The sequence below is a fragment of the Ochlerotatus camptorhynchus genome, unplaced genomic scaffold (genome assembly GCF_037179485.1).
Source record: "Ochlerotatus camptorhynchus isolate MF236.1 unplaced genomic scaffold, CSIRO-AGI_Acam_v1.1 ptg000640l, whole genome shotgun sequence".
Lineage (NCBI taxonomy): Eukaryota > Metazoa > Arthropoda > Insecta > Diptera > Culicidae > Ochlerotatus > Ochlerotatus camptorhynchus.
In genome coordinates this window covers 93,449-165,537 of record NW_027041119.1, presented here as the reverse complement: position 1 = coordinate 165,537, position 72,089 = coordinate 93,449, and the positions used below count along the sequence as shown (strand labels likewise).

At 38.6% G+C, this 72,089-nt stretch overlaps 3 protein-coding genes across 4 annotated transcripts; 2 read left to right on the top strand and 1 right to left on the bottom strand.

Moving 5' to 3' along the window:
* The first annotated feature begins 10,002 nt into the window (after positions 1-10,002).
* Positions 10,003-12,764, top strand: LOC135714394 (keratin, type I cytoskeletal 9-like). Of its 2 annotated transcripts, none has more exons than XM_065237741.1 (2): positions 10,003-10,112; positions 10,851-12,764. In XM_065237741.1, the coding sequence occupies exon 2, from the start codon at positions 11,704-11,706 to the stop codon at positions 12,472-12,474; it is 771 nt and encodes a 256-aa protein (XP_065093813.1). In that variant the 5' UTR covers positions 10,003-10,112; positions 10,851-11,703; the 3' UTR covers positions 12,475-12,764. The 2 variants fall into 2 exon arrangements, with proteins under 2 accessions (XP_065093813.1, XP_065093812.1); XM_065237740.1 differs by having other exon boundaries at positions 10,003-10,494.
* Positions 12,765-38,495: 25,731 nt separating this feature from the next.
* Positions 38,496-56,501, bottom strand: LOC135714395 (T-complex protein 1 subunit eta-like). Its single transcript, XM_065237742.1, has 5 exons — positions 56,365-56,501; positions 55,818-55,916; positions 44,477-45,593; positions 39,144-39,332; positions 38,496-39,018 (listed from the first exon to the last, which is right to left on the bottom strand). The coding sequence occupies exons 1-5, from the start codon at positions 56,365-56,367 to the stop codon at positions 38,798-38,800; spliced, it is 1,629 nt and encodes a 542-aa protein (XP_065093814.1). The 5' UTR covers positions 56,368-56,501; the 3' UTR covers positions 38,496-38,797.
* A 10,369-nt stretch (positions 56,502-66,870) lies between these two features.
* Positions 66,871-69,373, top strand: LOC135714398 (angiopoietin-2-like). The gene is made up of 6 exons (XM_065237745.1): positions 66,871-66,988; positions 67,331-67,653; positions 67,708-68,456; positions 68,519-68,792; positions 68,848-69,111; positions 69,173-69,373. Exons 1-6 carry the CDS (start codon positions 66,962-66,964, stop codon positions 69,354-69,356), a joined length of 1,821 nt encoding a protein of 606 aa, XP_065093817.1. The 5' UTR covers positions 66,871-66,961; the 3' UTR covers positions 69,357-69,373.
* The last annotated feature ends 2,716 nt before the right edge of the window (positions 69,374-72,089 follow it).

The following is a 72,089-nucleotide window of genomic DNA, read 5'->3' as shown; positions in this document are numbered from 1 at the left end:
AAATGACCCACAATTGTAAAAATGGCTATTTGAAATGGAGCGTAATTTTCTTGATTTTCCAGGGGCACCGACAACCCTCACTACGTCCCTGGCCTCAGATGTAATTTCAACCTATTGTACCGCCTAAATTTCGGCATATTCCAAAAGTTTATGACTGTCTCCATCCAGGTCTTCCCTTGGTGGAGAAATCTGATATGTTTTGTTATTACCTAAGCATTTACATTTACAAAAAAAAAATAATGGGTCAAAAATGATTTCTCATAACAATATTCGAAAAAAAAACTCCAGTTTGTAGAATGAAGTTGCTTTTCAGATACTCAAACAGCTCGGAATGATTGAGACTACTGTTTTTCAACATTCCAAATCGCTCGCCTCCAGTTAGGTAAGAGCATGACGACTTCAACAGCTGATAAAAAATACCTATTCAGTTCGAAAGCGTACTCCATTTCAAGCTTTGCACAGACGAACAGTTTAAGGCATACAATTATCAGATTAGTGAGTCCTTCTGGATAGTTTAATTCGAGAGCAACGCTCCACTGCATATGGAGTTGCTATATTTATTTGAAATGTAGTATAATTTCCCACACAGTTAATTTCAATAATGCTTCAAAGCCTGTTCTATTTAACACGGATGGAAGCTTCTGATGCTATTGAAATTTACATCACAATTGCTCTCCTCGCATTAAACTGATTCTTCAACAAGTAGCAACCGCCAATGACCAACAACCGATTTATACGATACGGTTTTGCCTGTCGGTACCTACCTACCTAAGCGAGCGGTCGGACGGTGGAAGCAAGCTAAGTTCTCGCTGCTGTTGATGTACCTACTGTTGGTCGGCTGTTGCTGTTGCTGTTATACTACTCCTCGGAGGCGATTGAAACAAAGGTGTTGAGCGGGTGCAGCTCCTCACATAACCTTGGTAGAGGTTTCACTTCGAGCTGTACTGTAGAAGTGTTCAATGTGTAGAAGGTGCACTCATACGCTAGCAAAATAAGTACCAGACAGGTTTAAATAATAATGAAACATTCAGACGTTTCCCGCTTTATAAAATATTTCAATGATAAAAAAATACTTCCACCGAGCAGCACACAGATGAACGAAACAAAGAAGCAAGCAAAAACACAACATTTTCAATGACAATCAACAGCCAGCATAAAATTAAGCGTGGAGATGAAATAAAAGATTTTTTGCTTTGTTGCCGAAACATCGGTATATAACCGTTGCCATAACACATGGCGAGTTGACTAGACTTGTTCACAGTTCGGTTGGAGGCCGGGAATTGCTAGCCAAACGCGAGCGCGTGTGTTACTGCTAGACATTGTTACAGCATAGTTCGTACATGATGGAGTTTCAACACGCGGAATCAACCAAATATATAAAAAAAAAAATGCCTCATCACATCGACAGACGAGTGGATGCGCGCCGATAGAGGTAGGTACCTTTGTATGAGCATTTGCAACTTCATTCGCGGCAATCGTCATCACCGTCCACTCGATACGGGTTAAGTGGTTCGACACGATGATGAAGCATTGCATTGGAAAAAAATCCCAAGCTTACGAAATGTTTGGTTGAGTTGACACGTCTGCACCACCATTGCAGGCAGGTAGTGGTGGTTGTATCGTCCGGCTATCTTCCTTACTCCATGAACATGAACTTTGCTGACTTCCTGTTGGGTTGTCTTTTGTCACTTCCCAGTCAATCACCGTTCGTTATAGTAGTACATATGTCCTTTTATATGGGACTGTTACTTGCCAGTTAAAAGTTTGTAGAAGCTGATTGTACACCATGGTTTGTCATTTGTGGTTTGAATAGCACGGATTGAATTTCAGAGCTTAGGGACTCGAAATTTTAAGCTAGCCTTTCATGACATTTAGGATGACTGAAACATTTTGTAATATGTACAAGAGATTTGAATAATTTAAAAAATGTCCAACGGATCAGAAAAGTTTATGAATTCGTACTGAAAGGAGAGCAAATTTGTATCCAGGAAACAACGTTTCGACAAAGTGATATTCTGTCAACAGTTATAGCAGAAGCTCTACATTTTAAACACTGGCTCAATTATTGACAAAGACTAAAGAATCACCATGATTATGAAATTAAAACCTGTAATAACAAATGTCAAAAGATCGATCAGGAATAACTATATCGACATTTCATGCAAGTTGCAAGTTTACGTGGAAAGGATTGTTAATTCACCAGTAGAATTCAGAACAGCGAATCCAAACACATAAAGCAACCAACGATAAAGACAAAACAGATTACATTGTGTATATGTGGATCATGCATGACCTATTATCATGTAAATCAAATGTTAAATGTTCTCCAAATTGCCATGGAGTCCAGATATTTATTCTGCAAGATCTACCCAGATTCGGATAATGTCTGCTGCATCGAAATATGTCCAAACAGATTCATAGTGCCTATGTGGATCATGCATGACCTATGGTCCTGTATATCATATGTCCCATGTTCTCCAAATCGTTCTGGAGTCCGAATAATTTGTTGTACAAGATCAACCAAGGCTTAGGTAATATCTGCTGTATCGAAATATGTCCATATACTGTCATGAATATCAGATTTTTAATGTTCTCCAAATCGTCATGGAGCCCAGATATTTGTTCTGCAATATCAACCCAGACTAGAATAATATCTGCTGCATCGAAATTTGTCCAAATACGATCAAAGTGCCTATGTGGATCATGCATGACCTATTGTCCTGTATATCAGATGTTCTATGTTCTCCAAATAGTCCTGGAGTCCGGATAATTTGTTGTACAATATGAACCATGGCTTAGACTATGTCTGCTACATCGAAATGTGTATATATACATTCATAGTATCAAAGTGGATCATGCATGAATATAAGATGTTCAATGTTCTCCAAATCGTCATGGCTTTCAGATATTTGTTCTTCAAGATCAACGAAATATGTCCAAATACGTTCATAGTGCCTATGTGGGCCACGCATGACCTATTGTCATGTACATATATGAGATGTTCTAGGTTCCCCAAATCGTCTTGGAGTTCGATTTTTTTTTTCTACATGTTGCATTAAAATATATCAACATGGATTCAAAGTGTCAAAGTGGATCATTCATAACCTACTGTCATACATATCAGATGCTCAATGATCTCCAAATCGTTCTGGAGTCCAGATATTCTGCAAGATCCATCCAGCCTCCATAAACACTCTCCTTAAAATTCTCATCTGCACTGAACTGCATCACAGCAGTGCGTAATCGCGCGAATGTTATTTCGATGGAAACGATGAGAATGACATTGTTTTCATTTTCAATGTCATTCTCATCGTTTCCCTACTCTATGAACGCAGTTGTTATTCCCAAGAATACTGATCGAGAATCCAGTTGAAGGATGCTTCGAGATATGATGTATACATATAGGGTTAACTACCCCATTTCCGGCGTATTAAGCACAATCCGCACTAAGTCTTTCTTAATCTAGCGTAGTTTAGCACCAAACGGAATATTATTATCACTGATGGCTTCCAAATTTATTTACCTTTCCGTACGTACCGTAATATTTGATAAAGAGAAACAAATTGTTGAGATATTGTTAAAAGTCTAACACTGCTGCTTGACGCCAAACTCGGCCTACGGATTCTAAACTCGCCTTACGCCAATGAAACGCCAATGAATTCACTTCGGCCTATCGGATGAAGATAAAGATTGATTCGATCGTTTCATTTGTTTTTGAGAATATTGGGTGCAAACATTCTTATCACGCGTTCTTATTGACTTAGTTCGCTAGCATTTGAAGTAACCCAAGCAACACACATCTATCAAAATAGGTTGCTGCAACTTGATTGTGACTGAAATAAGGTGCATACAAGTAACCACAACTGTTAAATGACAAGTGTGCAGCTAGGAAAAGTATCGTACCAATCGCATAATTTACCTGTTAACGCCGAAATCATTGATTTATTTGATGTTTTCTGCTTGATAGGCCCAAAATGGGCGCTTAGGCCGAAGTAGTTCTCTACTCTACATGCATGCTAGTGAAACATTGTCAAAAAATGCTTTCCTTCGAAATATATGTATGAGCCCAATATTAGGGATACTTAACTATCGCAATACGATGCCTCCGGTAAAATGTGTAACGGCAAACTTGCAATGTTTGAAAAATCAAAGCTCAGCCATTTATTGGCGAATTTCAAATCTATTGACGCCATTTGAAACTACATACTTTAAACATTTATTCAGCATCAATAGATTTAAAAGCTATCGATAAATTGCTGAGCAATGATTTTTCAAACATTGCTAATTTACCGTTACACATTTTACCATTGTTCGGAATGTTAAGCGGACATTAGGAACATTAGTCCTACTATAAGCAATATATTGCTCTGCTGATCTTGAACATTTTGATGAGCAATGTGTTCAAATATCAATTTATCGTGAATCTACATCTACATACCCACGTAAATCAACAGCATCTACACACTTATAACGAATTCGTTTATTATGCAGTTCCAACTTGGATTTGGTATCAAGATTGGGTCTGTCTGTCTGTTTGTTTTTAAATCCTACCTTAAATTATGGTTCGCACTGACAAAATGCTTGGTTTTGCACTGATTCGGTAAATTTGGAAGCACCGAGTAGACTCAGTAACCAAACGTCACTTTTGCTGAGATCTCAGTTAAACCTTTTGCAAAGCTGCTCAAAAGTGCCAAAATTACCGTAATTCAGCAAACAAAACTAAGTGTGGTTTGTGCGGGTGATTCGTAAGCAATGAGTGTCATTCATTTTCTCAGAAGCTTCACGTGAGTTTTCGATGTACCGCTTGAGTAAGTGAGGTCTCAGGGTAGCATTGCTGCTAGGTCATAGGTTGCGGATATCGGATGGTTATTATGTATAATGATTAGTTGCATATATGTTGTGTTCACTCCCGGGCGCAACGCATGAATGCAAAAATAACTACCGGCCATTCCCTCGTTTCCACCCGGACAAAAATGTAAACAATAACACAAAACTGAATTCAGCTCTTTTCCGCGTTCCACAATATTAAATTGTTTTAAACTGTGAATTTCGGGAAATAAGTGCAATATTTCCGAAAATATTAAGATTTGTGGTAAGTAAGTATACTGCAGTTGCTAAATATAAACAGCTTTTATTTTATTTTTTCCTTGATTTGTTTTTCCATCGATCTTGTTTTCCGTACTGAGTACCAATGCTACCGTCGCCAGGCAGGCAGCTCCCACACCTGGACCCGACTTATCGACATATCAATTCATGAACCGGGAACCTACGGCTTTACTTCCCTTCCGAAGGATGGCGAGATCAGTGATTTTATGTCTCAGATAGTCCTGAAATTCTGTTGCAAAAAGAAAACAAAACATAAAAATAATCGCCATATTATAATTGAATCAATAAACATATTTTTATTTCGACTGCGTGAATTGTCATACTTCATAAAATAAATATGATGGAATCAACAATAAATCTCTTTTAAAAACAAACATGTGTTGTTGACCCAGCTGTCAAATTTGACAGCTTACGTCATAACCATAAAAGCTCTTGTAAATCCGAAAAAAAAAATTTTGATTTAACAATCCATGGGTTTTACGGAACAACAATACTGGATTGTTGAAACAATAATAATTTCTTTTTGCAGCCAAAACAAAATGAAATTCTTATTGATTTTACGTCAAATATTATTACGTTTAAAAAAAAATTTTCTGCGTGTATAATGTTGATTTTTCTAACGGTGCAGTTGCTAGTTCGTCGTAATCGCCCATTTCCGTTCTATCGGTCAGAAAAGAACAATAATATCAATGATTTCACCGAATTTTAGCGAATCCCTTTTTTCTACGTTTATTCGTAGGACGAAGAAAATCTAAACTCGTTGGAAGAATTTAGAATCAAGAAGCAGTATTAGATTTTAAACAATATCTCAACAATTTGTGATTCTTTATGAAATCCAAAGGTACGTATTTTTTTTTTTTTTTGTATAGTAATTTATTTGATAAGGCTCAACCGAATTAACTTAACAGAGCCGAGGATTCATGGTCACTATACAATACATCTTAAAGCTATAGTCAAAAGGTACAACACAATAAACACTTTATCTTCCGCTATCCAAAAAGCCTCCTCCATCAGAACTGGAGCCGCTTCCAGTAGTTTCATTGTATGGCAAATTGTTGTACGCCAACGAGGGTCAGAGCGCGTCCATTGCAACAATGGACGCAAAACGTGGTCAGCACTCACACACTCATCACGAAACGGTTGCTTTCCAAAGTCGACGACGCATCGACCGAAAGAACTGCTGATGAAGAACAATGAGGAGGACCACACAATGGTTGCTGCCGAGTAAACAGACGATCGCGTAGCACACATCGAGAGTGGCCTGCTTTTGTCGACAGCCGAGTGAACACTGACAAAGGTACGTATGGAAAGGTGAATAAATTTAGAAGTCTTTTTTGACAGAAATTTTTCATTTTTAAAACACAGGTTGTGCTTAGTAGGACGGAAATTAGATCAAAAACACTATTTAATTTTTTTTTAGACAAACGTACACCCTATTGTTTTGCTGCCATTCAACAGACATTTATCAAACATTAACGATGATGTTGTGTAGTGCTTTTTTGAAAAATGGAAGCAAATTTGAGTATAGTCACTATTTTCATAGTCTGGTGGAGACAATGACGAGAGCCAATGTGATCTGTTATTTGCGGGAGCCCACTTCCGCGATCTCCCGTTTCGTTTTTGTGGATTTTAAAGTGGTGCCCATACACGCAAAACAAATGGCATGAACATCGAATGAAAGAGTCGGTTCCTTACATCCACAGTATGTTTTCTTGCAACAAATAGAATGGCAGCTCTTACAATACAAGCAAGCTTTTCTAGAATTGATATTTTGGTACAAAACCATCACGAGATGATTTTCTAGTCGCAGTGAAACATAATTCACATTCACATTAACCAAGTGCACAAATTGTTTGTGGTACAAGTACGAGTGATGTAGGCGTTTATTACAATGAACACAGAATACACGAACATTTTTTGGTATTTTATTTATCTGCTTTTTGCTATTATGTACATCATTATTTGATACATCATCATTAATTACATTGATGAATATTACAGTCTTTCTGCTGTGTAAGATCCGTTTGATAAACGTTATTGGCATTTTATAAAAGGTACAAACATTTCAAGTGAACGACATGGAATTGAACCCATGACCATCTGCTCACTGACTAGGTACTGCGCACTGAATTACCAAACCAACCCGTAATGGAATAGTACTCCTTTCCTTTATTTACCGTCATTCTCCGTTCAGCTACAGCCATCACGGCCATCTTGAAAAACGTCTTTATGATGCACATTTCCAAATCTTATCTGATAAGGTACGGGATTGTAATGATAAAATGCTTTGAATTCTCATTAATTTTTTTATTATTTTTTTCGATGATTGTACAAAGAGAGACAACGTTTTGATGGCCTAAACTGCCACTATCGCAAGTCGGTCTTATTTGCGTTTTTGTCAAAACTGAGTTCATTAGTGGAAATGGTAACTAATGACCTATATTTTAATAATACTGGATGAGCACAGCAACTTTGTTCTGAGAAAGTTTGGAAAACAGCCAAACTGGTTGTCCTATCACATAAAAAGTAATGGTACAAAGCAAACTTAAAACGCGTTTTTCTCGGTTTGCTTATTTGTGCTATGGGACAAACTTGCCATGAGCGGCAGTATATATCTCGCACAACGAGAGTTGCCAGCAGCAAGTAAAAGGAATCACACGAACACATTCATATTTATTCACTACGCAGGGATAATCGCCATAGAAATGCGGACGCTGCTTAAATTGACGAGACTTCATAAATTCCCCTATCTTATTTGTTCTTATAAGTTTTCCGTAAAACAATCAAAATGGTAAAGAATTCATTTGATCAGTTTTCTGGGCTGCATCCAGGGAAAAACCCCGTTTATAAATTAACAATAATTTCACCACACACACTTAGATTATTTTACTGGAGTCAGTAAATTTAATTGGGTTTTTAAATTGCAGAAAAAATGTTGAAACTTCAAGTGAAAAATTTGGACTGATTAAAAGCTGAATAAGCCATTTTTATAACTCAAGAAGCATAATTTTGCCTGAATTCAGCATTCAATGTTTTATTTTATTTTATTTGTCGTCAAACAGTGTAAACCGTTTTACAATAGTTGCCTTAAGTGCTATTTTTATAGTTTGTTGGGTTGCTAATAAATCAACAAAATGTACTTATTTTATTTAGTATTATCAAATGGTGTCAACAGAACCCAGCCTGTAAAAGTTCAGGGTTAATATTTAAATGTGTGATTTTTTTACAGATTGTTAAAATAAAATAAAAAAAAAACAGTTCCGAAATTCAAAAATGTCAGGCTTACTAAAAGCAGAATTAATGTGCATGGAATCAACGAACAAAACTGCTGAACATTTTATAATGGCGAAATCGGGAAACGTTGATTATACCTCTTGAAATGACTATAATATTACGATAAATGCCGAGGAAAACCCATGCATTTGAAACTGTAAGTCTTGGTTTCAAATTTTTCTTAAAATGTTGGAATTGTTGAAAAATAAAGCACCCCAAATAGTTTGGTAAGACTCAAGGTTAAAATATTCTTCTACTCGACAACAACCCTCAATTCAGTGACCGTAAAAGTAAAACATTATTCCAATGAACAAAGCTCAGCGGCTATATTCCATCCGACCATTTTATTGTCAGACGCTTGCCAGGATACCTTCACTCAACAAAGAAACAGCATGGTGAACAACAAATTCAAGTAACTTACTGTTTTGTATCCTCTCTCTTCCTATACGTTTCTGATTCATCACACGATTTCCTTGGAACTTGCGGCCTTAAATCTACCATTGAAATTTCTTCTCTCCATTGCATTCGTATTTCAACCATTCACGGTCTTCATGCTAGACGATCATTCTTCTTCTAAGCGCTAAACAAATTTCGTGATTTTCACTTTCGCATGCATTCGGTAAACAGAAACTTCGGAAAATACTAGAGCAAGGAAGTGAATATGTTTTTGTCTTCTTTTTCTCGTGATGGGTATTTGGGTTTTATAAAAACAATGTGACTTAATTTGTACCGTGCTTAATTTTCCATACGCTCACACAAACATAATGTTGTCGTCATCGATGTGATTACACGCTACATAACCATACAGCAGAACAGCTATTAAGACAGCTTTTATGTATAGAGGCATGTAAGGCTGCAACACAGAGCTCGCCAGCAGCTTATGTACATAGGGGAAACACAATATATTGATCCACTGACAAAACTTGTAGGTGCGGATCACTATTTTCCACAGCTTGAATCGGAATTTTTCGAATGCAATTTTCACACCTTAACAGAACTTTTCCACGGCTTTAAGCAACTTCAAACGAAAGCAGAACACTTTAGTTACACTTTGCGACAAGGATTGCCCAGTTTGGAATAGAATAAATAGCCATTTTTTGAAAAAATGTCGACGAAAGCGAACGACCATTACCTCTCTTTGTGTTTTCTGCGAACTGAATGAATGACAGATGTAATTTTCATTTTCATCAATAAATTGCAAAGCTCTCGCTGCTCCATGTACGGGTTTGGTGGGGCGCGAGCGAGCTTTTTCGCCCGTTCATACGCCCATCGTCTAACGCCTGCTAACGCCTGCCGTAACAAGATGTTGGTGAGTATATCCCATTGAAGATATTGAATTGTACAGTTGTAGCATAGCATTAACGGTCGATAATTGGCGTTTAGTAGGTTAATTTGATTCATACATTTTCGTGGATTGTTAATTGCTAATTAAGTAAATCTAAAAAGCTAACAGGAGTGACTGGAAATCCAAATCAAACGTTATCATTTATACCACTTATGCACCATCTGGTGTTGAAATTTACTCACCAACTCGAATCGGGCAATCCCAAGCAGTAGGTAGACGAAAAACAGATCCCCACCAGCAGAACGGGTCGATTGAGCTCGTCCGTTCACAACCTTGCCAGTTGCAAGAAGAGAGTCAATGTGAACAGATCACAGTAACGAGAGCGAGAGTGGAGAGATCGTGAGGCCTCCCTCGTCCAGTTCAGTAGGAAAAGATTGGAAAAGAGTCAGTGAGTGTCTAGGAGATCTAGTGAAAACCGTGAATTTGGAAATATTTTAGAAAGTTTGCTTGTTGTTGGTCTGGTAAACGATTTTTTAAATGCATCTCGAGGAGTCACGTCTAAGAAAAAGTCTTAACTCCATAAGTGTAGTTTTTAACATCTCAACATTAGAGGCGAAAAACAGTAATTCTAGAAGTTCTGATTGTGTTAAAATTGAATGTGATTGACGAAGAGGAGATAAAATAGTAATATCTACGTAATTTGATGTTCAAATTAAAACAAAATTGGAAAATCCAGTCAGAGCGAGTGCGATAGCCCGAAGCGCAAAAGGAAAACGCCATTCTGATCTTGTCGTTTCAGTGCATGTTTCTTTGCTCGCATTTTTTGAAAGGTAATTCCAAATTTTTTTTGCGTTTTCCCTTGAATTGAGCAATAGCTTTGAAAGCTATTCTAAAATTTGAAAACGGAGGCTACTTGTTTGTAGAAAATCGTTCAGCAGCGTGGACGCCATCTTGTTTCTTTTACGTCACCATATCGCTGCTAAATTCGAACACACCAGGGGGTTCGTGAAACAACGTAGATGGTTTAACATGGACGGTAGACTATCCCCTCCGAGCAAAACATGCCAGCAGCTCACGCACACCAACGTAGATTCGAACGTTTTTTTTTTTTCACTGTAGCCTTCAATCAAACCTCAATATACAAAACGAGTTTAACGTTGTTTTTTTATTCCTTTCGTCTTTCTAGAGCGCGACAACGGCCCCCTCACAAATACACACGCACTTGCTACGAGTTTTGAAAGTGTTTCCTACAGATTTTGCATCACGTAAATTTGTGCTGTGGAAACAGTGGACAAACCTGCGGAGAAGAACGCTTAGTGTAACCTATACTGTTGACGCACACAAGTCACGATCCCGCGCGGATTTGCACACATGTACATATATAGATGTGAGCAGTGTGTTGGCGAGAACAAAGAAACAGACCTTTAGCGTCAATATAACAGGGAAGACGATTGTGTTCTTGGATAGCTGCAGTGCTCAAGGGAGGTATTTACCGATTCCATACAATTTCTGTGATAGGGTTTCCTGCACCAGTGCAAAGGAAGCCTCTGTGGAAAGTATTTGTGAAAAGTTGAATATCCATCCCTGAAGTTGAAAGTGAAAGGTACCAGAAGAGACACTGTGACGAGAGATCTACTGGTGTTTGCTTGGAGCGAAAGAAAAATAAATACGTGAAACACTTCAAGGCGAACAACGAAGTTGAAGTGTTAATCAGTGAAGCCAAGTGGAACGAAAACCACGTATAAATTCGTGTATCTGCACTCGGTTATGTTGTGTATCCTGCATTTTCTTTTAGTATCGAGATATTTTTATAATAAAACAATATCAAAACGAGAAAAATTGCACTAAAAGGAAACAGTTATCATCAACTGAAGCAGTATAATTGAAGAATACAAAGTAAATATAGTTTATATTTAACAAATTAATGATAAAGTGTGATAATAGTTTTAAACAAGGATTCGTACCCGTAAACATTTGACTGATACGTCAGAGTGAGTGTTCAGAGCTGAGGAAAAACGGGAGAAAAGTGAAAGTCCAAGATGACGAACTCGCACAACCGGAATGGCAGAAACGGCAGTTATGCTGAACGGTACTTCAACAATCACAGTCCACAGCAGCTGAGTGGTGGTGGTGGTGGTAGCGGTGGTAAGCGAAACAATTCTGCTAACAGTACCGGAGGCAATGGAGGTCGGGGACAAAAGTCACCGAGCTCGACCTACTTCAGGAGTATTTCAACATCGAATGCTATACCGATAGTGCAACAGTCCACGTCGCCAGTCAGCAGTAAAGGTGGAAGCTACTACAGCTCCAGCTCGCCAAGTGGACGGCATCATAGCTTTAATGGTCAACGATCAAGTCCAGGTGGTGGTGGTGGTGGTGGTGGTGTTGGTGGCACAAATTTCAACAATTCGACCGGATCGTATCCCGGTACGCTTTCTGGTTCGCCACCAAATTTTTCCCATTTTGCTGGTAGCAAGTGCTACGACGCACCAGCACCCACCGCTTTACCAAAACCACCAGTTCACTGGACGTCTTCGTCGTCTACTTCATCCAATATCACGATATCATCAGCTTTAAACACTTCGAAATCATCCATCAACAAGCCAACCTCAGCATCCGTCGTCAATGCTAGAAATGCCTACAACAGTAAGGCTCCGTCGGCAGTTTCCTCAAATGCAATGTCATCGTCTAGGCTCAAGGTAAAATCTGCTGTGAAACCAGCAATGTCCTGTGCTGCGGCTGCGGCCAAAGCCAATCGTAGGGTTGATTTCACGCACAACCTCAAAATGGTACTCAATGTGCAAGCTTAAACGGAACGTGCATTCAATCTGCCGAACCATTGCGTTTTGTGCTGCCAAGATCACATCATCCGATCCCATCAAATATGCGTCGTCGTACCAAAATTCACCACATAAAAAGCTACAATGACTATTGCGTTGTATATGAAGGATAGATCTTTCTCAATCAATCAATCAGTCTCCATCAGAGTCAGCATATATTTTTGCTCTTTCAAATCATACCACCTATTAGAAGAAAATCAAACTTGTATACCAATCGCAAAAAAAAAACAAACTTCATACAGACCAACGATCGCAAGCAGTCACGAACCTGAATGGGACGACTACAGTGAGTGAAAACTTATGAACTAAACTCTGATTATCAAATCTAGTTTATGTATAACCTTTTTTAAATGTTTTATTTTTAATTTGAAGCGTGACATTTTCTGGTCAATTCATCGGCCATTGCAAATTAGTATCCTAAATTTATTATTTTTTGTAAGCCTCATTTTCCGGCATTGCTACGATTGCACTGAAGGGATCCGTAGTGGACAAACATATTCATTCCATTCCAAGCAAAAATAAGTATTTTTCAAGACTTTCATACAATCAAGCACTCGATTCGTCAATCAAAAAAAAAATCCAAATTTGAGTTTCATTTCATCACACTTTCTCGTATTGTAGTAAGAAGATCAGGATAGTGAGCAACGGTCCTAGCCCTGAGTCGACCGTCGCAATGCCACAAAATGTTGCAGGAAAATTGTTACTTTTGCATTATTCATATAGTCATTTTCATTGTTTTCAATTTAATATATATGTGTACGAAGCCTCACTGAGTATAAGGAAAATGGATTGAGGTTCGTTTCTTAAAGAGGCGATGACTAATTAAAATACAAACAGTTAGAATGTACGATATCTCAAAGACCAAAAACGCGCTGTCGAAGCTATCGAAGATTTATTTTTCAAAACAAAACTCCAGCTCATGTGCAATTTGAGAGGAACACGATACGTAGCCTATTGGTTTGCTGAAAACATTCAATTTGGATTATATTTTAAAACTTGGTGTGATGATGTTAGAAATTCACTATTCGGTTCCAGAAACCGAATGTTGAATTTGTCAAATCATCGCATATTTCACACTTCATTCCGCATTTGGCATGGAATCGTGCACAACACATTGACATAGAACACACACAAAATGCGAAAAACTTACAACCACTCTCTCTAATTGCACATTGTGATTGAGTTTTCATCGATAGGGCAACCATGCGTGAATTCGTAAACTGCGCAGTTTACTTTGAAGCAACGGAGAAAAGGATACACGGAGAAAAATAACAAATACAGTACAAAATCGAACTATTAAATGTATGTTTTACAATAATAACCAGCAAAGCAAATCAAACATTGACGGATAAAACAAACAAGAAAACAAAAAATACGTGTTAGAGAAACAACACACCAATATGAGACAGTTAGGCAAAGAGGGTAATCGACAAGAGTTGCAAGAAACGATGATTAGCGAAATCGAGAATTGGAGAGAATGAACAAGTGTGTGTGACAATATATAAACAAAACGAGAATCGAAAGACTTATCACTACTGATAACAAACAACTTCAAAACATTGGAAGCTTACGATGAGGGTTAGTCGAAAGTTCGTCGACGATGTTGACATACACGTGGACAAGCTTTCACGTTTACTCGGCCGAAGCTGGACTCCGATTTGCAGGAGAGATAGTTTGCCGGCAACACACATCAATGCGACATCGGGCCATCTCTCAGGGGGCGGAGTTTAAAAACTTTGCCAACAAAAGATGATTTTCTTCGGTTGAATCCTTATTTTCACACTGTTTACGTGCATTTAACAATTCCTACCTTAGTTGACCATTTTGGAGGAGTTAATCTCTTGTAAATAGCACAGTTTAAAAACCCGTAATATGGTAGAAGAGAGTGTGCCTTCTAGTAACTTTTACAAACGGAGAGTAGACGAAAAACCCTACATCAAGCGCAGATAATTAAGATTTGTGAATGACAAGACAACTCCGCCCTTGAATTTTTAAAAACAGGACATCACTACTTAGCTGGAGGTCATCAGCTATCAATGATAAGGAACACCAGTCGACTGGTGGCCACCAAATTGGTGATGGAAGGAATTTTATTTTCTTATTTTACTTTTACTGACAGCAATTTTTGGTGCATACAAATTCATTCTTGATCGCAACATTTCGAAATTGTCAGGAATTGATTCCAAATTGCAGCAAATCTAAAACAGAATAGTCTTTAGCCCCAGTGCAATAACGCCGATTCGGAATGAAATTGTATAAACTTGATACTCTCACTGTTATCAAAAACAAAGCACATTGTTCAGTTGATTGATCTTTCGTTTCCAATCCGATCAAAATAAGTACACACGTATTTCTATCACAGCGAGAGCTATTTTTGTGACAACATAACAAAAAGTTAATATTTGCAATCTAGATTTTACGTTTATCTATAAATTAGTATTTTCAATCAGATTTTTACTACACAGCTGCAAAAATTCGTTTGATCTCATATCTCTCCTAATTATTATTTTTTTTTTCTTATATTAAATTTCACCTATGATGCGTGTAGTATTGAAATCGTGAACAGCATGACAATATGCAACCGTATGTGTAGCCGGGCCTGCACTGCGAATGCAAGTGTAAAAGCCATTGACCGATATATACAGCTGCCTATTGTTGAACGCTGCTGACAAACAATCAATAAACACGTGCACTCGAGTGAAGCCGTAGAGAATTTATTTGGAGTACTTTTATTTTTGCTTAATTAGCTTAAAGTTTGGGTCACAAAAGCGTCAAAATTAATCTACCATAGCAAAATAATTGAGCAAAAGAAGTAAATATTGTATAGCAACTAAGCAGCGTAAAGAAATTCAAACATAATCACAGATATTACCAGACTTTGAACACGTAAACTACAGGATAGTAATTCTCACACACTTGCAGCAATGCTATTTCCCCCCTATTCATGCGACAAATGCAGAGAAGCCGACATACCAAATTTAGGTACATTTTCGATCCAGTAAATGGTTTGAAAAAGAGGAAAACTTATCGTTTTATTTCCGGCAAACATCTAATGTTGAGTGTTTATTCGTTAAAACAAAAAGAACAATAAGTAAATTATGCGGTACGAAGTATCGCAACCTTCAGTTTACAGGTATAAACCATCACTAAATGGGCTTATTTATTCAGGCAAGTTTGGTGCAAAAAATACGCTTTTAGTTACTTTCTATATTTTCTCCCAAATATTCCTGATTTAGGCAAAATGAAAACAAAAGACAACTCTGGTTTATTGGTACTATAACTTACTTTGCATTATGATTTTCTACCCTTCAAAACAACTGACAACAGTTGGAAAGTAGGACGATGCTCATTGCTTGTCCTCCTTCGAAAATCTTCCATGAACCTTTTGTCGACCTTCCGGATAAGAAAACTAAAACAGAAGGTTGTATTCTACCTGGTCAATGAGAACATCCATCTTAAATTTTACCTCAATTCTGAGTACTCGACAGTTGCGAGGATATCGCAAATTCAAAGCTAGGCCTAGCTGCACTCGGCACCAGTGATAAAACTTTGTTCTCATTCCTGTTTTAAAGTACTTCCAAAACCTGGCTCACACATTACATTTTAATTTGTATTCCTATAATTAACATAAAAAGCTATAAAAAATAAAAAAAATAACAAAAAACACTGCAACTTGCCTGAATAAATTAGTTTATTGCTCAATATTTCAAATTCTACGTAAAATATTTTAGAATCACACAAAAAAAAAAATATTGATCACACAATGAACTCTCGGATATGACCCAGCAACATGCAGAAATTCAGAAACACTCACACATTGTTCTGGAAGTATGCTATTTCCACACACGGAACACAAGAAGCAAAGAAGAAACGAAAATGGAAAAACATTAATCTGCGATATATGAAAACATACAGCCGATACTGCTAAAATATTTTTTCTCATTATTTTGAAATGAATTACACACTAAAAGTAAGCTGTACGATAACATGAAAAACAATGTAAAATGAAAAGGAGCGAAGAAGAAGAAGAAGAAGAAGAAGAAGAAGAAGAAGAATAAGGCAGACAAAGCAAAAGCAGCAGCAGGATACAAGCCGTGAGTGATGGCACCTACAGTTTGTGCTGTTCGTTTTTCAACTAGAATGTGGAAGTCATGTAAACTCACACGCACATACGAGATATCGCATTTCAATTATTTTTTTCTGTATATTACAGAAGCGTAGAATGGTCCCCTACAAAGGTGGAGAATTTAACCAAGGCAGAATTTAGTGGAAAAAGTGTGCTGCGCGTGAGTGTTGCTTTGCTTTAATGGGTAAAGACTAATAGGCAAATGGAAAGGCAAACACGCATGAAAAATGAGATTGTAATGATAAACGAAGGAGGAAATCTTTTAGAATCATAAGCGTAATAAATATTAGATTATAAACTATAGAAACGAGACAAAAAGGTAGAAATGTTCGTAATTGTTCTGTGATCCCTATTCATTTAATGTTACTGCTTTTTTCGAGAGGCATACATGTAATGAGGAGGAATTTTTTTAATTGTTGGATGGATTCACAAAAAAAAGGAAGAAGAATCGCTAGTACTGGTAAAAAGCAGTAACGATTAAACTTGTGCTTGGTGAATTTTTAAATTAACCAACCACTTCAACGATTATTCTGTACTAGACTTTTGTAAACGAACAAATAAGTAAAATTGAACCAATTCCTTACAAGAAGACACAAAATCGCCATGTACTGTATCAACAATCATAAATTACTGTAGTCCTGATATATCTCAAAGCTTCCTATAAAATGTCCCATTTGGAATACGATTTCAAACTCATCGAAAAAATTGTAACGCTTGTAAGAAAACAATACCTAACAAGTTTGTAATTCCTTCAGAATCTAATTTTCAATTGCTGGTAAATTTTTCAATTGGTCTAAAATAGTCAGGTGCAGTTAATTTGTTTTATCAAGTTGTAACAAAACAAATATTGTGATCCCTTATTTTTTTGTAAAGAAAAAAAAATCATGCCACGAATGGAAAAAAAAAACTATTCCATTCAACGAAAAGATCAGAGTAGAAAAAAAGCAACTCTACTCTGCAAAAAAACAAACAAAGAAAAAATATACAACAAACCCCCAAACAACCACCTCAATCCCACAAATGTGCCTTGGCACGAATCCTTTCCAATTAAAAGCAATAAAACACCCCTTCCCAAGTCCACTTTTCCCTTTCCCATAAATCCTCCACGGCCTCCACGTGACTCCCCCTTCCTAATACCCCTGCCCCTATTCCGTTCCCCTCGACGCGTGGAGACCACCTAAACATATTGAAAAGAGTTGATATTAGAACTTCTGCAACCCACTGAAAGAAAGAGAGGGCTGAACAAAGCACGATGACATATTGGAGGACTCACCAACCAGGATCGTGGAGCTTATGAATGAATAAAGTGGTCTAGTGTAAAAATATCACATCCATATTCTTTTCGAAAAAGTACACAGTTACATACACACCTAGATCTTTTGCCGAGATTGGCATCGCCGAGCAGCTCGGCATGTATTTGTACTGAGATCTCGGCAAAATTTCTGTTCATTAGCTGAGATCCAGTAAAATAAAATGCCGAGCTAGTCGGTGGTGCCAATCTCGGTAAAAAAAACCTATGTGCGTGCGCAAAAAAGGGGATTATTTTCCATTTAATTCGACTTAGTACTTTGTATCCGTGACAGATACGTATTTCGAGTACAATGTGCAGTCTTCTTCAAGGTCTTTCCCAGTTGTGGGATACAAAATACTAAGTGGAATTTAATAGGAAAATAATCACCTTTTTTGCTTTTGTGACCCAAGTAACCAACAAGCCCGCTAATTCGCCTTTTTTCAATATAAAGCTAATATGCGTCTAATATAAAGCTTAGCATGCCCTATGTTAGCCGTGTATCAGCCTTATATTGCAAAAAGGCGAATTAGCGGGCTTGTTGATTACTTGGTGAGTATTCCACTAACAACCCAATTCAGAACTTTCAATGTGCACTCCTTTGCCTAGCTCACTTGATAAGTGAGGGGTTTTGAAGTATTTCCTCAAATCCACAGGCAAAAGAGTGCATGTTTGGCTTGCTTATATGCTGTCTGGAGTGCGCACTTGATTAGTATTGTAGCATTAATGGCCCTTCGCTCAATTTCAACTTCTGTTCAATTTTCACACTGCCGTGCTCTAACGTCATTATCAATTTATCCTCTTCAACACTATTTCTAGCTAATAAATTATCGCACTAAAGCTTCATGTTGACATAACTATTGCATTGCCTCCCAACTCTTCATATTTATATTATGAATCACTCGTTCCCAATACGAAATAAAACTAGAGGTGAGTGTGATACGAATCTATTGCGTCGCAGAAAGAAACAAATGTATTCGTGGATCAAACGAACGATTTCGTTGTATCAACAGTTTTGTTATCAACTACGCTTTTTGTGATAGTGTTAGTGAAATAGTATGTACGTCAAAATCCTTCAAATCAATGGAATATTATTTTGTTTTCCAATCTTTTAACAGCTAACCAGTTCGGAAATTTTTTGACATTTCAATTCATTAGTTTTAAAGCTTCAAAACAAGAAAAGCTCCACTACAATTTCTACAAGATTCTAATATTTGAATAGGGCTAAAAGTAATGGGTGGTTCATCATGATCATTATTTCAGAACAATGTTTTTTTTTTTTGGAGTCCCAAGCAACTGTGCAAAATTTGAGCACGATTGGTTGTAACCCAGCTTTTCGAACGACGCCGGTGGTGTAGTGGTAAGCGTGATTACCTCTCACCCCAGCAGGCCTGGGTTCAATCCCAGTCGGCGCCGCCGGGATGTTCTGAGGCATAACATCTCTGATCACGCCTTCCTTCGGATGGGAAGTAAAGCCGTTGGTCCCCGGTTCATGAGTTGATGGGTCGATAGGTAGGGTCCAGGTGTGGGAGCTGCCTTCCTGGCACGTCGGTAGCATTGGTGCTCAGCACGGAAAACAAGATCGACGGAAAAAACAAACCAAAGAAAAAAAAAAAAAAAAACCTTGCGTTTGAAATTTGTATGGAAATCCCAACAAACAATTTTAGCTGCAGACTACCTTATACAGACAAAAATTAGCTGTACAAGCCAATTTTTGGTTGTATAAGCTGATCTGCAGCTAAAATTGTTAGTTGGGATTAGTATGGGAAAACCTACTTTTTGCATTTTAATTCCTTGGGACCACAATTTTGCTTGAACCATGCAACTAAACATGTTAAAGTATAATCCAGAAAATGCCTAACAAACTTTACCCAAGGAGGTACGGTGCTAAAATGTCTCTAAAAAAAGTTAAGGCTGTTCAAAGATCGATGTTTCGAGTTAAAGGCCGAAAATCATTTTTCCTGCCAATACTGCCGGTGTACCAATGAAAATCAGATTTCAATCGGAGATAATTTCCGAGTTTCTTATCTTATCGAGTTGGTGGTGCATTGTGAAGTTCTGTTCCGTGGACTCATGACCGTGATATCTTCTCTACACATGACACGACGCGTTTGCTGGTTGAAATGTAATTAATTTATTCTATTTCATAAATTTCATACAGAGTCTTAATTTGAGACACTTGATGCACCGAGTATATAAACTGCGATCAGTGTCCATGCTAAAAAGGGAAGGGAAGAGTATCCGAAAGCCATGACTGTACACATGGTAACAGCATGTATCAAGAGTTTGTCATAAATGCTGAGTAGGTTTGAACAAGCATTGAACTGAAGGTTCGATGCCGGGTGTGATTTAGCTATGCAGCATATTCTCACAAATGTCATCTGCTAAAAGTGCATGAAGGAGAAATAGCAATGACATGTGGTATGCACATGTCACAACGTTAAGATGAATTATTTAAAAAAAAATAGCTCTAACTCATATCTGTTGTTGGAGGGGGCTTACTACACCCTCCCGTCCCCCTCACTCATATCATATCATATCAAAGTAAAGTCTCAAACTGATATAACTACGGTGTTTCTCAAGTCAAGTTTGTAAAGTTGGTATGTTCAGATGTGTTTTTCAAAAATATTTTCTCAATCTAATAGGCGTAGCTAGATTAGAGGGGGCTTACAGAATCCCCTCCGCCCCCTCACTTAAATCAAAGAAAGTGAAGTTACAGACTGAAATAACTCGGAGTTTCCCATCTTCTCGAGTCAACAAGATGAGAAATACCGATGTTATTTCAGTTTGAAGCTTTACTGCCATTGATATGAGTGAGATCGCGGGGGTATAGTAGACCCCCTCTCCCCTCTCTAACTACGCTTATAAGCTTGAGAAATTGTTTTTGAATAATTAATCTGATCATATCGATGTATATAATCGATAAGATAAGAAACCCCGGAGGTATTTCAGTTTCAAACTTTACTTCCATTGATATGAGTGAGGGGGGTAGGGGTATAGTAAGCCCCTCCCTCAATCATCATCTACGCATATGAGCAATTGTTTTTGAATAATTCATCTGGACATACACAGCAAGAACTAAATTTTAATATTACATCCAAGATGATGCACTTCAATCATGTCGAAGATCTCATTTAATTATTATGGCCACAAAAATAAACAAATGCAGTAAAATCAGCGTAATGTCAGTTCATGCACTGATAATTTTGTATTTTTTGGCAAGTAATATTGCACCATATTTTTGACACGATTGAAGTGCCTCCACTTTGATGTGATATTAAAATTATTTTTTTGCTGTGTACCAAATTGATAAGATAAGAAAGCCCGAAATTATATCAGTTTGGAATCTGCCTGCCATTGGTACACCGGCAGCGTTGGCAGGAAAAGTGATTTTTGGCATTTAATTCATACATATATGAACAGCTGTATACATTCTAGCACCGTAAATCCTTAGGAAAACTTTGTTAGACATTTCCTGGACTATATTTGTACATAGTTAGTGGCATGGTTCAAGCAAAATTGTGGTCTCTAGGGATGAAAGTGCAAAAAAGTAGGTTTTCCCATACTAACTTCAAACGCAATGCGAAAAGCCGGGTTACAACCAATCATCTCCAAATTTTGCACAGTTGTTATCCCTTGATAAGTTTGCGTTTCCCATATAGCGGTGACCCACCATAATGTTCAACTTTTTTTTTAGAAAAATAGGCTTTAAAATAGGGTCAAAGTTTTACCGGAGCCGGGAACAATTTCTAAGTGTGTATAGAGAATATCGTTTAAGTTATCGAAACAATTATATAGACATCCCAAACCCCCTGTCATTGCAATTCAATCTCTTAAAGTCTTCAAAAAAGATCAATAGTCACTTAGAACGTCCACCTGATACCTCAAAATCATCCAAAAAATCATTAAGTTTCTATCGACACCCTAACCGCCCTGCTGTTACGGTTCAACCTCCAAAAAAATTATTGAGGAGATCTGTAGTGTTCCTAAGCGCCCATCTGATACAAGTCATGGAGTTTCTAAAAACACCTCAAACGCCCTTTTGGAGCAGATCAACTTCCCAAAACTATCGAAGGTGTTTCAACCTGAGGCCTTCCTTATAAAGAAAACTTAACTTAGCTTCTCAAAATTATGGTATTAGTTTAATAGTCATCCTCCTGCTACATGAAAGAGCTGATGCACTAGCAAGACTCGGATCTTCTCATAAGTTCATAGGACAAGAAAATGGAGCTAAAAGCGTGGGAATCTTCAAAAGTGGAGGAAAACTGGAAGAACACTTCCATTGCTAGGCAGTCAAAGCGATTCATTAATCCAAACATTTCTGTGACCCACAAAATCCTGGAACTTTCTAAGAAAGATCTTAGTATATGTACAGGTCTTAGAACAGGTCATTGTCCGATCCGTTATCACTTAAAGCTGATTGGAAAACTTCAATATGATGTATGTCGCTTCTGTGGCATAGAAAAGGAAGACTTGGAACATTTGCTATGTCACTGTCCGGCAATTTTCAATAAAAGGCATAAGTTCTTCCACAAGGGGCTGATAGAACCCTTTGACAATTGGAGAACAACTCCCAGTATGGCAGCAGAGATAATGCTATTAGTCAAACAATGGCGATCACTCCTAATAATAGTGATACGGCATCTTGATATAGCTAAAAAAACAAAAACAAAATGGGGAATAGAAGAAATGGATGTAATTCCCTTAATTTGGGCCCATACATAAATTCAGTAATCGAGTAAATTTTCAATAGCGACAAAAAATATTCATTCATACTGTCCTAAAAATCCAAAAATTCATCTAGATAAAATTGATAAAAAGCAGATTTTTAGCGATGGGTCCAATCTTAGATCCATAAGCCAACATTAGAGCTATTTCCCCTATATCACGATACATCAGAAAAATGGTCGCAGTGATGAAAACACCCGACAAGGATTAAAAAAAAAATGTGTTCCTTTGATCACTGAAAAATCCTGTTCCCCTAGTTTGAAGTAGTCAGGACTAGGAATCGGTGGTAGATCTTATATCTCATAACGTACCACGAAAAGATGATCTACCAAAATTTCAAAAGGGATCAATAGTCACTGCTACTTCAAAATCGTTTTAAAAAAATCTTCAAATTTCTATAGACGCCTCAAACGTCCTGCTGTTACACATCAAACTATAATAATTGTTTGCTAGTAATCCAAAAAATCAGCAATTTTCTATAGACCCTTTTAACGTCCTGCTGTTGCAGATCAGCCTCCTAACAATTGGGAGGAGATCTATAAAAAAAAATCATGAAATTTCTAAAGATGCAGATCAATCTCCCACAATGTTGATATATGTTCAAAAGTCATCCTTTACACCCTCCTTGAACTCCTCCTGCAATATAAAAATCATTCGATAAAATTTTGGCGATCTGTATTCATCAACTACCATCTGTAGCATCTGTAGCCCTCATCCAACCTCAAATTCTTCATTATTCTATATACACCACAAACGTCATGTTGTTGCAGTACAAACGCCCATAATTTTCAAAGGAGGTCAATAGAACTTCTCCTCAGATCTCCTGCCACTTCAAATTAATTTAAAAAATCATCAAAATTTGACCGCCCTGCTGTTACGAAGGTTATTTTGCCGACAAAAATTTCGCGGAATGACGTTTCGCCACTGCTTTTTATGCCGCTAATAATCCTTCTTACACAGTTATTCTGAAATTTTCAATTCATTTAAATATTTTTGAGAACCAGGATTTGAAGTAATTATAAAATATGCAGTAAGATTTTTCCATTATATATATCAATGATCATTTTATTAATATCTTCAAAAACCTCCTTTCATGTGAAGCAACGATAATGGTGGCAACGTATCTTAAAAACTCCCACTCTACGGTAATCAAATGCATTTCATGTAAGTTCCCATTGACGGTGTTGAATTAGATGGTTGACATATTATCTGACGAATTCTTCATAAAATTCTCCAAATTTTGAGGTACCACAAGCTTGGTTCTATGGAAGTGATAAATTAGTCACAGAAGTCACATTTACGGAGTCTCCGGAAGCTATTCCGGGACCACCTGGTAACCAATGTTGCGTTAGATAGTTTGCATAGTCTCTGATTAATGAAATTCTGCGAATTTTGAGGTGTCGCACGATTTGCTCCTATGAAAATTATGAATTGACCACCTTTCCAGGGTTCCCGGAACCTGTTTCGAAACCATCGGATAGCCAATGTTTCCCCGGACATGGCCTCTGATGAATTCTTCATGAAATTCTGCTAATTTTGAGGTGTCGTACGAATTGGTTCTATGAAAATTATTAGTTGGCCACATTTACGGTGCCTCCGGAACCTGATTATGAAAAACACACCCGTACAAAAATGTCCAAACCTTGATCATTCTGACACCGATTCTAAGTGGTTAATTCCGGCCAAACCTAGATTTGTGGCAGGAATCACAAAATTTAAGATGAGTTTGTGTGCAAAGAATTTAAAATTTGGTTAGAGAATGCCTCAGAAATCGTTGGGTCAAATCCGGATCAATATGACCCGAACACCTTAAACGTAATTTTTTTGAGCACCGTAGGAAAGATAAAATAAAATAAGATCGCCAATACACAAGTAGGTTGCATTCTGTTGCATATAATTTATATCATTAACAGCTCGGGTGGGTGAAATAATCGACCAAGCATTGTATTGAGTTGAGTCTCCAAAGAGCTTTCAAACAGATTTACTGATACAGGGTGTCACAGAAAGTATAAAAACAGTTTATTATTGGAATAAAACAACGTTATGTTAAAGAACTCAAATAGAAAATGGCAGTCAAAGTTACGAAGTGCGATTCCCATGTAAATGTTTGGAAAATCATAGTAAATTTATTAATATTTTTTCAGGTTAAAATCAGGTGCATTGAATATTGCATATTTTTATTATCTCAATGAAAAATATGACAACTAAAAAAGAAGAACTGGAAAATTTAATTTAAGGATGGGACTGATTACTTTGCTTGATGGGACAAACTGACTTGATGTTGTTTTCACATTTTTCATGATCAAAGTCCGTAGTTTTATCACATAATATGAAAGTAATGGCCAATTGATAGTGGAGAGTATTGTTATCTCAAAATTGACGAAAATTCTTATGGGACTGATATGCGATTATTGGCAGTATATGTGCTCTTTAGTATTCTTTTTCAATGGGATGAAAATAATCCTCGTTTTCTTTAATCGCATGTCAAGGACCGAGCTTTTGATCTGACGCTACGCATGATTTTCAGCACAGATTCCTTGGCGATAATGTTGGCCACTTTTGTCCAGTCTTTTTCAAATTGTTCGATTGAATTCGCTGCCTTAAAGTCTAGATTTAAAAAGATTCGATTGACCGGGCCTCGAGATAACTCGTATGATTCATCTCTTTTGGCACGTATTTCACTTAGTTTGCTTTATACCAAGCTACCGTGTCTTTCGAGTAGTGCATTGACACCAAATCGGACTTATCGGCTTCGTCAACTTCCTGGCCTTCACGGACTGTGTAGTATTGGTCTCCCGGAAGCGTCTCGTAGTCAAATTTGACGTATGTTTCGTCGCACATGATAACACATGCCAATTTTCCACACCGCAGGCTATCTTATAGCTTCCGAGCCCTCGGTTGGACTGATGCGGCTTGTTTATGACTCCGTTTCGGCTTCTTCTGCTTCTTGAACGTTTTCAGCCCGTTTCTTGGCTTGGCACGTTGAACATTACTCTTCGATATTCTCAGCTTTTTGGTCAAATCTCGAACACCCAAATATAGTAAAAATTATGAATAAATTCAAATTGATTTTATACGAGTTAAAAAAATTACATACCTATATTTTTTCATATTATTGAGAATACGCCATTTCAAATGCCGTAAAAAAACTTTTTTTTTGTTTGCCCCAACCAGAGATATTAACATTTGAAAGGGGGTTTTTTTTTAGTAGAAAAACGTCAATAACTCTTGATCGGTGAAAGATATTGACAACCCAACTAACATTTTCAGCTTTGTAAGCCAACTTTTCCAGCGTTGTGCTGTAAAGTAGCTGAAAAAAAGCTGCAGATACAGCTACAAGCAAAAGCTAGCAAAATATTTTTGGAGAACGTTTACTCAACTTTCTCACAACCATTGTTCAATTTGTCAGTCGCACTGAATAACATCAGCCAATAAACGCTTATGTCACTTCTATACACTCACTAATCTACTTTCAACTTGTAGCTGCAAAACAAAGCTAACAACGTAAATATATTACTCATTTGATGGCTTCTACACAACCAACCACTCTTGCTGAATAACATAAACATCAAAAGTGCTTTTTCAACAATTAAACAACCTGTACTCAGCTTATAAACTGTGTTAGAGCAACTTCGGAAGCATTTTCACAGTCTACTAGGTTTGTTTTTAGACGTGTGCAGTTTTACAGCTTTTACTCTGCTCTTTTATAACTAGTCGAGAAAAGTGATTCATGTGCACTATTATAAAGCCTCTACTCAGCGATTTTGTTGTAGAAGGGAATGTTGATTTGTTTACATAAGTTCAAAGTGTTGGCGTAGCACAGTTGGTAGTGTCAAGGTTTGCCAATGAGGTCGTCTCGAGTTCGATTCCAGGTTCTGGAGCAGGGTAAATAATTTGGTGATGATTTGTAACTAATTTCGATTAATTTGATTCACAGCTAAATAAACTCAATAAATTCCTTCATAAAAAAGCGTAAACAGTATTTAACCCGGCTTCAAGAGAAAGCCGTGTAGTGATTATTGGATAACCGGGAAAAGGTTGAATAAGCGCCTTTCAAGTTCACACACAACTAAACAGCAGGATAACAGCTGTATAGAAGCGTTAATGGATATGAAATAAGAGCTTCTCCCGACCGTTCCAACAGCCATAAGCAGCTGACTAAGTTCGCCAGATTTGCTTGTATAGAGGTTGAGTAAAGGTTTCCTCATATCGTATAACGTTTGAATACAGCTTGAGACTGTATAAATGAAATGAGTAAAGCGTTTACATTGTGAAAATTGTTAGTTGGGAAGCTTTGTGCAGCAAAAATTTGCGCCTTCTAAAGATCTAAAAGTTATTTCAAGACACCTTTGCTGAGAAATTTTATGTAAGAAAATTAGAGCAAAACAACTGTTTTTTTTTAGAGACACCCTAACTCAATTCAAGAAAATAGCTCTAAATCGGTCAATTAAAGAGATACAAAAAAGTTTTTTTATACAAAGTTGCTTGAAATTAGCTCAACTATAGCTTTGCCAAAGAATGTATACCTTAATTTATTCAAACAAAAAAGATAGATTTTAATGATAATAAGAACCACCCTAGAATTCATTGTCATAAAAATGGGGGCCTAACTATAAGGAACAACTTTCTAGAAGAGACTTTTAGTCTAAAGTTTCAATTTCAGGCTCAAAACATATCATTCCACCTAAATCTGCATTCTGGACCACTGTGAAATGTATTGTCGCCAACTTCCTTACTGATAGGTTGGGAATAATACACCATTTGTGCATGACCTGTTTGTGCTTTTCCGGGAAAACGCCTAGCATTTTGATGTTTTTGTAAAAAAAATGCTTAAATTGAAACAAATGTGAGGCACTCTAAATCAATTCGGGCATCCTTTATCTTCCAAGAGGATGGTCCTAGGTGTAGGTTGGACTTCTCCTCTTTGCCTCCATGTATCCGTTCAAAATACATCTTAATTTTCGTACAATGCTACCGCCGCCAGGGAGGCAGCTCCCTCATCTGGACCCTACCTATCGACCCATCAACTCATGAACCGGGGACCAGCGGCTTTATTTCCCTCGCCGAAGAAAGATTTGATGAGAGATTTTGTACCTCAGAATATCCCTACGGCGCTTAAGCCAAATAAAAATGTTAACGGCTAGCCAGGGCGCTGCCAACCCTAACTACATCTCTGGTAATCCATAATTTTGGGGTCAGTGTATGTCACCGGTTCAATAATCTACGTTAAAATGCTGTTGCCAATGAAACTATATTTTTTCAATTTTCCATTTCCGTTTACAAAAATGGTTTTAATACCTACCTTATATCAAACAGAAATGACGCCAACAAGAAAAAACTTTGCTATCTCAAATGATGCGTCGAAAAACAAATTAGATTTGAATGACTGGAAAACGCATCAACTGTAATCTAAGTCCTTTATATATTCTCGTAGGACTTAAACAAACTCTTTTGAACTTGATTTTAGGATTCTTTTCATAAGATGATGCACAAATAGATAGTATGTAGCGTAAGGTCGCCATCCACCGCTGACGTAGTCTCCCGTCATCACTCAATGTAAATTTATTTTCTCTTAACTTAGGTACTCATTGTATCAAATGATGATCAATTATATTACTGGTATTCATTGTTATTATACTATTAGTATTTGTAATTGTATGTAAATAATTATAATACGTATGTAGTGAGCGTTGAAGGGAGCATGAGCGGTGAATGGCGACCTTACGTTATGTAGGTAGTAAACACCGTTCATCCCCATTGTTAAGTCCGAGATATTCTCAATAAAACTACGAATTTAATCGCGAAATACAAAATGCGTCTTTATTCGCGTTGCGTCACATACACTCTCCTCCTCATCCTATTCTTCTTCTTCTTCTTCTTCTTCTTCTTCTTCTTCTTCTTCTTCCTTTTTCCCTTCCCTCGAGGGATCCACCAGTGCTAATACACGGTTGTTTAATCGAACACAACAATTTCCCTTTTGTGCAAGTTGATTCATTACTCCGGAATTCGGTTTACATCGAGTATTTAATCTTCAAATCTCAGTGGCCTTCTAATTCTGCGCCTCAGCTTTAAGGAGGTTGGCTCCTCTGTTGGAAAACCTGTAGAATTGTTGGGACTCCCCAAGTTGCTTCCTGGTCTTGGTGATTCACGTTGTTGTTCTGGAGGAGTAGTCCACTCAAACGCCTCGTCGTTATCCTTTTCAACAGCTTGATCCGCTTCAGCTTCAACTTCAATTCCATCATGACCCTGGATCTTCTTCAGATGAGTTGAGTTACGCCGATATTTCTCGCCTGTAGGTGTTTCAACAAGAACAGAATTTCCTTGCTTTTGGACAATTCTTGCAGGTTCCGGATGAAAATTAACCGCCAACTTATTAGCAGGGTTCAAGTTATTCATTAGGACTAGATCACCGATTTCAAGATTTGAATTTCTTGCTGCTTTTTTCCCATCGTAGTATGCCTTAGAGTTGAACTTTGACAATTTGACAGTTTTTACAGCATTCTCCACATCCTTATCCATCGACGGCCACCACACTTTTGACCGTAGACGCTGTTTTGTACGCTCAATCCCCGGATGACCAATATGGGCCAGGCGTAAAACACGTTTATGAAGGCTTAGTGGTACCACCAAACGCTCACCTCGTAGAACCATTTCACCACAACAGTAGAACTCATCCTTGAAGGGAGTATATTTCTTAACTGCATCACTCCATTGACCCGTACGAATTGCTTCTCTGACCTCTGCTAATGTTGAGTCATTCTCCGTGTGCTTGGACAGCTCTTCAATGGGCAAAACTACAGGTTTCGCAGTTTCCATGATGTTTAATATAGTTTCTTCTCCAACACAATCGTAAGTGTTAACTTTTCCAGGTATGTGGACAATTTGGAAACGGAACGACTGCAGCCTCATTGCCCATCTTTCGATCCTCGGACAAGAAATGTGCCCCGGTACAAAAATTACTTTGAGCGGCTCATGGTCCGTTAAGAGCAAAAACTCCATTCCTCTGAGGTAGATATGTAGTAGTTCACTTGCCCAGACCAACGCCAAGGCCTCCTTCTCGTTTAGAGCATACGATTTTTCAGCATCAGACAACCCTTTGCTGATATAACATATCACCTTTTTTACACCACCTTTCTCTTGCAAAAGAACACCTCCAAGGCCCGTTGGACTGGCGTCCGCAATCAAGACCGTCTTGTCGTGTGGAAAGTAGTATCACAAACGAAGTGACAGACGGAGCGGCTCGAAAACTTTGGTGACTAACCTGCTATTTCAATTTTTAGTGTACCACATGGCAACACCACTACTACTGGATTGTACCACATGGCAACACTACCATAGAGGTAACTCTAAGACCACTGGGTCCCGAAGAAAATCATTATTATTTTTGGCTCACTCAGTACCAGAACAACGGTCCCAAGCAGTCCCAAGCTATTTCACTCACCCCTGCATGTTCTGCATGAATCCACACACCCCTGATGTTATCTGTCAAACTTTCATAGCGAATCAAAACAAACATAGTGTAGTAATAGAATTTCAACTAGAATAGGGTACGTTAATCGTTTGCTTGGGACCAATAGGCTACTAAAGTGGTGAGCCAATTTAAAATCGTTAGTTTCGTATTGATTGTTGGTAGTAGTGTCAACAATCAATACGAAACTAACGATTTTAAATTGGCTCACCACTTTAGTAGCCTATTGGTCCCAAGCAAACGATTAACGTACCCTATTCTAGTTGAAATTCTATTACTACACTATGTTTGTTTTGATTCGCTATGAAAGTTTGACAGATAACATCAGGGGTGTGTGGATTCATGCAGAACATGCAGGGGTGAGTGAAATAGCTTGGGACTGCTTGGGACCGTTGTTCTGGTACTGAGTGAGCCAAAAATATTAATGATTTTCTTCGGGACCCAGTGGTCTTAGAGTTACCTCTATGCTACTACTGGATTGTACTAGCATTTTCACCAAATGTATTAGAATGTTTTGTTTCTATCTCTTTCACTCTACTTAAAACTGAAATGCATAAAAAGATGACAAAATAACACACTATCTTTGCACATTATACACAAAATCAACTTTGTTCAAATCAAAACAAAAAAACTAACCCAACTGGATGATGATGGCACCGAGGGGGGCGACACATCTAAATCTCAAATTTAGATGGTCAACAAATCTCACACTAGCGAATCAATCTTCTTTCATTTGTCGCATCTACTTGCATCGCCCATCAATTTTTTGCAGGAAATCTTCAGAATCATCATCAATCTTCTTTCTATCTACTCAGCGTGCGCGCAGCTAGCCACAGCAAAACACAATCTTTTTTGCATCGTAGATAGAGTCGTCCCCCTCGGATGGCACAAGGTTCCAAGAAAATTCTATTACAGTGAACCACATTATTTTAATGGATTTCTTCGCCAGTTAGTCGTCTGTCACTTCGTCTGTGGTAGTATCCCAGCGACTTCGGTTTCATTAATATGTCTTTAATTTTCTGAAACGCGATCTTTTGCTGCATACCCCATAAGAACTTAGAGTCCTTCCGCAAAACCTCACGAATTGGAGTAGTTAATGTTGACAGATCCGGTATGAATCTACCAAGATAGGTGATTGTTCCCAGAAAGCTACGCACCTCTTCAACAGTTTCAGGTTCTCGGAGTTTTCTTATCGTTTCCACTTTGTCCAATGTTGGCTTGATTCCTTCCGATGAAAGAATATGTCCCATAAAGGTAGCTTCAGATTTTCCCAGCTGATACTTTTTAGGATTCACCGTTATTCCGTACTCCTCCAATCGTTCCATGATTTCTCGCGTCACTTTTCAAATAGACCAATGTAACATATCCACCATTTTGAGAAAATCGAAGTTGAAGTTCGACAGATTATTATTTTAACTGTTTAAAAACAATACATTTTGCAGTACTATTTTTAATGTAGTCAGTGTATAATAACGTTGAAAATTCAGAAGAAACGTTAAAAATCACAATTTTACTTTGAATTTCATGCTACAACATAGAAAAAACCACATAGGACGTTTTGACAAGTCGAGTTGTACATCGGACATGTTACATTGGACGATTTTTCTCACTGACATAATCAATCAGTGTTACATTGGACGTTTTGTCTACATGATACTAGATTCCCTTTCACAGATTTCAGAGTATAGTACCTAACTTTAGATTGGCCCCGCCTTTGGAAAATGAGCACCAATCATATTAGGCAGTCCGAATGACCGAAGTAACAATCATGTACCCATCATTTCAAACTGTACATTGGACAATTTTTGATCAATGATTATTTTAAATAAATGAAAGTAAATTAGGATGGATGTTTTTTTATCACATACAATGATAGAAGAGCAATAGTTTGTATCGCTTAACTCGATTTGTTTACATTTGTTACATTGGTCTATTTGAAAAGTGACGCGAGATTTGTCGGAGTGTAATATCATGCTGATGCTTTGTTGTTCCTGACACTAGAATGTCATCAATGAATACTCGTACACCCCTGATTCCTTTTAGAATACGCTCGATAATGCTTTGGAGCACCTCCGACGCACAGTTCATTCCGAAAGTCAACCTTTTATAGCGATAGTATGCCTGGTGCGTAGCAAACGTGGTGATGAATCTTGATTTCTCCGCCAATACTACCTGATGAAACGCTTTGACCAAATCGATTTTGGAAAACCATTTGCAATAAATTGTTCAAATCAGGTACAATATCGTCGAATGTTGGCAGAGGGTGGTGTTGTGGTACTATAGCTTTATTTGCAGCACGCATGTCCACACACAGCCGGACACTAGAAGCATCACCTGCTTTCGGGCTGACGACACGACGAGATATCCATGGTGAATCTCTGGGAGCTGGTTCAATGATATCTTGGTCCAGTAAATGATCGATTTCCCTTGGCACCTTTTCTTGAAGCGGAATTGGGACATGGCACTTCGTATGTTGAACTGCTTTTACGGCACCATTGATCTGAAGTGAATCCTCGAGTGAAACCTCAAATCCCGTTATTTTGCCTATTTTGTTTTCTTCGGCATTCACCTTCTAAACGTCCGTGTTGATATTAGGTTCTGCAGCGTGACGTCACAAATGAACTCAGTGTTAATAGGCTGAACCTTTTTGACAGTTCAGTGGTACTGTTTACAAGCACTTAGTCGTTTTTTCGAAAAAACAAATTCTAAAATTTCCGAATTTTAACTTGAAAATTGTCGAGGAACAGCGCGGTGAAAGGATGTTGCTCGTGGACAATGCAGAAGTGTGGTTTACATCTCACTGCAGTCTGAAAAATTATCGAGAAAATCTACCCAAGAAAAAAACGACTAAGTCCACGTAAACAGTACCACTGAACTGTCATCAGATTGAGGTTAACCCCGACGGTGCAAAACCTAATTGAGGATCCCTAGTTCGGTGGCTGTATCACGAATCAGCAGGCTTGCTCCTTAGTCGTTTACTACTACGACCTCAGCAACTACACTACAATGTTTGGTTGCAATGTCAGCCGTGAATTCTCCGATTACTTGCAAATTGTTGTTTCCGTACGCTTTTAGGGTTCGCTTGGTTTTTTTGGTTTGGAAGAGGACGTCAACCTTCTGTTGCTTCAAATACGACCATGTTTTGCTGTCAATCACATTTACTCCAGCCCCTGAATCGACGATCCACTTGATCTTCACTCCGCCTACGCTGCAAACTACTTTTTCTCCTTGGGTATCATCTATCATCCGTATCCGCTGCAAAAATATACTTCACATCATTTTGAGGCTCCACTGCATCGTTGCTACTGTCATCCGAATCATAAACGCTCTCGGTTCCACCGGATGCTTCCTCACCAACCTGACGGACTCGCCGATTCCTTTGCTTGCTGCGATGGTTTTCACTCTCACGATCTTACAGCAACGCTTGAAATGTCCCATCAGTCCGCATTTTTCGCATCTTTTGTCTTTAGCAGGACAGCATTCATCGTTGGCATAGTGTTCTACGCGGCCACAACGAAAACACCCGTTTTTGGAAATTGAAACCTTGTTGATATCAGCCGAATGCTTCAGCTGCTGACGAACTTTTTCGATTGTCTCGAGAGACCGTCCTTCCTTTATTATCTCTGCCAAGGTCATTCCTGGCTTCGTTAGTATTTTAGCTCGAAGTTCATCTGATGCTCCTTTTTCGAAAATTTGCTCCTTGATGTTCTCCTCAAGGCAATCACCGTACTCACACAAGTTTCCTTGCTCCCTTAAGTAAAGCACAAACCTCGAAATTTTTTCATTGGGTTCCTGTTGCAAATTTCGGAAGATATGGCGCTCCTGCGGCAAGCACTTCATAGGCAGAAAGTGGTCATCCAACACTTTTATAGCCTCCTTGTAGGCATCCGAACCTGCAGGTACTTCTTGGTTTCCATCACCAACAAGACTGTCGTATATATCCTGCACACTTTCGCCGGCATAATGTAGCAAGTACGATTTCTTTCTCGACGGAAGTGCCACATTATCCAGCATTTCACGAACAATTATGGCCGCCACAATCTGGCTGAGTTTTTGGTAGGGAACATATGATTTGACGTTTGGGTTGTGTCGTTTGCAAGCATGGGAAAAATCGTTCCATTTTGCATTCTCAACTCACTCACACGCATACAACATCAGAAACGAACAGCAGCTTGTGCGAGCCGCACTGATTTCGTTCGTATTCGCACTGCTTCTATTTTCTTCGATGAATGCAGAATTGAGCAAAACAGACAGCTGAGCGTAACATGAATGATTCTGAGTGTAGTAGTGTGGATGATTCCTCTCTTATTATTTTTTCCATGCTGAGCCTTTTACGATTGCATTCTGCTGAGTGAGCTGAATGAAAATTTTGCAGAAAGAATCACTTTTTATTTTCTAGCTTTAAACATACATTAACACATTTAAATCGCTTTTAATTTCGAGAAAACTGTTATACTGTAACACATAAACATAAACGTCACCCAAATAACTTAAAACTGCTGTGGCCAATTCAACTGATTTAAATCCGTGAGCCAAAAACTATCTGACTCGGCTATTTAAATCGTTAGCATTCGGATCTAACGCATTCAATCTGGTTCTCCCTCGCTAGAGAAAATTGTTCGGCTGCCTTTCAGATTATCCTTCTTTCCTTCTACTGCTGTCAGTTCTGATTCGAGCTGCAGAGTCACTTGGTAGGAAAAATTTACACTCGTTCGGCAATCTGTTTGTAGGCGAGGATGGCTATTTTGATTCTGCGGTGCTCGCGCGAGTGAATGAATTTTCCCATGCTTGGTCGTTTGACGTGTAAACGATCAAATTTGATCGTTCAAACGTCAAACGACACAACCCAAACTTCAAATCTTATGTTCCCTACCAGAAAATCAGCTAGATTGTGGCGGCCATAAACGATCGTAAAATATGCCTAAACCCTTTTCCACTCGCTCAGTTAACAGCACACAGGAATTCGCAAGTCAGCTTCAGGCATCAGGAGAGATTCGGGAAGATGAAGTCATGGTTTCATTTGATGTCACAGCACTTTTTCCGAGTGTACCAGTAAAGGAAGCCATCAGACTTTTAGAGGACTGGCTTCTGAAGCAACGTGAGGATTCTACTTGGAAAAACAAAGTTCGGTCATAGGTATCTCAAGCTTACTCGTCTTCGTATGGAGGAAAATTATTTCATTTTCAGAGGAAATTTCTACAAACAAACTAAAGGCGCTCCTATGGGCAATCCGCTTTCTCCATTTTTATGTGAATTGTTCATGGCTAACCTAGAAAATACTCTGGAGGATAGGAATTTGTTGCCCAAATGTTGGTATAGGTACGTGGATGACATCTTTAGCATTGTCAAAAGGGAAGATTTATCAAAAACTTTGGAGGCCATAAGCAACGTTCACAAGGACATCAAATTTACTCACGAAGAAGAGAGAGACGGTAAACTCCCCTTCTTAGATCTTCTCATCATCAGGGAAACGTCTTCGTTCAATTTCGAAATCTATAGGAAACCAACAAACACAAAGAGAGTAATACCAAGCACTTCAAACCATTCCCATCAACACAAAATGGCCGCTTTTCACCACATGGTTCACAGGATGCAAACTCTTCCTCTTAGTGATACAGGCAAATCAAAGGAAATAGCTCACATTTTTGAAATCGCTAGACTTAATGGGTATCAAGAAAAAACAATTCAAGCAGTAATCGATAAAAGAACAAGGGATCATTTTAGGCGTATTTCGACAACTCTTACTCCAGTAACTGAGGGTTTAAAACGGGTAGCGGTGAATTTCGACAAAAACATTACCAAACCATTGATTTCAAAGTTTAGAAGTTTTGGCCTCGATTTAGTATTCAGCAGTAGGATAAATCAGCTGAAGTCACTGTTAGGATCAACTAAGGATTCAATAAATGTCTTAGGGAAAGCCGGAGTCTACAAAATCTCTTGTCCAGATTGCAATAAAATCTACATTGGTCAGACGAAAAGGACTTTGGAAACAAGGTTTAAGGAACACATCGCAGAGGTAAAAAAGGCTAACAAAGAGATGGATAAAGGGCTTCATTATGAATTTAAATCCAAGGTTGCAGAACATATCGTTAAAAAGGGGCACAATTTGACTAAGGAAAACATTAATATCCTGCGGACTGTATCTTCACCTTGGAAACTAGACGTAGCCGAAAGTCTAGAAATATTTAAACATAATCCATCAACATTGCTTAATAGAGATCAAGGAAACGGATACTCGAGACTCTTTAGCATGCTACCTAAAACAACACATCGTAGCATGCCTCTACCTGTTGGAGACTGAATTTAGGTACCTGTTTAGGTAAATTTTGACATGGCAGTGGATACCTGCTGATTTTTAGTACCTATTGATTAGTATATAACTCGTAGATTAAAGATGGATTCTTCAGTGGTGTTGAGTACTTGGCACTGATGAAGTCTGCAAGTAGTAGACGAAATACGCGTATCTGTCAAAAGATAAGCAATTATAACGGAATTAAAAGGAAATATACCAACCCACTCAAAGCTCTTCATAAAGGGATTCCGTTAAGAGGTTCGACAAATTTAAAGGAGTAAAATACTGGATTAACATCCAAAAATATCTTGAATGAACGCTTCCACTTTTTCCTCCGGGAACTGACGTTAGTCGTATCGTCTGGATCAAACGGTGGCAATCCAACTCCTACTGGATTCATCTTCGACTCGTTTCGTTGCTGTTTTGCTTTTTGCTGCGCAATTCTCCTTCCTCAAAACTTGCTCGCTGCCCTCTTTCACTTAGAGGAATCACTTATTTTCGATCGCGAATTCAATCACCGAACGTATCACATACATGTCCTCGAAACCCGATCCTCGATCGCCAATGTTAAGTCCGAGATATTCTCAATAATACTACGAATTTAATCGCGGAATAACTTTACTACCTTTCCTTTATTTAACGTCGGTCTCTGTTCCGCAATCTAGTGCCAATCACCGACGGACATCGATTGCCATCCATTGACGGCAATCGAATGTGCAGGAAGGCAGCTTCCACACCTGCGTAGGATATCGCACCCATTCAAACACACATGGGTCGGGACCAACGGCTTTATACTTCCTTTCCGAAGGAAGACGTGACCAGAGATTTTTATGCCTCAGAAAAATCCCACCGACCTCGGCTGGGATTGAACCCAGACCCATTGGGGTGAGAAAGCAGTCACGCTTACCACTACACCACCGGCGCCGGCAATCGCGGAATACAAAATGCGTCTTTATTCGCCTTATTCGCGTTGCGTCACACACACTCTCCTCTTCTTCTTCCTTTTTCCCTTCCCTCGAAGGATCCACCAGTGCTAGTACACGGTTGTTTAATCGAACAAAACACCCATTATTGGCAGTAATTTCATGGATACGCTTGGTATTGTAGAGATTGGTGAACCCAGGTAGTGCCGTCATGTAGTCTACAAAATTTAACTTTAACTACCCCAAAATGTTAAAACAAAAACATATTCTCATTTTCATTTGTTTGCTTCAAAGCACACATTTTTTTTCCTTATCGGCAAGGCAAATCACGCAAGTAGAAGCAAGCGAAAACATTGATAGCAAGGTCAACGAAACCTTAAAAACACGCGCATGTCTGAAATCGCACATGACCAAACTGTGTACGAGTATTATTGCAACTTAATAATAAAAATTAAATATTTTTACTGAAGATAAGTATATCCTGTGGAATATAGATTCACCCAAGATATGCTGTTTAACGAAATCGAAGCTTTATCTCTACCAGCACCCTGGAATATCCCACAGCACATCGTATAGCCAGAAATAGCTACCCACCTCGAAGGTAGACGCCTGTTTGGCTTCGCTTATTGCGTTTTAACTTTTCACGTTTTGTTTATCGTCTGGTTTGACCGGAGCGTCTTTGCTTGTGCACATGTATTATAATAGTCATGAGTACATAAAACGTCCACACATACCTTAAGAGTTCGTGAGACGCCTGTGTATCGAGGGATCATCGTTTGACATACCTACGTATATTGCGGTGTGGTGGACTGCCATGAAGAAAACCAGAAAAATAATAGAATATGGAAATAAAAGTCGTTAACATTTTGTAGATAGGTACCACCTAGCTGTAGGTATACATATTTATTTTGGTCTTTACGTTTTTGCTAGCTTTTGGTTTTCTTCATCGCTATCAGAGAAATTCAAACAAACTAACCAAAACAGCGTCAATTAACGAAACGGATACAAGTCGCATGCAAATCAAGCAAATAAGGAGGACCGAAAGTAGGACGTCATGGGGCGTATGAGCTACGCAGACGGTGCGGCAACGGTACGAGAAGAAAAGAAACACTGTTTTGTTGAGAAAATGTGCAACCAAATGCGCGGCTTCGTCTTTTTACTATTGATTTCTTCTTTTGAGTGTGGTAATACAATTCGTACAGTTATTTTGCAAAGCCGTTTTTTTTATAAGTGAGCGTTAAGTATGCTTATGCAATGCACTTGTGTATGAATGAAACAAGGTAGATGCATGAAGCATGAAACGATAATGATGGTTAAAGGAATGACATTGCAAAGGACCTGGCCTTACAATGAACGATCTTTATTTTTATCTGATAGGTAGACTAAAAAGGAGATGTTAGATACGAAAATGGTTACGAGTGTTCAAGTTAAAGGCTATGGACTTATTTATTTAGTTTGTTGTTCCCTCTTAGAAGGGACGTCCCATGCCGCGTCCCATAGGAGCCTGCGGCATTTCGCCGCCGGCAGATTTAGGGCTCTTGATGGTCTCGTCTACCGAAAGGATCATGCAGCACGCTTCGCAGGCAGCAGTGAGGGCATTGATCTTGATTACCGATGGTTCCCAGACGAAAGCCTCAAAGTTGTCGGCGATGTGTTCTTTCAAAATGTCAACACCGTACCACTGACATCCTGTAGGAAGAGATCAATACGGTGTTTGAATACTTTACAATAAAATCATGGTCAAGCAGATGTTAATGATTGTTTATGCCGTTGACCGAAGCAATACACACAGCTCATATTGAAAATAATCTTACCTTGTGCATGCTTCTGGCGCAGTTTGTTCAAGATGTTGGTTGCATCGAAACCGGCATTATCGCAAAGTTGGCGAGGGATGATCTCAAGTGCCTTGGCGAGAGCTCCGATAAGCAGTTGCTCCTTGCCAGCGATTGTGCGCGAATAATCACGTAGCATTTTCGACAGCTCCATTTCAATCGCACCACCACCTGGAAGGGAAATAAGCAAAACAATAGGAATTGATATTTGCTGTTTTTATTTGGAAGTAATTTGGGAACTATTGTTAATATTTCCTATTTATTACGCATACGATCTCGCTTATGGAATACTAAGGAAAATATCAAAAGAAAGGGCTCACGGTGTTAAAGGAATTGTTTTCGTGAAGTATTAATTGCATTGGTTAAACTACATGTAGGATGTATAGACCGTTGCTAGGGGAACGAAGAAGTTTATTTCCCACAGCAATAATAAGCGTTCCTAATTAAATCTAAATCCGCCAACCAACAGCTTTACTCAGGCTGGCCAGTGAATTTTCATTTGGAAATTCCCGGTTTCCCCGATTAAAATCTCAAACATTTTCCGGTTTATAATTTCAGCAAAAAAGAACAAAAATATTCAATGAACGTGACCAAGAGCAAACTTTAGATGTTATTTGTGGGAAAAGTATCTTCAATTACAGGAAACATTACCTATAACATATATAATTCAACTAAATGGCTTATTTATTTATTACGTCAAGCAAAAGTAGACTACATACTATGGTTACAATGTTTTGCTAATAGGTATGCTATATATGCATTATTTATATTATGTTTTGGTCGGTTTTTAATTTGTTCTTTTGACATACACTGAGGGTTACGATAAACATAATAATTTCATAAGGCTCAACTTATGAACGACACATATGAATTTCTTAAGACAAAACTTATGAATGATTGTCTAACATGAGGTAGGTCTAATACGCCTTTAACCATTTCATTTTCCCAAGCGTTGAAAGACGAGTGGTCAACACACAGACCCCGTAATCTCAACGTCCATGGTTCGGTTCCAGTCTGCTTCGTTTTATTTTGTTTTGTCAATATTATTTTTCATAAGAATTGATTTGCAGAAAAAAAAACATGAGATGAGATCTATGTCGAATACCAAGTTGAAACGCACGTCCTGCTTTCATGAAATAAGCACACAGAATCTAAGTAATTTCTAAGTATTTATAATAATAAATCATTGAATGAGAATTTTATTTTCCTATACTTATTTTTTTAATACACGTGATCTAAGTTAGAAGGCAAGTAAAGCGCTGTCCAGACTGAGCAGTTATAACATGTTAGTCCAAGGGATTCCAAAAGAAGTAATCAACGACGGCGGAAGAGCAGAATATGGTGATAGCTTTCCAATTATTAAAAAAAAATATATCAAAATTAAACTAAATAGGGTTAACTACCCCATTTCTGGCCTATTAAGCACAACTCGCACTTAGTCTTTCTCAATCTAGCGCAGTTTAGCACCAAACGGAATGTTATTATTACTGATGGCTTCCAAATTGATTTACCTTTCCGTATGTACCGTAAGATTTGATAAAGAGAAACCAATCGTTGAGATATTGTCAAAAGTCTAACACTGCTTCTTGACGCCAAACTCGGCCTAACACATTGAAACGCCAATGAATTCACTTCGGCCTATCGGATGAAGATAAAAATTGATTCGGTCGGAGCGCTTCTTTTGTTTTTGGGAATAATGGGTGCAAACCTTCATATCACGCGTTCTCATTGACTTCGTTCGGAAGCTTATTAACTAAAGTATCGTACCAAACGCATAATTGACTTGTTAACTCTGAAATCATGGATTTATTTGAAGTTTTCTGCTCGATAGGCCCAAAATGGGCGATTAGGCCGAAGTAGTTCTCTACCCTACATGCCAGGTTTGAAAAAATATATTTTCGAATCTGGAAGCGTGTATGTAATACCAATATCCATTTGATAACGGTGATGCATACATGCGGGGCTTATTGTAAGTGAAAGTAACCTCGGAATGGGCGTGACTCTCCAGACATTCTGAAATGGGTTGCTGAATCTGCAATAGAGCTATCACCTTCTAACTCCCGGACAAAAGCTGTCTACAATGACCATAAATGCGACATTGTAGAGAGAGTTCTTCCATAATAACACTGCCGGCCAGTGGGGGTTAGATTGAATACACACACACATCTTTGTATCCCAGAAAATGTTTTTTTGGCTTATAGAACTTCAAGATATAAACTCCAGGAAGATTTTAAGAACTTTTAATACTGCTTTTCGCCTGTTCAGGTAAGTTGTATTGATATATCTCGATTAATTTTTCGTAGGATCGTATCAGCTTTTGTAAACAATGCATTTGATCGTCGATTTGGTGTAACTGGTAGATTGTTTTTAGTATTGATTATTTCCAGACAGATGCACAGTGTCTATATGGATAATGTATAATTTATTTCCACGTATACCAGATGATCTAGGTTCTCCACATCGTCCTGCAGTTCAGATGATTTGTTTTACTAGATCAACAAAGACTGGGATAGTATCTGTAGTATCGAAAAATCGATTTGGAAATCCTAGAACATTTGGCATACACGGAAATAGGTTGGCATGATCCACATAGACACTGCAAATTTGTTTGGACATATTTCGATACTACAGATATTGCATTAGTCTTGGGTGATCTAGTAGAGAAAAAAAATCTGATCTCCATAATGATGTCAGGACCTATGACATATTGTATACGTAGCAATAGGTCGGGAACGATCCACATAGACACTTTGAATCTGTTTGGACATATTTCGATACTACAGCAATTATTGCAGTCTTGGTTGATATAGTAGAACAAACCAACTGAACTCCAGGACGATTTGGAGAACCTAGAATATCCGGTATACATGGCAATTACTCGCATATATACGATTCGTTTATGATTTGGCAACGAAAAATGTTATGTTCATATTGGAAATAAAAAACATGAAAATGTCTCACATTAGACAGACCCAGAGTATTTCCGTGTAAATCCGGTATGACTTATGGAATTGAGATCATTTCTCGATTATTTGCAGGGTGTTTGGTTTGAACCGGTAAAAAAATAAGAGCCAAATGAACAACAAAATTGATGACAGCAAAATAATTCGAGACGGAAAGGTTACAGTGAATTCCACAATTTTTGTGACAGCACATCAGTCCCTTCGCGATTTTCGCGACATCATTTAATGTTTCCGCGATTTTTGCGACTGAAAGTTCACATCCGCGACAAATCCGCGAAAATCGCGAAATCCGCGTCTGTTGTAACAGCCCTGCATTTGTTTTTCAATATGGTTAACGAACATGTAACACAACTATATTAAAATTATATGCAATATCAAGGGAAATGCCCTAAGCTACAATACGGAACCAATGTTTCTAATTCAGTCATACTTATTAATAGCAGTGGCGTCGCGTAACCTCACTTTTTACCTGTTCAACAACTTTGAAAACGTTATTTAGGGTCATGTTTACATTCAATTCACTTTCAAAAAGCATGGGATCTTCTAGTTTCACTGATTTGTATCTATTGGAACCAATATTGTTTTGTTTGTTTACGTTTTGGGAGTTGTTGAACAGGTAGATTGAGGTTAGGGTGACGCCACTGATTAATAGGTTTCTGTGATTAAGATAGGTTTTTTTTTAATATCCGTCCTACTATGCACAACCCACGTTGTATATCTTTCTTGAACGGGTTTTTAACAATAAATGAAATGTTTCTATCAAAGATTACTTCTAAATATATTCCCCTATCCATAAGTACCGTGGAATTTGATAGAGAGCCAAACATTTTTGAGATATTGTTAAAAATCTAACACTGCTTCTTGATTCCAAATTTGATAGAGAGCCAAACATTGTTGAGATATTGTTAAAAATCTAACACTGCTTCTTGATTCCAAATTTGTCCTACGAGTTTCAATTCCGTCCAAACGCATTGAAACGCCATTGGATTTTCTTTGTCCTACGGATGAAGGTAGAAAAAGCGAGTTCGTTAGGAGCGCTTCTTTTGTTTTGAGAACAATGATTGTAAATATTCACACAATACGCTCTAATAGGCTTTGTGTTGTAGCTTGTGAACTAACGCATAGGCACTAACGTATCACTGATTTGTGCACGGTGAAATCATTGATTATACTGATGTTTTCTGCTCGATAGAACGGAAATGGACCATTACGACGAAGTAGCGCTCTACCCTATTCATGTTTTTTAGGCTTTTCATGCTGTTAAACAATTTAAAAACGTTCTCATCGAGTGCAAACTCGAAAATGATAGATTGAAGATTAAAGTCGTCTTTGGTGCAGATTCCAGAGATTGGATTAATTATATCTTCTAAAATATAGTACTAATCTCTGTATCAAAATTGTGTTTAAAGCTACTTAGTAAGCAAATGAATCAATCTACCAAGCCACATGTTTCTAATAAATGTTCTTGAAAACAATTCAGCAATTTTCCAAGGCATGCTCAGCTGTCAATTTTTACTTGATTCTGCAACCAATAAAGGGCATCTATTGTCGCCGAATCTTACGTCCAATTGATGCGAAAAAAATATGATAATAACGAAATACCCAATATATTTACTAAACCCTTACTTAAGGTCAATTCTGTCTATGTGTAATTTGTCGAAAGCTAAACATTTCTTCAAAAGTTAACTCCGTATTCTTGATTGGGTTGGCTTGGTTTCATGATCAAAGTTCAGCGTATTTACAGGAGTTGCCAAATTCGACAAAAAGCGACATTAATCCTACTACAAGGTAACCGCAAAAAAACCTTTTATAAATATAAAGTACGCATTTTTTTTTAAGGAAAACAGGACTACCTACTTATAAAATAACTAAAATTATACGTATGTATGAGTAATTCTACTACAATAATCAGTAAAAATTATTCATTCATTAGTAACAGATACTTATAAAGAATAAAAAATATACACATTTTAGGAGCAGTCGCGGGTTCTCTCGAATATGCATGGTACCTACTTTCAAGTCTAAATTGAACCCTTTATATTATTTTTTGCGTATTTCACGGTTTCCGTTTAGCCCCATTGTGATTGCAACTTTGCTAAGCCACTACATTTTTGTCGGATTTAGTAATAAAAAAGCTATTTTTAGAAGACGACCGACTTGAAAAAGTGATCTTCTACAAGCCCTACAACAATGTATTCAAGTGTCACTTGATGTATCATATTCGTTAACTCTCTTCTAGCCTACCCAAAACTCTGTACTAGTTCCCAGAGTTGAAGAACTTGTTTGAATGTGCCTTAATTTAAACGAGTTCATCCATTGTCATATGAACATGAAAGAACAAATTCAACTTACCGGCTACTACGGAATCGTTTCGAATAGTACGCCTAACGATCATAATTGCATCGTGTAGGGATCGTTCGGTCTCTTCCAAAAACTGTTCGGCTCCACCACGCAGAATCAGAGTGCACGTTTTGGCATTCGGACAACCTTGGAAGATGTTGAAACGTTCGCCTCCGATTTGACGTTCCTCAAAGTGGTCACAGTTTCCAAGCACCTTATCATCAATATCCTGAACAGTGGTCATAACAGCTCCACCGCATGCTTTCAACGTACGCTTGAGATCCTCCTCCTGAACGCGTCCAGCGCAGAACATATCCCTATCGGCAAAGTATTGCGTGGCAACATCACCAATTGGCAATTTGGACAGAACGACCTGAGCGCCGGATTTGTGAATTTTCTCCAATTTGTCGTACAGAATTTGCCATTCAGCGTCGACAATCTTCTGATATTCCTGGACATTATCCACACGAACTTCAGCATTGTCGCGCTCAGCCTTCAATTCGAGTTCGATATTCAGGAGGGCAATTTTTACATTTTCGTAGGACTTTGGTTGCATTTCGAATCCTGCGTACGAGAAGGTCTTCTTGAATGATACACCATCAATGAGCATAGATTCTTCCAAGGCACCACCGGTAACTTTCTTGATACCGATCATGTTCAGCGGAAGTAGGACATCTAACGTAGTCACGGCATCAACAACCATTTTGGAGAAGAAATCCTTCTGCTGGTGGATAAGCTTCGAATTCATCGCCGTGGCAGCACACTTCTCCAGCAACGCACGGTGCTTTTCATTGTCGTGCTTTTCAATCTTGAATGCCAGCTCGTTGATTCTAGCGACACACAGGGTCAGAGTTTTTCGCACTGCCTTAATGATAATCCTCGGATGAACACCTTCCTCAACAAATGGTTTAAGTTGCTTGAGGAATTCACCAGCCAACATCACAACACTGGTGGTTCCATCCCCAACCTCAACATCCTGAGACTTGGCGATATCGACTAACGTTTTAGCTGCCGGATGTACGATGTCCAGCAATTTCATGATCGTAGCGCCATCGTTGGAGATCGTTGCCTTACCGTTGTTTTCGACGATCAGTTTGTCCATTCCACGAGGACCTAGAGTGGTACGGACCTGAGGGGAGAAAAGATTAATTAATGAAGTATATTTCAATATTAACAATATTAATTGCAGCGACATTCCACATCGAACGCTCGACTGTTTCGGTCAAGTATTGCTTGCACTCCGTAATCGGTACTAGTTTTTTTCCCCTATTGAGGTTTTTTTTTCAATCCGCTTTCATACTGAGTGGTGTTGTAGTATACAACAGTGCAGTGAGCATCGCGGAATTGTAATTGCCGCTCAATCGTTCGAGAAAGGAAGCAGTCATTTCCGGCCGAGTCCGGCAGATGAGCTGTACATCTCTAACCAACAAGTTTCATCGCATCACGAAACGGCAAACTCAAGGTCATCGAGTTCACCAGCCGGCGAGCCAGCCGGTGCTTTGTTGCAAACACTCGAGGGCAACAATAGAACGATCATCACCATCATTCTCACATCAGGATAGATCATCGTCATCAGCCACACTCCGTGCGCTTGTGTGGAGAGTTAAGTAACAAACGGTTATCTTCCGTTCTCCGCAACCTGATTAATCTCCATACAGTGTTGATTAACTTTTCTGACACCTTTTTGTTTTTTCCTGAAAATTTTTTTCATTTTTTTCTCTTTTTTTTTTCATTTACTGTTTTTTTTTTTTTTGCAAGTTGATTAATCTCCCTATAGTGTTGATTAACTTTCCTGGCATTGTTTTTTTTTTCCATTTTAAAGTTTTTTTTTTTTTGATTTGTTGGATTAAGTATTATTTTTACCGTTATATTTTTTGGATAAGTTTATTTTTTTTTATTTATTTTTTTTTTTCTCAACGCATATATATATATATATATATATATATATATATATATATATATATATATATATATAAATATATATATATATTTCCTTTTTTATGTCGAAATCTGTTGCGGAGGTACTTAAGACCCCGCAATGGATGAAACCAATGATGGCGGGGGTATTTCGCTAGCAGATATCTCCGATGATGAGTCTGTTAAATCTCCATCATTCGAAAATCTGCTTCTCACTGAAGAGGAAATGGATACCTCAGGGGATTCTACTTCGGACCCCAAAACGAGCACTGGAGCTTACCCAAAGGTGATGTCTAAACAACAACCTCCTTCACCCCCTGCCCCCCCTTCTCCACCATCACCCCCTCGTCCACCTGTTCCCCCTACTCCAACCGTTCCCTTAAAAATTTCTGCGACCCCCCGCCATAAAGCTTACCCAAGCGACTCAAAAGGTCCGTGGGTTGTTTTTTTCCGGCCCAAACAAAAACCTTTGAATATTTCTCGGATTTCGAAGGATCTGACAAAACATTTTTCGGCCGTAACCGATATCTTTAAGGTAACGTCAAACAAACTGCGCGTTACCGTTGATGACCTGAAACAGGCAAACCGGATTGTTGCCTGTGAGCTTTTTTCGATCGAATATCGAGTCTACGTCCCCAGTTGTGACGTAGAAATTGAAGGAGTGGTCACCGAATCGAGTCTGACTTGTGAGGATTTCCTGCAAGTCGAATCTTTCGGCATTTTCAAAAATCGTGCCCTCCCGAAAGTCAAGATACTGGACTGCATTCAACTGCAGTCAGTGTCGCACATAGGCACAAAAAAAAGTATACCCTCTCAGATTCGTTTCGTGTGACCTTTTCAGGATCGGCATTACCTGACTACGTCACAATTGGGAAGGTTCGACTACCTGTACGCTTGTTTGTACCGAGGGTAATGAATTGCTTGAAATGCAAACAACTAGGTCACACCGCGGACTTTTGTTCCAACAAACCGCGGTGCGATCAATGTGGGGAGGAGCATACGGAGGGTCCTTGTCATGCTACCCCAAAATGCGTTTACTGTAAGGATGCTCCGCATGCTCTGAGTGATTGCCCGAAGTACAAACAGCAGGGAGAAAAACTAAAGCGGTCTTTGCAAGCTCGCTCTAAGCGCTCGTTAGCAGAAATTTTAAAAACGACCGCTTCATCTTCCCAAACCACCCCAAAAAGCAACAACACATTCCTCCTCCTGCCAGATGATGATCAGGGCTCTGACTCAGAGGTGGGTGAGAGTAGTCCTTTTGTCTTTAATGGCAACACGAGGAAGCGGTCCAAAATAAACGTCACCCAAAAACCTCGTAAGGCCTCTCGTATGGACTACCAACCTACCTTGACAAATTTAAGAGGTAGCGGAAATGTACCGAAACCCCCACCACCGGGATTTAAATCTTGTAATTTTAACAAGGACTTTCCGCCACTTCCGGGATCATCTAAAACCCCAGATATCCCAGTTTTTCAGCCAGAAAAACAGCTGAATAATCAGCAAGAACATGATGCCATGTTCACGTTTTCTGAAATTGTGGAGAGCATCTTCAATATATTCAACGTCTCTGACTCAACTCGGAACATTATTAATTTAGTGCTTCCATTCGTGAAAACTCTTTTGAAGCAACTAGCTTCTAGGTGGTCCTTCCTTGCATCGATCATATCCTTTGATGGATAATTTTCCGAATGAGGTCGGGGATATGATCTCTGTTCTTCAGTGGAACTGTAGAAGTCTTATACCGAAACTTGACACATTCAAATTTTTAGTTCACAACTCACTTTGTGATGCATTTGCTCTTTGTGAAACATGGCTTTCTTCAGACACCGATCTCCCTTTCCACGATTTTAACATTATTCGCCTTGATCGAGCAGATTCGTATGGAGGGGTGCTTCTCGGGATTCATAAGCTCCATTCCTTTCATAGAATCGATCTGCCTTCCGTGACAGGCATTGAAGTTGTCGCATGTCAGGTAAATATTCGAGGTAAAAGCCTCAGTATTGCCTCAGTATATCTTCCTCCAAGAACTGCGTTTTCTCGCCAAGGTCTCTCAGATATCTGCTCAGCTTTATCTGAGCCTCGGTTGATATTAGGAGATTTTAACTCCCACGGTACAGGCTGGGGGGAACTGTACGATGACAACCGCTCAACCCTGATATACGACCTTTGCGATAACTTCAATATGACAATTCTAAACACTGGGGAAGTAACACGAGTGGCCAAACCTCCAGCAAGAGAAAGTAGATTAGACCTCTCCCTCAGTTCGAGTTCACTATCGTTGGATTGCTCGTGGAAAGTAATTCAAGATCCCTACGGTAGTGACCACTTGCCAATCAAAATTTCTATTACCAATGGTTCATCTTCCACTCGCTCGGTTGACATCGCGTACGACCTCACGAAAAACATCGACTGGCAAAAATTTGCGTCCGCGGTTCTCGGTGGTACTGATTCGGTTGAGATACTCCCTCCGCTGGATGAGTACTCCTTTTTATCGCGACTTATCGTTGACTGCGCTCTTCAAGCACAGACGAAACGCGTTCCGGGTGTTTTCGTTCGCAAACGACCTCTCACTCCGTGGTGGGATAAGGATTGCACCGACGCGAACAGCGAGAAGTCCGCCGCGTTTAAACGCTTCCGCAAACACGGTAAGGTCGAGGATTTCGAGCGGTACACCGACCTCGAGAAAACTTTTAAGAGCTTGATTAAAGCCAAAAAACGCGGTTACTGGCGTCGGTTCGTCGATGGTTTGTCGAGAGAGACTTCGATGAGAACACTCTGGAATGTCGGCAGGAGAATGCGCAACGCGTCATCACCGGTCAACGAAGACAAGGAGTACTCAGACAGTTGGATATTCAGCTTCGCGCAGAAAGTTTGCCCGGATTCGGTGTCGGTTCAAACCAACGTTCGTGATAGTCCGTCGGGTAGTAACGAAATAGATTCTCCGTTTTCGATGGTGGAATTCTCACTTGCTCTCCTCTCATGTAACAACTCAGCTCCAGGAATGGATAGAATCAAGTTCAACTTGCTCAAAAATCTCCCAGACGTCGCGAAGAGACGCTTGTTGAACTTATTCAATCAATTTCTGGAGCACAACATTGTTCCGGATGATTGGAGGCAAGTAAGAGTTATCGCCATTCGAAAACCCGGTAAACCCGCGTCGGATTATAACTCGTACCGTCCCATCGCGATGCTGTCCTGTATACGGAAATTGTTGGAGAAAATGATTCTTTTTCGTCTAGACAAATGGGTCGAGTCGAATGGTTTACTTTCAGATACGCAATTTGGATTTCGGAGAGGCAAAGGAACGAGCGACTGTCTTGCGTTGCTTTCAACTGAAATTCAACTGGCCTATGCGCAAAAACAGCAAATGGGTTCAGTTTTCTTGGATATTAAGGGGGCTTTTGATTCTGTTTGTATCGATGTCCTTTCGGATAAACTCCACGATAGTGGGCTTTCACCAATTATGAACAACTATTTGAGCAACTTGTTGTCTGAGAAATATATGAGCTTTTCTCATGGAAACTCGACAACTTCACGAATTAGTTACATGGGTCTCCCCCAGGGCTCATGTTTAAGCCCCCTTCTTTATAATTTTTACGTTAAAGACATTGATGGTTGTCTTGATGAAAATTGCTCGCTAAGGCAGCTTGCAGATGACGGCGTTGTGTCCGTTATAGGGCCAAGTGCACCGGACCTGCAAGGACCATTGCAAGATACCTTAGACAATTTGTCTACTTGGGCTATGAAGCTGGGTATCGAATTCTCTCCGGAGAAAACTGAGTTGGTTGTTTTTTCTAGGAAGCATCATCCTGCACAGTTACAGCTTCAACTAAAGGGTAGAACAATCACTCAAAGTATATCTTTCAAGTATTTAGGTGTCTGGTTCGATTCCAAATGCACATGGGGAAAACATATTGCGTATCTAAAACAAAAATGCCAACAAAGAATCAATTTTCTTCGTACAATTACCGGAACTTGGTGGGGAGCACACCCGGAAGATCTTATCAGGTTGTATCGAACAACCATCTTGTCGGTTCTAGAGTACGGTAGCTTCTGCTTTCAATCCGCGGCGAAAACACATATCTTGAAGCTGCAACGAGTTCAATACCGTTGCCTCCGAATCGCGCTTGGCTGTATGCACTCGACGCATACGATGAGCCTCGAAGTACTCGCGGGTGTTCTCCCACTGACAGATCGTTTCGCTGAGCTGTCTTTCCGGTTCCTCATCCGTTGTGAAGTATTGAATCCTTTGGTAATAGAACACTTTGAGAAGCTGCTCGACCAAAATCCTCAAACAAGATTCATGAGTTTGTACTATGAGTACATGACGCTGGAGGTTGGTCCTTCTTCATTAATCTCCAATCGTGATTGCTTCCAAGCCTTCTATAGTTCCTCTGTAAATTTTGATCTGACCATGATGCAAGAAATCCATGGAATACCAGATCACCATCGGTCGATGGTTGTTCCCTCAATTTTTGCAATCAAGTACCACCATGTAAGTAACGATAAAAGATTTTTCACAGATGGGTCAACCATAAATGCTTCCACTGGATTTGGTGTATTTAATCAATTTCATAGCGCCTCCTATAAACTGCAGAAACCATGCTCCGTATACGTTGCGGAACTCGCAGCTATATTTTACGCAGTAGAGCGAATTGCCTCACTACCTTCTGACCATTATTTCATTTTTACGGATAGTCTTAGCTCATTGGAGGCTATTCGTTCAATGAGGCCGATGAAGCACTCCTCGTATTTCCTGCCTGAAATACGATCTAAACTGAGTGCTTTATCTAACTGCTCCTATACTATCACCTTAGCTTGGGTCCCATCTCATTGCTCAATTCCGGGTAATGAGAAAGCGGACTCATTGGCTAAGGTGGGCGCTATGGAAGGCGATATTTTTGAGCGACAAATCGCCTTCAACGAATTTTTCTCCATTGCTCGCCAGCAAGTCCTCATCAGTTGGCAACAAAAATGGAATGATGGTGAATTGGGAAGATGGTTACATTCTATTCTCCCACAGGTGTCGAACAAACCATGGTTCAAAGGGTTGGACATGAGCCGCGACTTTATACGCGTTATTTCAAGGCTTATGTCCAATCACTGCTCGTTAGACTCGCACTTCTATCGAATTGGGCTCTCAGGCAGCAATTTATGTGCGTGTGGCAGTGGTTATCACGATATCGAGCATGTTGTTTGGTCGTGTACCTTACACCGTGTTGCCAGATCTGAGTTATCCACATCCCTCAGGGCCCGAGGAAAACAACCCGCGATACCCGTTAGAGATGTCTTGGCGAGCCGAGACCTTGACTATTTGAATTTAATTTATGTGTTTTTAAAACGGATAGATTTGAGGATTTAGAAGTTAGTGTCATCTTGTGTTCTCCCAAGTTGTTAGCTACCCATCGGTGTACCCCCATGTTTGTCTTTTTCATCAGAGTGTCGCCTAGTTCGAGATCAAGAGCACATTGCTCTCCAAACCTTGTGTTCACAATCCCTACCCTGCCATCCATTTGTTACAACTTGTTACCCCTAACCTCGAGATAGCCGCGAGTAATCAGCCCCCGCTTTACTAACGTTAGTTTTAAGTAATTTTGTTATCTAAACAATGAATATCGGCTCCGCAAAGCTACAGCAAATGAGCCTGGAAAAATAAACGAATTATTAAAAAAAAAAAAAAAAAAAAAATTGCAGCGAAAAACGTAGGGGAATGCGGGGTGAGAGAGCCATACGAATGGCAAGATGAATATTGTTTTTAAACCACAACTTTTGAAAGTAAATTTGGTAGAAATGTGTGTAAACCACTTCACTAGTTAATTCTTATGCTGCTTACGGAAAAACATCTGAAAAACAAATAGGGTAATTTCCGTCCTACTAAGCACAACCCGCGCTTTACCTCTCTTTTCTGAACGAGTTTGAACGAAAAATGGAATATTTCTGTCACAGATGACTTCTAAATTTATTCACCATATTGGTGATATTGGATTTGATAAAGAGTCACAAATTGTTGAGATATTGTTTTTTTTTTTTTTTTTGTATATTAATTTATTTGATAAGGCTCAACCGAATTAACTTAACAGAGCCGAGGATTCATGGTCACTATACAATACATCTTAAAGCTATAGTCAAAAGGTACAACACAATAAACACTTTATCTTCCGCTATCCAAAAAGCCTCCTCCATCAGAACTGGAGCCGCTTCCAGTAGTTTCATTGTATGGCAAATTGTTGTACGCCAACGAGGGTCAGAGCGCGTCCATTGCAGCAATGGACGCAAAACGTGGTCAGCACTCACACACTCATCACGAAACGGTTGCTTTCCAAAGTCGACGACGCATCGACCGAAAGAACTGCTGATGAAGAACAATGAGGAGGACCACACAATGGTTGCTGCCGAGTAAACAGACGATCGCGTAGCACACATCGAGAGTGGCCTGCTTTTGTCGACAGCCGAGTGAACACTGAGATATTGTTTAAAATCTAATACTGCTTCTTGATTCTAAATTCGTTCTACGAGTTTCAATTCCGTCCAAACGCATTGAAACGCCATTAGATTTTCTTCGTCCTACGGATAAACGTAGAAAAAGGGGATTCGCTAGGAGCGCTTCTTACGTTTTGAGAACCAGTGCTGTAAATTCTCAAAATCATTTGAACATTTTTGATGGAAATGAGAAAAGTAGCTATTCGCTATCAAAGGGGACCTCCTCCGAATGGGTGATATCAGTTGCTTAGTCATTTGACGAAGGCATGGATCATTCTCATTTGAGAAACGCTATATCAAGAACAACATGTGAAAAGGGCATACAAGCTTTTTGTAAACAAATCTTCTTATGCCCTTTTCTCGCCACCCATATGACACCAACGCAAACCATCAACATCACTGGGTAGGGGAAACTTGCCCCTTCCCGATGATATTGTTGGTTTGCATAAGCGACCCTCGGTTGGTGAGAAAAGGGCCCACAAAGGTTTGTTTACAAAAAGCTTGTATGCCCTTTTCACATGTGGCTCTTGATATATCATTCGATTGAGTGTAACCTATACACAAACGGAGCTCTGGTCGACATTCCGGCGAAAAAGCTAAGCCAACCCGACACCAACCTGACTTCTATCAAACCCCAACCCGATTTTGACCCGACATTGACCCGACATTGACCCGACATAAACCCAAAATTGACCCGACATTAACACGACATTGGGTCGACATCGACTTTAAATTAGCCTTACATTGATCCGACATCGGGTCGACATGTCTGTTCGGGACCATTTTCCTGGATTTCTTCCATACTCCACTGTCGTATATCAAATGATACTGAGTGACTCAATTGACAGTGACAATGAGCTTCGAATGAGAAAGGGGCTCTTCAAATTATGGTCTTGTGAGAATTCGTTTACACAGAATTGATTGAATGGTTGTAGTGGTTCATCTTCAATCGAATGATATGAAAATTTACAACACTGCAATGCGCTAACAGGATTTATGTTGTTGCTAATGAACCAACGTTAGCCGGCGCCGGTGGTGTAGTGGTAAGCGTGACTGCTTTCTCACCCCAATGGGTCTGGGTTCAATCCCAGTCGAGGTCGGTGGGATTTTTCTGAGGCACAAAAATCTCTGGTCACGTCTTCCTTCGGAAGGGAAGTAAAGCCGTTGGTCCCGGCCCATGTGTGTTGATGAATGGGTGCGATATCCTACGCAGGTGGAAGCTGCCTTCCTGCACATTCGATTACCGTCAAATGGATGACAATCGATGTCCGTCGGTGATTGGCACTAGATTGCGGAACAGAGACCGACGTTAAATAAGGGAAAGTAATGAACCAACGCATCGAAACAAACCTTTTTTTTATTTCTGCACGGTGAAATCATTGATATTATTGATCTTTTCTGATCGATGGAACGGAAATGGGCGATTACGACGAAGTAGTGCTCTACCCTACATATCGGTTAACATAGTGCACGGCCAATGAGATCTACTCACAACTGAGTGGGTTTTCACTCAAAATCGCAAAAAACGTAGGGCACTGATAGATTGCGTACACGGCGAATGAGAACGACTCAAATTTGAGTTCAGTTCACTCATAATCGCCAAAAGTGCAGGAACTCAGCGATGAGTAAATTTGCCTCATGTTTTCCCAGGATTTTCCAGGGAAAAATTCCCGAATTTGAGAAAAGTAAAGATTGAATTCACTGTGTCTATTGGTTTGGTACCTATTGGTACTACTCCGAGACTGAATAAAATTTTCGTCAATTTCCTCATTTTCCGGCAGATTTTTCCACAGGAAACCATGAGACAAATTTTACTCATCGCCGTGTTGAATTTTCCTCGCTTTTCCTCAAAAATCTGCTCGCATAGTACAATAGCATAATGTTACCCTTGTTCAATATTGCGTGCAGGTGCCATTTCCAAATTTGCTTTTAATCAATTTTTTATGAGGATTAGAAAATCTGATATTTAATGGGGCAAGATGAGAATCATCAATTCAAAATTCATTCTAAATTCATTCCATACCCAACAAACAACGAAACTGGTCAAGGTGGTCATTAAAGTTTAAAATAAAGCCCAGTTGAGACTAATTTATGACAAAAGATTTAAAAACATAGGAAAAATTCTCTTTTTTCCTTAATTTGTTTTCCGTACTGAGTACCAATAGACCTTTTTGACGTTTAATCGCCTTTCTCTATCTAGCACACATGGATGAATGCACGGTTTGTTTTCCCACTAATCTGTTTCCCTCTTGCTCGCACTCGTTCGATTTAAATGGTGCAGTAGTGTGCGCCGATTAAACGTCAAAAAGGTCTATGCTACCGACGTCAGGGAGGCATGTCACACACCTGAACCCTATACCCATCGACCCAACAACTCATGGACCGGGGACCAACGGCTTCATTTCCCTTCCGAAGAAATGCGTGATCAGAGATTTTATGCCTCAGAAAATCCCGACGGCGCCGTCTGGGGCTGATCCCAGGCTGTATGGGATAAGAGGCAATCACGCTTACTACTACACAACGGGCACCGCTAGGAAAAATTCCAGCTTCAAGTAAAATGTCACGAAACTTATTGAAAGAATGTGTTATTCTAATGAACCAAGGTTAAAAAAAAATAACTTTACCCTATAGGGACTTAATAGTAGTTATTTTATTTTCGACAAAAAGACTATTTATGCCTACAATTATATTGGTGCTCTTTTTGTCCTATATGACTAACCATCAAACCCCATAAATAGAAAAATTTGCCTATAGAATTGAAATTTCTTTTGAATTTTAACGAATTTAAACAAGTTTGAATGATTGTTTTTCAAGCAAGGTCAACCCTTGAATCTTCATTTATAAAGAATTATTTTTTTGGCAAAAATTGTGGAATATTACTCGAGTTTCATTAGAGTGGCCATCTTGCCCCACTTTCTCCTTTTCTCCTTCAAGGAATCTATCGATAGGTACTTACTGCATCCACGATCGACTGGCAGGCATTGATGTTGGATATGAGCTGAGGCTTTCCCTGTGAGGTATCAGTACCTTCTTTCAGCAGTACAATTTGTGGTTGCTACAAGAAAATAAAGAAAACGAACATAAATTAAAACATATTAAACCAACGGATTTGCCGGCAGAGATCGGTGAATCATTCTGGCGTATAATACTGCGTATGTAGGAAACAAAATGAGATTGTGTGAGTGCCCGAAGAATGATGACAAGTATGCGCCCACACCGTTTGATTGAAATTTCCAGAAGAAATTGTATTTTCTGCCGAATCGATGTCCATTATACCATCTAACGTGATTATATTGCATTAAAACAAGTACTATTTAATTTACATGAAGAAATTTTACCACAAATAGCCCTGGATACAAGAAACGGCACATAAAGCTAACATTTGGTCATGGGTGTGAAACAGCATGTTTCCGGCATACACTTTTTTCACTCAGTTTCATACACAAATAGCAAGTTTATTGAACCGTACAACCGATATATTTGATTAAAATTCTTTCACCTACCATTTTTTCGATGTTACGTGGGTAAATTCACTGGATTTAATCAATAATCTTATAATTAAACAGTAATTTACGGATTTCACAAAATGCTGAAGCGAAAAGCACACATGAACGAAAAGACCGACAACTGGATTTGACAGCTGAGAGATATCGACAGAATATCGAAAAAGATCGCAATAGCAAATGTCAAAATATATAGCTTCAAACACACAGCAATGAGCACTCAAAAATATTACAAAACGAATATAGATAAAATGTTATGCATTTTATAGTTTTTCAAAATTTATACATTTGTTCTATTCAAATTTTCGTCAAAATTACACTAAGTCCGAATAACGGAGTGGAATTCGATCAGTGTTTACTAAAATGATAGGAAAAAGAACATCCGGATTCTCTTTGGAGCTTCGTGCTGGTGAAGAGCTTCGTCCCGGCGGATTTCACCTGCGCATGTGATCTGCTTGGCAGCTAGACTGCGTGAGCACGAGTTCATCTTAATGAACATCGAAATTGTAAGTACTTTTTAAATAATAAAAAAAAAGACCTTCCTGAGACAATTTTAATTTTTATTTGAAAACAATAATGTTTACCATAAATTAAATAAAGAAGCGAAAAATACATTCTCTCGCATAAACTGCGTTAAAATCATGGTAGGTATATGAGAAATTTACAGTAAAAAATGGGGGTTGTTAAGCATCTTAACAATAAAAAAAACTGATTTTTCTCGAACACTAGTTTTCATTGTTTGAGCATTGAAGATTGTAACGTTAAAAATCGAAATTTATTTTTTCTCCCGTACAATAATTTAACAATAAATTTTAATGTACTTGAAATTAAACAGTTAAAGTCATAGTAATTGCGTTGCTTTATTGTAGTAATTTTTTTTTCGGGAATGTATTAGGTATAGGAAAAAGGGAAAAACGTCATGAAAGGGGGAGGGGGGGTTAATTTTTCCTCAATTTAGTGTGACATAATAAATGGATCGCTCCTTATCATCGATCAAAATCATTGGCTCAATTTCATAGACATTACTCATCAATTTCTGTCTAATGCAAAATATTGTCCCTTTCTGATATAGCGAACCTTGCTTATAGTGAATTCGTTTATTATTCAGTTCCAACCTGGATCGCCCGCATAAACGCGAACCATAAATTGACCTTACCAAAAATGGTTAAAAATTGTTTATAATCTCTGCTAAACATCAACTGAAATGGTTATGGAACTTTACAAGAACGTTTAATGATAAAGTTTTAACCTTATGTATTATGGATTTTTGGAAGCGGACCTTACAAATAATGAGTTGTTAAGAACCATTACCATTCAAAATTCTTGTTTTCTCCATATATTTTCGGGAGGAGGACTATATTAGAACCTTTTAACTTATGGTTTGAGAACATTAATGGTTATGGTTATGATAGTCAGTAAGGTCCATGAATAGTTTTGTAACATCGATCAACTTTATGTGGAATATATCGCGAATTGGTTGCCTGTAAATTACTGATTACCAATTCACGATATATTCCACGTAAAGTTGAACGATAATACAAAACCATTAATGGACCTTACTGACTATCATAACCATAACCATTAATGTTCTCAAACCATAAGTAAAAACGTTCTAATATAGTTCTCTTTTCGAAAATGTATGGAGAAAACAAGAATTTTGAATGGTAATGGTTCTTAACAACCCATTATTTGTGAGGTCCGCTTTCAAAAAACAATAATACATAAGGTTAAAACTTTATCACACAAACGTTCATGTAAAGTTCCATAATCATTTCAGTTAAAGTTTAGGAGGGATTATAAACAAATTATAATTATTATCGGTAAGGTCAAGTTATGGTTCGCGTTTATGCGGGCGGGTATCAAGATTGGGTCTGCTTGTTTTCTGACGAACGTCAGTTTGCTCGTTTGTTTTTAAAACCTAGCTCAGGTTGAGGTTCGCACTGACAAAAAGTTCGGTTTCGCACTGGGTTGGAACTGGTTCCAACCCCGATAATTAGGTTCTGCAGCGTGACGTCACAAATGAACTCAGTGTTAATCGGCTGAACCTTTTTGACAGTTCAGTGGTACAGTTTAAAAGCACTTAGTCGTTTTTTTTCGAAAAACAATATTCTAAAATTTCCGAATTTTAACTTGAAAATTGTCGAGGAACAGCGCGTTGAAATGATGTTGGTCGTGGACATTGCAGAAGTGTGGTTTACATCTCACTGCAGTCTGAAAAATTATCGAGAAAATCCACCCAAGAAAAAATCGACTAAGTCCACGTAAACAGTACCACTGAACTGTCATCAGATTGACCCCGACGGTGCAAAACCTAATAAACGAATTCGCTATTAGAGAATTGCGATACGAATTTAATGGACCTGCCTGTACCTGCACATGTTACCGAATTAACCATCGGTTTCAAAATGTCTGAAGTTCTCCAATATTTGTTTCCCTTTTTGGATCGGCAGATTAGATTTTGGGACGTCCATTCATTTCTCGATCGTACTCCAAGTGGAGTTCGCAATAACGATTCGTTTGTTGCTGAAGTATTGGGCAGATTATTTTCTTTTAGGGATTGCATAACCGGTCGTAGACCCAGTAAATTATTGAAGAAAACATTATTATTCCATTGAAAGAGAAAGAATTTTCTTATAAATGGATTTACTTGAGACATTCGTCATTTATTCAGTCCATCAATGGATTTCGTTCTGTCCGCTAGTAATGGCTGCAGAAGCAAAGCCTCCACTTTCTTTCGTTCAATAAGTTTCAATGAAGCGGTATCGTAGCCATTTTCTAAAAATAAATATTGTTATCTGAAAACCATACTAAAGTATACGAGATGAATATGTATGTTCCTACTTACTGACAAACTGTTCAATAGCCAAATCCGAAAGTTGAAATGATTTTTCCAAGTCTAGTTGGATCCTCGGTTGGATCCCGATTTAAAAAAAAACTTATAGGTACCGTAAAACGGGGTATGTTTGATAATGCGGGTAACTTTGATAGTGTAATGTAAAGATTAAATTTACTCGCTGCGCTTTTTCCAAATTAGAAACATTGGTTCCATATTGTAGCTTAAGGTATTTCCGTTGATATCGTATATAGTTTTCATATAATATGTGTTACATATTTTACAAACATATTAAAATACATTAAAATACAAGTGGACAGCAACATCTGTCGGTGTGGAAACGGTTACGATGACATCGAACACGCAGTTTGGCAATGTACGGATAATGACGCCGCCAGAGAGCGACTTTTGAATACCCTTGAGGCCCAAGGAAGACAACCCTATGTTCCTATCAGAGACGTGTTGGCAACCCGTGATCTCTGCTATATGCAGTCCGTTTATGTTTTTCTTCAAATGTCTAGTATAAGAATTTAATTCCTTTTGTATTTTGTCTCTCTTTATTAGTTTTTGTTTGTCTTGTCCCCCCGTCTCGATGAGTCTCATCGTCGCCCACTGGTCACCATAGCCGGTCGAACTCCGGACGAAGCTAGAACAGCACTACCGTTCATACTGGCGACAACGCTCTGATGAGACAACGAAACCCTACCCCAAGCTCCTCCCCTGATCCTATCCATCGAAAATGTACCCTTCTAACCTCGAGTAAGCCGCGAGTAATCGGCCCAACTCCTACTAGACATAGAATTAAGTGAATTTTGTTACACACAGTGAACAATGAATTATCGGCTCCGTAAAGCTAACGCGATTGAGCCTTCCAAATAAACGAACTAGATAAATATTAAAATACATTTTTTTCGTGGTTTTCGGCTGTTTGAAAAAGCACTCAAACCATCCCTAATAAACAAATACCATAAACGAACTGTAACCCGGAGGGGTAAACTATCCCACAAATGGTTTGGATGATACCTCGAACACGTTGTTAAGCTATCTTTTATGGTTATTTTTATTAGGGATCACTTATGAAATATATTTCCGATATAGCCATCACAAATTCAATGTTGTATTCTTATTGCTTATGATGTTTTCTGATTATATACTCATTCAAAGTTTCATATTTAAAGAACTAAATTGATTGAGTTTCACACATTTTTTTCTACATTCATCGAGCATTATCAAAGTAACCTCAAATCAAAAAACTGAAGTTCGGTCACAAAACTAAAAAATAGTACAAATGCTTTAATTTCCGTTAAACATATTACTAACGAATTTACTCTTGGATCCTCAGTACTTGTTTTAAAAATATAAAATTTGAAAAACATTCATTGCTGAAGAAATTATTAAGAATGTACTTTAAAAAGCAATCAATGTTACCCCGTTTAACGGTACTTCAATTAACTCTTCCACAATATTTTCATCGTCCAACGTAATGTTGAAAGGAAGAAAATAAGCGCTCCGAGCTTCTTGTGGCGCTCTAAATTTACATGGTTCAGTTGATAGTATAATTTTATTTTAACTTGGATATTATCAATTGAATTTAACGAATAATTTAAAGAGGTAGTTATTTTTACCATCTTGATATAAGTATACAGTTGTTTTACAAATAGAATATTGTTCTTTGAACTGTAAAACTATTTTAGAGGGAACAAATAATTTATTTTTTAGACTATTTTGGTGTTGCAAATTTTAATTAATTTTAATACTAGCATGACATTTGGATGACTCTTTTTGTGTTTAAGTTCATTTTCGCACATTTAAAACCATGTTTGGACTTAATTTTCGGTTGAGCACAATTTTGGCATTTTTATGCCATTTCAATGCTATTCTGCTTTTGGATTATGAACAATCATGCAGGATTTTTCGCGTTTTAAAGTAATTTTGAAATTTTTAAGGACATTTTGGCCTTACAACAGCGCTGCCCAACAGGCAGCTCGCGGGCCAGAAATGGCTTTTGGATCTCAAAAATTATATCATTTATATTCATCATTATCAAATTTAGCCCTGAATGAATGAGAAATAGTTTCGCAAACGAAAAAAGTTTGAGAAACACTGATCTAGGTGATTTTTCACTTTCGCTAAGAGATACACCTACAGTTTCAACTTCCGCACGCGTTTCAAATTGCTCTGGTGTACCTTAATCACAGACAAACAGACATAACACTCGCAAGTTGTTCATCGAACAAGCATTTAACGGACAATTTAAAAGTATCATAGTAGGTAGTACCGCCACATGTAGCGCGCATAGTCAATTCCCTTGCGTTTGACGTTTACACACTACCGCCATCTGTTCAGTGTAGTGCCCACCACAGTGTACTCAACAGATGGCGGTAATGTTTTAGCGACGATGTTTTACAGTGAGAAATATCAAATGTGTTATGTCTGTTTGTCTGTGCCTTAATCTTTCCCAACTAGATTGACGGAATCCTTCCTCTTCCTGCCAGTTAAAGCACGGTATTACCATAGAGGTAAGTCTAAGACTAGAAGGTCCCGAATAAACGTGCTCAACTTTTTGGCTCAGCTCTGGTACTTTCTTCGGTCTCAAGCTAATCGATGCACGCCTCGAAACATAGGAAAATCCACGAACCCCTCATTTTATCTGTGAAACTTTCTAAGGAATCAAAACAAACATAGTGTAGTAATGGAATTTATACTAGAATAAGGTACGTTCTGGGTACTGCGGAGTCCACCAATTTTATTTTGCAAGCCAATGGAAAACTGCTTGAAAATTTTCTCAAGTTTAAAATTGATTTGCTCTTTCTCAGTTGATTCCCGCCAAAAGCTCTGAGCCAGGAGTGCTCGAGCCCCCATGACTCTATCAAAGTTTGTTCACATACATGTTTCGCCAATGTATGTTTTACTGTAATTGAAAACTCAGCTGCCTCATAAAAACTATGCTGGTTTTTATACTTTCATCACTAAGCCTGTTGGTTTTTATCTTAAAATTAAGAATGTGTTATGAAAAAGTATAGAACATTTTTATGAGATTACAATGCTTGACGGTAGATAAGAACAGTAACTGCATTTGCTGCTTCTGAATGTTTGGCTCCCGCTTGACAGTTCACACTGGCTCCCAAGTGACAAGCACCTTGAGTGAGTCCGCAGTACTCAGGGTACGTTAATCGATTTGCTAGGAACCAATAGGCTTGTCTAGTAGTGAGCCAATTTAAAATAGTTAGTTTAGAATTGATTGTTGGTATTACCAATCGGTGACTTGACTAGCCTATTGGTCCCAAGCAAATTGATTAACGTACCCCATTCCAGTCGAAATTCTAGTACTACATTATGTTTGTCTTGTTTCGCTATGAAAGTTTGACAGATAAAATGAGGGGTTCGTGGATAATTTCGACTAGACTTTTGAGATAACAACACAATCCACTATCAATTGGCAACTAATTTCATAATATGTGATTAAATTCCGGCTTTGATCATGAAAAATGTGAAAACAACATAAAGTCAGAATTTCCCATCAAGCAAAATAATCGCATATCATTCCCATTTTTAAATTCAATCGTTCAGAGGTAAAGTTACAGTTCTGCTTTTCGAGTAACCATATTTTTCGCTGATATAAAATGAAATGCAAGCTTCAATCGAGGCTTCAATGCAACTGATTTTAACATGCTTTTTTTTAATAAATTTACTATTATTTTTCAAATATTTACATGAGTATCACACTTCTTAACTTCGATGGCCATTTTCTAAATGCCTACTTTTTCCATATGGGACTGATATGGGATTATAAGCTGTTTACACGTTCTTTGTGTGTCTTAATAAACGGTATACACAATCTGTTTTTCCGTCGAATCCATCGTCTTCTTTAAGGCGGAAGTCTAAGTTTTTGGCGGCCACAACTGCTTGTCTACTCCCGCAAAATACACTTTCTTCAATCGTTTTCCATCTGGCCTCGTACCTGGAAGAAAAAACTTGTTTAAACCAGCACGAATCGTGATGACACATTCAGCACGGCAAAAGGAGCTCTTTCAAGACAAACTGCTGTCAGAACATTCCAGAACTAACCACTAGGGGCGCTGATATAAAATAAATTGTGCGTCCAGATTCAAACTGAAAAAAGCGCATTTTTAATTATGTTTCTAAAAACATACCAATTATACCGTGGCCCCCGCTAATCTAAACAACACTTCATGCATATTAACGGGGTTCATTTTCAGTTTGAACTTCTAGTAACCCTTTCTTCTTCTTTTTCATTCCCTTTCGCATTGATTGATCGCATCCCTTCAACACACATGGGCCGAGACCAACGGCTTTACTTCCCTTCCGAAGGAAGACGTGACCAGAGATTTTTATGCCTCAGAAAAATCCCACCGACCTCGGCTGGGATTGAACGATTGAACCATTGAGGTGAGGAAGTAGTTACTAAACTGAAAAGTTTTCAGATTAAAAACGGTCAGATTAATGGGGTCCACGGTACCAACAGAAATCGAAAGCATATGATGTTGAACGATAATATTGGTTTACGTTGTAATAAATTACAGAAATAATGAGAATAAGTATGCAATGAGCGGTGACTGGCGACCTTACGACAACTGACTTTCCATTAAATAAAACTGAACTGCTAAAAAAATACAAAAAGTGTGATAAAATTGCATGTTAATGTTAAACCGTTTTGTTGTCTTCGGAGTACTTATTTCTTGCTTCATAAAGAATAAGTGCTCCGAAGACATCAAATCACTTTATAAAAACAAAAATAAGCTTTGAATCACGGAAAATACTTGCAACATCCTTGAAAGCCTCCCTAAAACGCTGTCCAGACTGGAGAGTTATAACATGTTATAACGGTTGTCAAATAATTGCAACACAGAAACCACCATCAAGATAGCGCTATAACATGTTATAACTCTGTAGTCTGAACGTACTATAATAAAGATAAATAATAATAATACTTGCAACATTAGCCCACAGACAAACAGACATAACACATTGAATATTTCTCACTGTAAAACATCGTCGCTAAAACATTACCGCCATCTGTTGAGTACACTGTGGTGGGCACTACGCTGAACAGATGGCAGTAGTGTGTAAACGTCAAACGCAAGGGAATTGACTATTTGGTGGCGGTACTACCAACTACGATACTTTTAAATTGTCCGTTAAATGCTTGTTCGATGAACAACTTGCGAGAGTTATGTCTGTTTGTCTGTGATTAACCCATCAACATGTAATGCCTTGTTCAGACTGGAGAGTTATAACATGTTATAACGGTTGTCAAATAATTGCAACACAGAAACCACCATCAAGATAGCGCTATGACATGTTATAACTCTGTAGTCTGAACGTACTATAAACCACTTAACTACACACAAAAAACGAAAATTGTATCAATAAAAATATTGACCTTTCAATTTAATAGTACCCAAAAATTCGTTACTTCAACAATGAAAATGTTTAAAATAACAAGGGAATTTTCAATTCAAAAGTAGATGTTTTGATTTTAACTTGTGGTTGTAAAAGTGCAAATTTTCAAATCAAAAATTGTTTAACTGTCAAAATAACTTCTTCTGCGGTAGATTTTTACTCATTTCTGGATAGCTTTAGAATAACGTTATTTACTCACAGAAAAACGCGCAAACCGGGAGGTGAAAAACAATCATTCACGGAGTGTTTAATTATTTGTATGGAGATGAAATACGCCCGTAAAAGTTTTGTTTTGCTTCCACTGGTTATTCCCGGCAGTCGCCTAACCGGACAAGAAGGGAATCGAGAGGATAAAGGAGTGTTCTCACGATTTGACCATCTGTGGAATCATCTGGTTCGAGATGAGGAAGATCTCACCAATGCCCAATCATACGGAAGAGTGTGCCAAATGTAAATACAGTAGAAGGCAATCACCAAGTCCAGCCGTGTATTGGTATGTAATGTAATGTACTGAATTTATAATTTTTGCCCTAAATACGTTTTCTACTGTCTCCACAGCGCTTCCATCATCGCATCTGGTGATTGTTACCATCACCAAAACGATCTACTGAGTAACCGAGTCGTTGGAGAGTCGTGTCTCAGCTGGTGATGCTCAATCTTCTCGTTGAACGATCTCGAGTCGGAAGGTGTAGCCAAGTACCTGAGCATAATATCCCGAAAAAGATGTTCAGTTGAAGAAAACAAATATAGGAATTTGAAGTGTCCACGAGATCAAAGAATAATATATGGTTATTCATAAATCAAAAGATATATAATAATTGAAAAATATACTTTTATAACTTACAATTGAATAATTAAGACATTGAATTTGATATTCATTAGAATTAAAATGAAAAATAAAACTGTTATGTTGATAATTCTGATGTTTAAATTGAGAATAGTTTTATTTGTTTTGAAACAGTGAACGTTATTTCAACTAATCCCAACTTTCATGCCAAAAGTTTGTTTTGAATTCGTGCTTTTCATTTGACAGTACTACAATTCATTTTGAAAGTTTCAACTTTCAAAAGCAGGGAATGGGTAACTTTTGAATTAACAGTTGGCTAACTTTTGTTTTGAAAGCTAACCGCTTTCTACCAAAAAGAACCAATGCAAACTTTTAGTTCTACCAATGGTTTTTTTTAATTCTAGTAACGTTTATTTTTTGTGTTATAGTTATAAACATGTTATCAGTCTCCCTAATAAAAAAAATGTATGGTTAGTTTGCTTAACGACGTGTTCTGGGTATCATACAAACCATTTGTGGAATAGTTCGATGATTTGGGTTATCGTTCGTTTATGGTTATTTTTTATTAGGGCTACCTTGATGACATTTTTCATGTCGATAATTATTACTCGATTTAGGTTAGCGACTGAAAGTCAATTTTTATGTGTTATATGCGACAGTTAGAAGATACTGAGAGGTTAGCACATATCATCGGCAAGAGACGTGCGTGTGAGAAAATTTGCGAAAAAATCTAAGGGCACCGGTGGGATTCGAACCCACAATTCCCATTCAGTACACGTTTGCATTGCCAATTATACAACGGTGGACCTATGGTCTACGGATGTATTTGGCTAATTGTTACAACATGACGTTACAACTCTGTAGTCTGAACAAGGCATAAGCATTTGTTAGAATAGCGGCGCCGGTGGTGTAGTGGTAAGCGTGATTATCTCTCACCCCAAAAGGCCTGGATTCAATTCCAGTCGGCGCCACCGGGATTTTCTGAGACATACAATCTCTGATTACGCCTTCCTTCGAAAGGGAAGTAAAGTCGTTGGTCCCCGGTCTATGAGTTTGATGGGTCGATAGGTAGGGTCCAGGTGTGGGACCTGCCTTCCAGGCGTCGGTAGCATTGGTACTCAGTACGGAAAACAAATCAAGGAAAAAAAATCTGTTAGCAAATGTTGACCACATGTAAACATTTCCATAATCCCGTCATATAGATTATCAGCTTTGTTCCGTGACGCGACCTTTCAACTATGTATTAACAATACCGGAATACTCGCGATGCAAAACGGGTCAACAGCGATATGTAGGTACACGAGATGTATCATACAAATGTTGCAATGGACAATATTTACATGGGCGCACGCTACTTTGCTCATGCGTATGCGATGAAGCATGGAATCCTGCAACATTCTCATTCCGCACATGCCGCCACATGTGAGGGTTTTTGCGTACACGCATTAGTCGGGTTGTATCGTTGAAGCTGAGCACATCGCTTCGTCTCTGTGTAGCACTCTCGTCGATGGGATCTATATTCTGGAGCGTGGAGGTTTCAGTTCACATAAATCATGATGCTGCGTTGTGGATTCATTCGAGTAAGTAATTCCTATATGAACATTTGGATTATTTGCTTGAAAAGTTAATTGAGTGAATATGCCGTTGTTGGCTTTTATGTGATTGATTGAACTATACATTAAAAATGTGCAAACTAAGAGATAAAAATAAAGAAGGACCATGGCAATGACATTCGTCGCCGGAATACTGCATAAAACAATTTCCGAGACAATTTCTTTGGTGTCTATATTTAGCATGCTATTTTTGCCGGTTCCAAACACAGACAACTAGACGTTGAGTTTGGGCGAGCATTTGTGATTGATTGTGTTTAATCTATTGAATGTTTCTGTGTATTTTATCACTTACTTTACTGTGAATTCCAGAGTTTACTTTTAGCATTTTTGCCATGTATGATATTCGGCACATACGGCGCATCCGTTACTGATTCGTTGGGAGATAATTTATCAAGAGATGATCTCAAAAAGCAGCTGCAAGATGTTAAAGCACAGTTGGAGAAATTTAATACGCACTATCTCATAAATCTAGAGCAGCGAATGTTGAACGTTTTGACGACGATGACCAGTATTGATAGCAATGTTAAAACGCTTCAGGAGAAGTCACAGATTTGGGATGTTTTCCAGCATCACATTGGCGCGTGGACCGACCACATGAAGTCGGTTGATCACAAGCTGGATTTAATAAGAAAGTGAGTTTGGTGTGGTTTTTCTTGCAAACAATTGTTGAGTATTTTCCACTATAGGAGCCAAGATAGCACCCCTCATCCTTTGGAAACACGACTATCAAATTTAGATTTCAAAATACAGCATATTTTCGATAAAGTGGATGTCATAAATGAGAAGCTTCATGATATTACAAAAACTGTGTACGCTCTATCGAGTAGCTACAGATCTCGGCGCAACGATCGTGAGCCGGTTGATCAGAATGCAGTGATGACTAAAATTAGCAGTCTGCAGAAGCAGTTGAATCGCTTAGAACTGAACTCTTCCAATTGTCCTAAAAAGAATGGGAACGGGAACGGAAAACCGAAGAAAGAGGTTCAGGAATTGGATGACGAGTTGGACGACTTTCTAGATAAACTTGCCACAAAAAAGTTGAAGGATTTGGCAGCCAATCGGAAGCATACACGATCACTGGAAAGTCTATCAAACACGATAAGATCGGTGGATGAACGCACGACAAGAATATATGATCTAGAAGCGAATCAATTCGAACAGATCTTGAGCTGCTGCAAGAGAACGGATCATGAAATCACTACATTCACTAACAGCGCGGATATTCTACTGAAGCGAATCGAACGATTAGTAATCAATGTGGATGATAAAATAGAGAAGAGAAACAATATACAGTGCCAAGGGAATATTGAACCCTCGAGCATTGGAGATATTTTGGACATAACTACTGAACTAGGCAGCGGTGATATAATTGTAACTACGACAGAAAAGGAATTCAGCATTTCAAAAATAGACTTAGACGAGAATGAGCTAGAAGGTAACGTTAGTTTACTATGGATTAACTCTGCCTTTTTACACTGCTAACCAGCTTTTTTTCAGTGGAGTTTCATCAACCCGAGAAACAAGGGTGCCACCAGTTAACCATAAGGGAAAATGGAGTTTACACGTTCGGGACAATCGAACTGAACGAGGCTAACCGGGATTTGAACAGACGGTATTGTAATTTTGCGACAGACGGCCCCGCCTGGACAGTTATTCAACGACGTGAGCTCCACGATTTGCAGGAAAACTTCAACAGATCCTGGAACGAGTACAAAAACGGTTTCGGTGATTTGAGCTACGAATTCTGGTTTGGGAACAATTTCATACACATGTAAATATATGCTTGTCTGCTTGCGATTTATTTTCACACATATGATCAATTTCAGGCTTACATACGACGACAATGTGGAGTTGAGAATTGAACTGTTCGATTTTGAGGGGAATTTTGCATTTGCCGAGTATAAGACGTTCAGAATAGATACGGAAAAATTCAACTTCAATTTAATGATCTCCGATTACCAGGGAAACGCATCAGATGCGATGGGTTACCACAATGATCAAGATTTCAGTACTTACGATCAATCTAGCGACAAATCGAATGGATCATTTTCGTGTGCCCTAACGTATGGCAGTGGATGGTGGTTCAATAGGTATGAGGCGGCTGTATAATCAACTTGAACATGATGACTGATCACTTTAACTTTATTTTAGTTGCGCGGAATCGAACTTAAACGGAATCTACTACTCTGACAACCCCAAGTCCCATATGTCAACCGGTATCTTATGGGAACCCTGGTTAGGGGATTACTCTCTGAAATCAAGTATCATGATGATTCGTACGAGAGATATATGGGCTCCTGAGGACGATGAATCCCCACAACGGCAGGACCCATAAGCTCGTGGAGCTTGAAATAATAAATTCTCTGCGTATGGCACTACTTAATATGGATGGTCCCATGTGAATATGTTAAGGCATGCATAATTGCATATTCTTTACCCAACAAACATTGAATGTTGAATAAGAGCTTAATCAGGCAAAAACAAGCTTCTTCAGCTAAAAAATAGCTTGTTCAGCAGTTGATCAACTCAAATTGTTTGTTGGGTATTGATCAATTCAAGCTGAACATTGTATTAGGTCCTAATTGACAGATTACCTTCGCCGACTTTCTCTTTGTATCCCCACGGCCATGCAAAGATACTTACAGGTAGTTTCAGCACCCAGATCGTTAAATGAAGCTTTTATCTAGCATATAATACGACAAACACAACAAGAAACGATTATTTGTGGTCAAGTTGTTAACGAAAGAGAAAGTCAAAAGATAATCAATCAATGTTAATTAGGACCTAATGAAATGTTCAGCTTGAGTTGTGTATTTTCAATAAAATTCAGAAAAGCATTACTATAACGTAAAAAGTTCGCCATTCACCGCTCACTGTATACTTAAAGCACCGATAAACCGACATGAAACTTAAACTTAACTCTTCATCGAGAATCCATAACGGCGGATTCAAATGTGCATCGATCCCATCTGTCAAAACCATAGAAATTTTATATATACATTTTTACACATACACATTTTTAGCGAACACGGCAGATGTCAGTTTTGCGCTTTGATCAGAAATTTGATGGTACTTTGTATGATCATTCATGTCGGTTTGTCGGTGCTTAAAGCATGGTCCACTTAGAACCAGCATGAAATCAACTCTATCTCAGGGTATGTTTGACGTAAGAATAATTTTAAGTGGTAAAATTGTAGCTTTTTTGTTGCACTTTCGTAAAAAAAAAATTACTCACATTCAGGGGTTGAAACGGCTTACTTTATTACACGCGCTACGTTTTCGTGCACAACAGACTGTACACTCATGCTAGTATACTCATGCTCTACCGTCCCCTCTCTCACGCAACACAAACGGTAGAACAACATTCGAGCAAAAAGAAAATTACCAAATAACTGTCATATTACAATGTGTGATTTTGTTCTAATTCTTCAGTTATGTGTAAATTAAACCATTTATGATCAGAAATACTATTACATCGTTGCTTGTTATTTTCAGAATTAACACAAGTACAGCATTAGCAGCTCTTATTATCAGAAAAACTAAATACATAAATACGTGACGGTCTTCGGCGGCAGTGTCGAATGCTATTTTTGTTTGGTACTGAACTTTGATAGCTTGTTTTGCAAGTGTCGGATGCAAAGGCGGCCGATTATTACATAAAATGTGTCGACAACGGTGACCATTTACAACACTGCTGACACTCTTCTGGTCAACCTCTGCATGCCTCAGCGGCAAATCTGCGCCATCTTGAGAAGCTTTGCCTGTTTTCTTCAACTTCAGCTTAATAATTGCTCAAAAAAATTCAACTGGGCAGAATTAGAGGTGATTGGATTAATGTCCTTTGCGGTAAAATCCACTCCGTTTTCACGGTAACACTAAAATACCTCCCAGCTATAGTGACAGCTTGCCAAACCTGGCCAAAGCGTCACATTTTGTTTGTGTGGCTTAATGTAAGATATAATCTGATCAAATTCATCATCTTCTTTATGGCGACAGTCTATAATTTTGCGGCCACAACTGCTTATCTACTGCCATATTTCGGGAAAATTTGTCGACGAAAACGAACTTAAACTTTTTTTTTTCAATAGTTTAGGCTCAAATGTCCAAAAGCACTCCACGGAGCCAAGAACCATAAAAAATTAAAAATTACATTAAAATATTAAAAGGGCCATAGTTGAACTTAAACTTACCGGGAACATCTACCGTAAGCGTGATAATGTTTGCACTAGAGTCGGTGTATAATGAGTCACGCCAAGAGAAAAACAGTTGAACTCGCATCACGGTTTTCGAAGGATTCCCTTTCTTTTCACTTGGCAACAGAGGACTTCTAAATCAACTTCAAATGACTTCTAGCTAGCTAACAAAAAATTGCGGCTGTAGTGAATCATTATATCAGTGATTTTGTCAAATTATCTTATCAAACAATAGTAGAAATTCTCATTACTGATCATTAGCAAACGTATCCCATGACAATTTAATGCTCACTGCGTGTTTATGATCATTTCTTAAATTTTATTTTATATTTTATTGCAATACCTTTCGTGGACCTTTCATAGCATCGTAATGTTTGTTTACTTTGCACGATAGGTAGCCGGTTTGACAGTTCAATAGGTAGACTTGGCTTCACTCTTGGCGTGACTCATTATACACCGACTCTAGTTTGCACCATTGAGCAATGTCAAAATTAAAAAAAATTCTCAAAAATTCCGTTTTTGAGTTTTTTTATTTATTCATATGTAGAAGGGATGTTTCTCACAGTCTTAAACTATGTTAGTGATCGATCGAGTTTCCACTTGCTGCAATTACTGCCTCCACACGCTTCCGGAATGCACGGCAGGTTCTAATAATGTAGTCTGGATCCATTTCTCTCCAGGTACGGGTCAATGTTTGTCTGAGGCTTGCTGTACTCGGGTGGCGTTTAGAACAAGCCTTGGCCTTCATGACGCGCCATATTGAGTAATCCAGCGGATTAAGATCGGGGCTGGATGGCGGCCACATATCCTTCGCCCAGAACGGAAGATGTTCCTGCAACCACTTCTGAGTGCGGTTCGAGGTGTGGCACGGAGCC

Excerpts from the sequence above, each read along its gene's own strand:
- LOC135714394 (XM_065237741.1), top strand. The coding sequence starts at position 11,704 with ATGACGAACTCGCACAACCGGAATGGCAGAAACGGCAGTTATGCTGAA.
- LOC135714398 (XM_065237745.1), top strand. The coding sequence starts at position 66,962 with ATGATGCTGCGTTGTGGATTCATTCGA. Across the intron at positions 66,989-67,330 it reads TGCGTTGTGGATTCATTCGA|AGTTTACTTTTAGCATTTTT; the intron begins GTAAGTAATTCC and ends TGTGAATTCCAG. Across the intron at positions 68,457-68,518 it reads AGACGAGAATGAGCTAGAAG|TGGAGTTTCATCAACCCGAG; the intron begins GTAACGTTAGTT and ends GCTTTTTTTCAG.
- LOC135714395 (XM_065237742.1), bottom strand. Across the intron at positions 39,333-44,476 it reads AAACGATTCCGTAGTAGCCG|GTGGTGGTGCGATTGAAATG; the intron begins GTAAGTTGAATT and ends TTTCCCTTCCAG. Across the intron at positions 39,019-39,143 it reads GCGCCAGAAGCATGCACAAG|GATGTCAGTGGTACGGTGTT; the intron begins GTAAGATTATTT and ends CTCTTCCTACAG.